Raw genomic sequence first — 72089 nt, forward strand, 5'->3', positions numbered from 1 at the left:
CGAGAACACCTTTAACTTTATTTAAGGCTTCCTTCAGGGACTCCAGATATAGCACTGACTAAGCGGGATTGTTCATTTCTCCCAAAAGATTGAGTTTATGGAATTACCCGAATCAAATTCTTAACTAAGGTCTATAAATAACATCGGTTTGAAGTCCCTTTCGGATGCCATCTATGACAAAAGATGGCAACTCCAATAAATAAGTGGTGGAGCGTCGCTTAATAAAACCATGCTGAAATGGAAAAATGATTGAAGATAAGTTGTTAATGAGAAGTTATTAATTTTTCAGATAACTTTGGAATCACTGATAATTTGGAGATGCCTCTGTAGTTGGCAGCCTTGAATTTTTTCATTTTTTATGCAGAAGAATTATGAAAGATTCTTTCAACTTAAGGTGGAAAATCGAAGATTCCAAAGATAAGTTGATTCGTTTTTGAGAAGGTTTTCACAGAGCCCTGGCACAGTGTTTTAGCGCACAGCCTGGTACTCTATCGGGGCCTGGCGAATAGACTGATTTAACCTTTTGAAGATCCAATGATAAATTATTTTCAGAATGAAATGGAACTAATATACGATTTTTTGGTTGAATGTTGTATTCGTATGGCTGATCTAAGGTTTTAGAAGGTGAATAAGTTGTTTGGAAAAATTTTGAGTATTAAGTATGTATCTCTTATATTTATTTTAAAGCCTGTCTTTTTATACCCTTGCAGAGGGTATTATAATTTTGGTCAAAAGTGTGCAACGCAGTGAAGGAGACATCTCCGACCCTATAAAGTATATATATTCTTGATCAGGATCACCTCCTGAGTCGATATGAGCATGTCCGTCTGTCCGTCTGTCCGTCTGTCTGTCTGTCTGTCTGTTTCTACGCAAACTATTCTCTCAGTTTTAAAGCTATCGAGTTGAAACTTTGCACACACTCTTCTTTCTGTTGCAGGCAGTACATAAGTCGGAACGGTCGGGATCGGTCGACTATATCCTATAGCTGCCATATAACTGATTGATCGGAAATGCCATAACTTCGTTGTTTTATAAGATAGAGGGTTGGGACTTTCCACACATGTTATATTTGATCGACATATCTTATGTACAAAATTTCATAAGGATCGGCCGACTATATCCTATAGCTGTCATACAACGATCGGAATTGGCATAACTTTGTTGTTTTTTAAGTTAGAAAGATGGGATTTGGTACAGATTCAATTTTGGGAAAAAAAATCTGATTTGTCGAATTTCATAAGGATCGGCCAACTATATCCTATAGCTGTCATATAACTGATTGATCGGAAATGCTATAACTTCGTTGTTTTTCAAGTTAGAAGCATGGGAGTTTCAATGGATTCCTCTTTTGGCAAAATAATTCGATATGCCAATTTTCATAAGGATCGGCCGACTATATACGATCCGATATATATCTAATAATATAAGATGCGTGGCGCCACCTAGCGGACTGCGACTGAACTGCAAGGGTATATCAATTTCGGCTCCGCCCGAAGTTAGCTTTCCTTTCTTGTTTTAATTTCGTGAGGCACTTTGTAAACCAATGAGGATTATTTGAAGCGGACGGATATTTCCACGGTACACATAATAAAAAAATGTATTTAAACTATTATATATATTTTCTAAGATACAATATATAATATCTAAGATGATATTTATATCAGTGCATGTCATCAGTGACCACTCAAAAGTACTAATTGATCAATTAAGTTTGTGAAAGTTCGCCTTACGAAAGCAACGAGTCTTATTTGACACGCGGGGGGTCTTCTGATCCAATTTCTAACATGGTTGATCTGGCCTAGGGACAAGTGAAAGATGCCCGAAGAAATTATGATGGGTGGAAAGTAATAAAAAAGATACATTTATTAAAGTTAACAAGAATTACTAGAAGATCAATATCGGACATAAGATTGGAAACAGACTGTATAGAAAACAGGTGATGCGAGCATGTAGGAGGTTCGGAAGATGGTGGAATGTAAGAACATGAAATAAACAACAATTGAGCTGACAATATGACGCAGATGAATTCGAAATCACCAAACTCTAGTACCAAACTCTACTCTTACCTCCTCAGAAGCCAAATTTCTTTACCGTACTCGGCTGATGCTCTTGTACGAATATGTCCTCTGGCCAGAAGCCAGGCGAATATAGCGTCGCAAACATCGGCACTGGCACACGTATCGTGAAGGATGACATGCGCCTCGAGTAGGAGTATTTAAATTTCCTAATGTCTTCCACTCTAATAACGGCCTTGGTTTTGCCTTTGATATATGTAAGTCCAGATATGAATCTCAGAGGTATCAGGGGCTCGCTGTGAGACAAATATTTGTCTAACAGATGGGATCACCTGTAAAGGTTTTGTTGCCACGGTCGGTAATACCGCAGTTCATTCCGGGGGTCCGGGCGGTGGGTTACCATGTTGAGTGAATGCTACTAGGGTTAACCTTAAGGTTTTTCCTTGGAATCATTTGGAGTGATGCCATGGAGGGCAAGCGGACGAGTTTTGCTGTGTTACGGAAAATTCGGGAGCCGAATTAATTTTTACCGTTCATGCTCTTAGAGTAGCAAGTGAAATGAGCGGCTGCCGCATTGCGGGAGGATCAAGCTGTCCCGCGATCTTTGGGCTACAAACTCCCTAGTAGCAGATTTTTTCCGCTTAGGACATTCATTCCACTATTGAATTGAGTACCCAGCACACTGAGTTGATCGATGATTTTTGGAAACCAACCATCAATTCTTTAAACCCACTCTTGGTCTGTCGCATTAAGGATCTCATTTCATCTTGGACAGCCCGACACCCACTGCAGCAATAATGGAGGCCAACACGACGGGATATGGCATCCTAGACAGATGCAGTAAGGCCAGCCCGAATGCCAGGGACGAAGAAATCGGCTTATTGCACTTTATTGCATTTTATATTATTTTATTGTTCTTTTTTTTAACAAATTAGCACAACAAACATTTTTTTTTAACAAATTAGCCTTCAAACACTTTTCCAATAAGGTTATTAAAAGATAGGTAGAGGAGGGAGTTAATAAAGAGAGAGCCATGGAAGAGCACGAGTATTAATAAATGAGCGCCAAAAGAGAATTGCAGAATTAACTACAAATAAACAAAACACAGATAAAGAAAAAGAAGCAGAGCTATATTTGGATTGCACCTTTTTAAATTGATAAAATGCCCATCCAAATATGACACTGCAAAAAAGCGTAGCGATACGTGTATAACTTTAAAAAATGTAGTGTTAAAGAATTTAGCACAAGATTAGTGTTTAAATTAATAATTCAAATCCTCGTTTGACAAAAATAAAAAAAAAGGCTCAAAAAATAATCACAACCGTTAGCTATGAAGTGAAGGATTGGAGTGACTATATATAGAACAATTACAAATGTGATGTGGTCAAATCTGTTGTTCTGTTCAAATAAAAGGTATTGTTTTCATTAGATCAATTTTTATACCCTTGCAGAGGGTATAATAATTTAATTTAACAGAGGGTCAAAAGTGTGCAACGCAGTGAAGGAGACATCTCCGACCCTATAAAGTATATATATTCTTGATCACCTCCTGAGTCGATATAAGCATGTCCGTCTGTCCGTCTGTCTGTCTGTCCGTCTGTCTGTCGGTTTCTACGCAAACTAGTCTCTCAGTTTTAAAGCTATCGAGTTGAAACTTTGCACACATCCTTGTTTTCTTTGCAGGTGGTACATAAGTCGGAACGGCCGAGATCGGTCGACTATATCCTATAGCTGCCATATAACTGATTGATCGGAAATGCTACAACTTTGGTGCTTTTTAAGTTAGAGAGTTGAGAATTTCCACACATGTTATATTTGACCAAATTATCTTATGTACAAAATTTCATAAGGATCGGCCGACTATATCTTATAGCTGTCATAGAACGATCGGAATTGGCATAACTTTGTTATTTTTTAAGTTAGAAAGATGGGACTTGGTACAGATTATATTTTGGACAAAATAATCTGATTTGCCGAATTTCATAAGGATCGGCCGACTATATACGATCCGCTATATATCTAATAATATAAGATGCGTGGCGCCACCTAGCGGACTGCAACTCAACTGCAGGGGTATATAAACTTCGGCTCCGCCCGAAGTTAGCTTTCCTTTCTTGTTTCTAAACATTTTCCTAACAGCTTGGGGGCGTTAAAACACTGACACAGTGAACTATCACGGGATGTGTCGTCGCTCTATACTAGGAAAGACAACCCACGGAATAACCACTGGAATGATGTGACTGCTGCCCCTTCCAACAGTGTTATTGAAGGCTCACCCTTCAATGGGGGGAGGATGTTGGGCCAAGCAGCCACCAAAAAGTGCATTTAAAATAATCATAAAATGCTTAGCTGCAGCTGTTGTTGTCAGCGTGTATTCTTCTCTGTTTTTTCTCCCAGTTTCGCATGCGCTTTATTGGTATTTGTAGCGAATGCACTTTGGGAGCTTTGGCGGAGCTTCTGCGCAAGCCCTTAGGTTTTATGCACTTGTAAGTCGGCATTGTTTTGGTTCGGCCGCGGAATTTGTTTTGGGGTTAAATTGACCCACAATAAATTGAATTATAAAATTTAACCTTGTCTAATAATTCGGCCGCTATTAAAACGCTGATAGCTCAACAAAAGCCTTTGATATAAACGACCTAGTTGCCATCAAAAGAACACACTATGGAGTTGGACGGAAATTAAAAGGAAGCTTTTAATCTCTTCGGCAGCATCAGGGGTGGGCTAGAAGTGGTAACCCTTACTAATAGGTAGCATCTAGCCATATCGATATACCGATAAAAATTAAACGTGTTCACAATCGAGAGCCAAGCCAAGTCGACCAGAAAGCGTCACTTGGCCGTGAGAAAGGCAAAAAGCAACACGTAACACTTAAGACTGATTTATCTTTCGCTATAATAAAAACTTTTAGATTAACATAATTCCTACATTCTTACCTCTATTCTTTCACTTTCTTTAAGCTCCCTTATTCATTTTCCTGGCACTGTGGTTCAAGGTACTTCAACAAAAATAAAGTAATATTAATTTATATAAAAGAAAGGAAAGCTAACTTCGGGCGGAGCCGAAATTGATATACCCTTGCAGTTGAGTCGCAGTCCGCTAGGTGGCGCCACGCATCTTATATTATTAGATATATAGAGGATCGTATATAGTCGGCTGATCCTTATGAAATTTGGCATATTGAATTATTTTGCCCAAAGAGTAATCTGTACCAAGTCCCATCTTTCTAACTTAAAAAACACCAAAGTTATGCCAATTCCGATCGTTCTATGACAGCTATAGGATATAGTCGGCCGATCCTAAAATTTTGTACATAAGATATTTTGGTCAAATATAACATGTGTAACAAGTCCCAACCCTCTAACTTAAAAAACACCAAAGTTATGGCATTTCCGATCAATCAGTTATATGGCAGCTATAGGATATAGTCGACCGATCCCGGCCGTTCCGACTTATATACTGCCTGCAAAGGAAAGAAGGGTGTGTGCAAAGTTTCAGCTCGATAGCTCCAAAACTGAGAGACTAGTTTGCGTAGAAACGGACAGACGGACCGACGGACAGACGGACATGCTCATATCGACTCAGGAGGTGATCCTGATCAAGAATATATATACTTTATAGGGTCGGAGATGTCTACTTTACGGCGTTGCACACTTTTGACCAAAATTATAATACCCTTTGCAAGGGTTTAACAAAAGTGAATGTACTTTTGAAGTGACATAGTAGGAATTGTTTATTGGGTTGAGTATATCACAAAACCATGTTTGAAATATTTGTAACACCCTCAAAATCTTGATTTATGGTTAAAAACCGTTTTTCGGGACTTCTTTGCGCTTAAGGTAGTAGACCAATGTGACGGCCCAAATTTGGACGTTTTTTTGAAATTTTTTTTAACAAGAAAATAAAATGCAATCGTCTTGTAACTTTTACATGTTTATTTAAATAATTTCTAGGGTACAAAAAAATTTAGTTGACTCAATTATACTTTAAATCAGGGATGCCCAGTCCCATTGCTCTCGTTCCTCCTTTGTTGTTGGATTGCTCTGTCATATGGGTAGAGCAAAATCATATACGTGTGCTGCTCCCAGTATAGGCAAGGCAAATTACAATAACAATTTTTCGTAGTTTAATAACACTTAAACAGTTTCAACACTTTTCTGGCATTTTGTTGTTGGATTGCCGAAAACTTTTCACTGCAAAAAATCACTTCTTGTTGTGGTTTTGGACAGAATGGTTGACTGTGGAACGATGCATTTTTTCTTTGTCGAAAATTTTCTTTGCGAGCAGCAATGTATTATATGTAATATAATAATAAGCGGAAACAAAAAAATTAATTTGGAAAGGCATTTTATTAAATGCTATGCTAAAGTATCTGCGTCACAAGCCGATATGGAAGCGCAGTAAAAAAAATTCGAAAAATAATTGAGCATATTGAAAATAATTATAATCCTAAAATTAATTCTCAATTATCCGAAAAAATTTTTTTTTTTTTTTTCTGTTGAAAATGTTACAAAAATTTTTTTCAGTGATACGATAGAAAAAAAAAAAAAAACTATCGCTCATATGTATTTGTGCTTTTGTGCATAGGTATTGGAATTTGCTCTGTCATAAGCAGTGTTTGGGCACCCCTGCTTTAAATTATTAACAGTATTTTCTGTTGAAGCAGAGGTCACGAAAGAATGGTGAGCTGTTTCCGGGAAGCACACAGCCTTCCGTAGTCATCGGAAATTACATAATCAAAGAAATTATTATTATGTAGACCCTATTCTAATGAACTAACCAATAATAGACATAGAAAGTGAGAAATTTTATAAATGTTGGAGTTTTGGAAAAAAGGTACTTAAAATCGAATTTTTTCCGTTGATAAAATGTTTGAAAAAATCAATTTATTATTTGAAATTTAAATGTTTTGAAGGTTAGGTATTTATATATGTGTATGTAGAATAACTGGTTAAATTTCAAGCCAAATCGGTTAAATAGTTTGAGTCAGTGCTTCCCCGAAATTTCAAAAACCTGGTTTCGAGAAAAACGCATTCAACGTTTCGACAAGCTTTCATACTCACTACGGCGCGCTCTCTTGTTTTGCCAATAACTTTGAAAATATTCTAAATTTCGGTCAGAAAATTTAAGAGCATGTTTTTGAAATGTGGTTCTTTCAAAAAATGTAGAAAAAAAATCGATTTTTTGAACCCATCACATTGGTCTACTACCTTAAAAATTCCTGAACGCGTTTTTTTAACCGATTTCAAAAAAATATATCTTCGATTTTGTTAAACAAAAAGGACAAAACTTTTACACCTGAAACTGAAGTTTTCGACTTTTATTCGTGTTTTTCGGATTTTGACGCCAGTTTTTCGATACAACTTACAACTTTTTGAAAACTTCAGTTTCAGGTGTAAAAATTTTGTCCTTTTTGTTTAACAAAATCGAAGATATATTTTTTTTCAAAAGCTTAACTATTGAAAAACACCGAAAATTTTGAAATCGGTTGAAAAAAACGCGTTCAGGAATTTTTAAGTGTTCAATTGTCCGATATGTCCTCTGTGGCATCGCTTTAAGGGATCCACCAGACCCACCTGACACTTCTGAGATTGATATCTCGGCTTATATCAAACCCAAAACAAAAGCTGACATAAAGATGGCGCTCAATACATCTTCATGACAGAACATCAGTCAAGTACGGTAAAGAAAAAAATGTTCAATCCTGTGGAAGTGAACCTCCTATATGTTAGAGCCACCGACCAACCACCCTCAATTTCCTTACCTATCACAATACTAGAGCATTACGTATCAAACTTCCCAAACTGTGTTCTTTTTTTGCATCTGAAATTTTGCATCTGAACTATTCCCAAATAGTTCTTTTTTTGCATCTGACATTATAATCTTTATAGAAAATTGGATAAAGCCGGTGATCTTAAGCTAAGATTTTATGAAAGTAAATAAGTTAATTTTGGAATTTAATTAGTCCGATCTACTAGAATTTGAAAATATAAACATAAATTTTATAACACTTTGCATATATTTTTTGTGGAAATATCCGTCCCCTTTAACAAAACCGCTTTGGTAGACAATGTTCCTATTAATATTAAATGTTATGATTTGACTTACAAACATGAAATAAACAAAAAATAGCTGGCTATAAAATTAGTTTTTCAAGATACTTAGTAGCTCGGTTCAATTTTACTGTGTATAACGCCGAATATTATAGGACTTATATTCTCCGGCGCCGGATTCAGTTTTTTGAGGATCCGAAGCAGTTTTACAATTTTGTAAACACTAAGCGTAAACATGTATTTTCTTGCTTGGCTTACGTTTGAAGACTCCTATGCTAATACTGATCAGGCAATGGCTGATCTGCTTGCACAGTTTTTAAACGTCGTTATCTCCTAGCAACATTTCAGCGCAGTCTTACACTTATAATATTAAATCTGCCAACCTTATATTTTGCCTTACCTTATAGTTTGAAGGAACCTTATATTATTCCTCTGCATAAGCAAGGTACCGAACGCTTAGAAATAATACAAAAATACTATCGAAATACTATTGATGTTGTGCGAGAGAAGTTCGGTGGCTGGACGAAACGAGCGTTCGTCGGTTGGTCGCCACGATCGTGTTATTCGACACCCATCGATCATTCGAGCAGCCATCAACGCAGTAACGACACAAATGGTGGAAAATGTTATCTGAAAATGGACCGAACACTTGAAGCACTGCCTGCGATCCCGAGTTGGCCATTTGATTGATGTTTTGTTCCATACATAATGGCATGCATGTAGCTTAAAAAAAAGCCAAAACCAATTTGATATCTAAAACCGTTTTCGTTTTATTTGAATTTATTTTCCTTTCGTTCTTATTGGGACACACTTTAGCAGAGTAAAGACCAATTTTAAGAGTGAGATTATGGAAAATCTACCAGCCGAGAGAATCACACAGGCTCGCACGTTCCTTAACACACTATGATACAATGGAAAATGATAGTATATTACGACTTGGATCCATACTGGATTGAAAATAGGGTACTTTGAGATAGATTCGCAAAGCTTGCGCACAAGTGCCAAGAATTTTCTATTCTGCAAACCATTTTAACTATCTGTACGCAGAACTTGAAGCAGCAAATAATCCAATGCATCACTCTCGGCTACGTAGGTCACCATTTAACATTGTTGGAACTATAGCCGAACCGAATATATTATTCGGTGTACTCGTTTCCACATACGTAGAGGAAATGGCCAAAACTATCACAAAGGTGAAGAGTAACGAGTACTTTCTCTTACAGCAACGAGGACAGTACCAAGGCGCGCAACCCGACCAAATTCTGGATCATGGACCAGAGCTTGCCAGTCACCTCCACTGATGACCTTCAGCTTTAATAAATTATGTATGCGTACGGTCAAAGTTATGTTGTCAAAGTTATTAGATGTTTTCATCATTCGTGCTCATTGAAATATGAAATTCAAAAGGTTGGACATTTTTCAATTTTCAGATTTCCACTTTAGACAACGATCATAGCTGTCAATTCCCATAAAAATAGGCTTATAAGTTTTATTGAAGGCAAATTCAATAGATTCACAACTTTAAAAATTGAACGGTGTTAGATCACAAAACCTTGAAGGCCAATACACAGGTCGAAAACGTGAAATTAAACGGTCACCAAACGGGTCGCCACGATTTTCAGCCGTGGCGGTTATACGCCAGAAATCATATTTAAAATTATCTTTCGAATAAAAAAATGCATGTCAATCGAATAATCCATCGTTGTTTTATTGAAATTTAAAGTTCTATACTTCTAAAACACCCTTTATTATTATATATCGTACGGATCGTATATAGTTAGTGAGAATTTCACCATCATATCAATTTTCGAATAAAAATGTTTAAAATAGACCCAAGAATCTTTAAAAATAGCAAGGTCGTGCCATTCAATTATATTGCAGGGATATACATATATTTGGCGGAATATACAATGCAAAGATGATGATCCAGTAGAGTTCGAAAATCTAAAGGCTAACCAATGTGACCTGTAGAGATCGACGAACAGCGATGACCACGCAGCATCCCCGCTCACGATGAGTGCTGGATGCATCACGGTCTTTCCGAAATACTTGAAACAGGCTGGGCTCAAAGAACTCGGAGGAACTAAAGCAACTGACATCAGAATCACAGACTGAAGAATTTAATAGTACCATGCGGGACTTGGCCCTCATTCCCGATATATTTTGGAATAACACTTTTAAGCTCATATTAGAGCACAAGACAGTATCATCATTGGGGTCTAATAATTAGGAGGCTGGGCGGTACTTGTGAAGGTATAGGCAGGATCCTGGTGCAAGGGACCGCATATCCCTAACACATAGCTTCCAAGCTACATTCGTTACATGATTTGATCGGTATTCTTCGTCACAGGTCTTCCGCTGTATCCATGGTGTCCGTGGTGGAAACCATTCCTTCCTAAAACACCATTAATCTCACGAAATGTTTCTGTAGCGGATTTACCTTTTACGAAGGAAATCTTTAAAATACTGCGAATTTTAGCGTTAGTGAACTCCATGTTTACATATATATAACTTTTTAACGCAATAAGCAAACTTGTCATAAATAACCTCGTTTTGTAGGTAGCGCTTTGCACAATACCGACAAATTCAACAACAAGAAAAAGCGGCAGGGAAATTTTTTATATCAACTTTATAGAACCCCTTTTCCCCGCACTAGTAGAATGAATAGGGTGTGGGACCCCATATCTTGAGACCCCGCTTAAGTAGCCATGAGTCTAGACGAACTTTCCAAAGCAAGATCCAATTTAGAATTCTGGGAAGGGTAAGACTCTGTTAAAGGAATTCCAGAATCACAACCTTGAAATTGAGCACGTCAATTTTCTAGTGCATCACATTGCCACAATAAGTTTGGAATGTTTATGAGTAGTTTAATAGCTTCAGAGGGCAAATCAACACAGGCGGTATAGTAGGCACCGCGGCCAATCGACGAGCACTGAACGGCCGCACACCCAGGAAGCTGCGTTGTAATAACTTCAAAACTGCAATCATTATAAACACAAACTTTAATTGTTTATTTATTTTTCGCTCTAAACGACGCTGACATTTATTACATTCTGGAAATTTAATGTTTGTTCTTTATTTTATGATTCATCTTTATTTGGCATAATTATTCCCAATATAATAATAATAATCCGTAACAAAAAAATAAATTAGACAGAATAGTAATCCATAAACTTAGGCTGGAACGACGCCTTGTTTCTTTTTTATTTGTTTTCGGTTTTGTATCTTTTTTACATCTCTTAATCATCGAAACTAGACGAAAGGAGGAAATTGGCTGCCAACTCTTCATTTTTTTCACAGGCAAAGTAAGCTTGCAACACAAGTGCTTCTGGAAATCCGAGCGCTTTTAGCTGTTAAAATACAAAAAAAAATATTAATTTTTCAAAGTCCAGATATATCTATGTATATAAATATATATATTAATTTATATTTTTTGTATACCCTTTCTATTGCTTCTTGCTCTTGTGAATTTAATCTTATGGTGGCGACGCCTGGGTGCTCAAAGGGTTCATCATTTCCTCCAGTTTGATTTTCTCTTAATTCATTTGTGCCTAGTCGATGCGCTGCAACGGCTCCCTCAAGTTCTGATGAAAAAACACGACGGCGACGGTTAGTAGATGTGCGAGGAACAGCGTCTGCTGCCCCTGAGTCATTTTCAATAGGTTGATTTAGCATATTTAAAAAGGCATCCTGATTCTCGGAAATGAGTTGCAAAAGAGCTGGGTTTGTTTGACCTATCTGTGTGGAAAACATTTGATATATATAAAACAAAAAATTATTTTTATTCTTCTTACCTGCTGCAAAACCGCATGTAAAAGATGCGGATTTTGATATATTAATGAGCGCATTTGAAGAAATTGTGGCTGGCTACGCAAAAATTCAAAGGGATCTAAAATATAACAACAAATTTTAAACAAAGTTAATCAACAGGTCAGGTGTACCCAGTTAGAAATCTTTCAATTTACAGTTTACTTTTAGGTATAATAATAAATACATTTTTTGGTAATTTTGCTACTCTCAACCTCTTATGAAGAGGCTTTTATAATTTTGGCTTTTATAATAATTTAAAAAAATCTGCAACGCACTGAAGACTTCTCAGACTCTATATAAAATATATATTCCTTATCAGGAACACCTCCTTAGTCGATATAAGCATGTCCGTCAGTCCACATGTCTGTCTTTACGGAAACTGGTCTGTCAGATTTAAAGCTATCTATTTGAAACTTTGCACACATCCTTTTACTTTCTGGCAGTATAAAAGGCGGATTGGCCCGGAGCGGATGAGTATGGACCTGTATGGAGCGTTTTCGGTAGCATTATTCTTGTGTTCTAAATATTGCCATTAATAAAAACAAGCACAGTTCGATTTATAGATATTGATTCAATTTATTTAGTTGTTTTGGCGTTTCTACAAATTATATATTTACATATGTGACTGAGTAGGGTTGACGACCGAATTAGAATAATGACGCAGGAGCGCAGCTCAACGCTTGATGCTGCGGAGCGACCGAGAGATCCCGCGAGAGAACGAGACAAACGCCAGCGCATGACGGCAAATGCAGGTGGCCGATCGAATGCACGAGAGCGGGCGACGAGAATAGAGCGAGCGACGCGAACATAAATATAAAAGAAAGTGACGTCACGAATTCAATAAATTATTGCCGGCCAAACTTTTTTTCGGCGACTGCTTGACCCGACATACTCCCCCCGTTGGAAGATGAGCTTTCAACAGCATCATGAAGAAGCAAACAGGCAAAAAAATTTGATTGCCCGTTTTGTAGCTCCGGCATCTCGGTAGCCATTTCGCTGCAAAAGTCCAAGAGCGGCTTCACATCCACACATAGTAACATATGGCCTATGACACTAGCCACCACTATGTAGATCTCAGCCAGACGTTTCTCCATGCGCTGCTCGAAGTGACGACGGTGCCTGTAATATTTCTCCTTCTCGATGAGCACTTTGCGGAGGCGCTTATTCTTTGGCTTGGAAACAAAACTGCGATGAGACTCCACCTTCACCGGATCCGTCTGAGGCTGGACGAGCAACTCTGACTGCATCATCATGAGGACCTTACCATCATCAGGGCCTCCGCTTCCACAAACAATCCAACCGAGCCGAGTTTTTTGGATGGAGGGCAAACCAGGAGACAGATGAATTTGCCCCACTCAAAACAGCTTGTAAAATAATCCAGCTCCAATTAGCAAATCAACTGGCTGAAGCTGGTGAAAATGAGGATCCGCTAGCTCTACATTGGCGGGAATTTTCCAAGAACTGACGTCCAATGGAAAATTGGGCTGAAGGTCAGGGATGTTGGAGGCTACGACGCGGTTAATTGCGCAGAGTAGTGAGAACATTGGGATGGCAGCTGACTTGCACAGAAAACCCATCTGTAGAGAACCCTGCGTCTCCTATACCGGATACAGTCACCGGAGTCCTTATTAAGCAGCCTTGAAGTGACTAGATGCACCTGCGAGCCAGAATCGAGTAGCGCTCGGCAGGGCAGTAGACCTCCGGAGCGGTTCCAAACCTGAACCAGGTTGTTGGCCATGAGCTTCCGAATTGCCACCAAAATGCAGCAAACTATGATGCCTGCGTCCACACACATTGTGATCACACCACACGCAGCACGGCACCTTGACGCATTGCAATGCCGAGATAGGTGCCCAGATCCAAGGCACTTACGGCATAAATCCAATCGCCTAACTTCGCCTAAACGATCCTCAGGCGACAAGTTTTAAGCTTGGGCAGGAGTTTATCACGTGAGAATGGCCATCACAGATTATGAATGCGGAAGAGTTTGTGATCACAAATGCAGAGTTACCTTGATGAAAGGATCTACATCGTCGTACCGCATGTTATGTCGTCGGCAAATCCATGCTCTCCAAAGTCCCGCATCTTTGCTCAAGAAATCTGGCGATGGACTCCAACGTTGGAATGGAATCCAATGAATCCGAGTCAGCTTGCATTTCCTTCCACTTAGACAGCGTGGCATCATCAGCCTTCTGCAACAGCCCATGCTTGACAGGGCTCGCATATGCGAATTAATTTTATCCGCAAGCTCGCGAAGCCTCGTCGCCGATGCAGATTCTACGGCCCTCAGATGCATTATCTCATTATGCATTATCTCAGCTTGAAAATAAGATCCCACGATCTGCCAGTCTCCAAGGCAGATTCATGAAGGAAGGACCGTAACCGTTGATACTTCTCGACCCGACTTATGAATGGGTTTGTGTCCACCATGGTCGAGAATAGTGACCGAAATTCAAGCCACTCCGCATAACCTCCACTAAAAGTGGAAAGTGGCAGTGGTAGCAAGGCCTGGAAAGATCTGCTGAACGACGCATCAAAATTGAATTGGTGGCAGAAGATGCGTTGATCAGCGTCGGACTCGCCGCCAACAAACTGGAGCGCCGCATAATCTCCTGGTCCAGGATGAATCGTGACTCCCTCGCCTTATCGTTGAAGTTGACGCGCAGATCGCTCCTAAGTTCTGAAACATACAGCTCCTTGTGTGTGCTCTTGAAATCAGCGACGATGCCTTTCAATTCGCTAAGCCGCACATTTATCATCGCCTCCGGGAATTTCTCCACTGCTTTCAAGGAGGACAGCAATCCTTGAAGATCCTCAAAAAGGAATTCTTTCCTTCCAGGAGAGGCACAATCGAAAAACGGATTCATTTTCGCAATAAAAATATTATTTTAGTTCGTTTATTTATTGTCACCTCACGACCCACTGTGCAACTTCAATATAACGGGGTAGTATATGTATGAGCGATTGTAGCACTCTGCAAACAGCGTATGTATATCATCATGTTTATTTGATTATGTTTATATATTTTAAGTTGCGCAACTCAAATATTCAATGGAAAATAATTTATTGAATTATTGAATTTATTGAATATTGAAACATAATTTATTGAATTATTTTCCTAAGCACAATCACGTCGGGGTTCGCCAAATGTTTAGTTACCGAGCGTTTTCGGTAGCTTTATTTTTGTGTTCTAAATATTGTCTTTAAGGCGGCAGGATGGTTTCAGAGGCTGAAAATTGTTATCTTGCGATGCGTAAAGTCTGGCCTTACAGTGTTATCGGAAATAAAAAAAATTGAATTGATTCACTTAAAATATTAGTTTATTTTGCGGATGAACGAAACCATTTTGAAAAATATGTGGATTTTGAATTTTTGGCGCGGTTGAAAAGTCGGAGGTACCATTTTTACATAAAAACAAGAAAGGAAAGCTAACTTCGGGCGGAGCCGAAGTTGATATACCCTTGCAGTTAAGGTTGTTCCATTTCCGATCGCTCAGATATATGGTGTCTATAGGATATAGTCGGCCAATCCGTATGAAACTTGGCAGATCGGAATATATTGCCCAGAATGAAATCCACAGGAAGTCCCATCATTCTAGCTAAAAAGACTCCAAAGTTATGCCAATTCCGATCGTTCTATGACAGCTATAGGATATAGTCGGCCGATCCTTATGAAATTTTGTACACAAGATATTTTGGTCAAATATAACATGTGTAACAAGTCCCAACCCTCTAACTTAAAAAACACCAAAGTTATGGCATTTCCGATCAATCAGTTATATGGCAGCTATAGGATAGTCGACCGATCCCGGCCGTTCCGACTTATATACTACCTGCAAGGAAAAAAGGATGTGTGCAAAGTTTCAACTCGATAGCTCCAAAACTGAGAGACTAGTTTGCGTAGAAACCGACAGACAGACAGACAGACGGCCAGACGGACAGACAGACAGACGGACAGACGGACATGCTCATATCGACTCAGGAGGTGATCCTGATCAAGAATATATATACTTTATAGGGTCGGAGATGTCTCCTTCACTACGTTGCACACTTTTGACCAAAATTATAATACACTCTGCAAGGGTATAACAAGAAAGAAAAGCTAACTTCGGGCGGAGCCGAAGTCTATATACCCTTGCAGTTAGGTAGCAGCTTATATTATTATATATATATCGGATCCTATATATTTCATCTTTAAAGACACCAAAGTTATGTCATTTCCGATCAATCAGTTATATGGCAGCTATAGAATATAGTCGACCGATCCCGGCCGTTGTATACTGCCTGCAAACAAAAGAATGATGTGTGAAAAGTATCAACTTGATAGCTTTGAAACTGAGAGACGAGTTTTCGTAGAAATAGACACTCAGGAGGTGATCCTGATCAATAATATATATAGCTTATTGGGTTCGGAGATGTCTTCTTCACTGCGTTTCACTCTTTTGACAAAAATTGTAATACACTCTGCAAGGGTATATTCAAATTATGAAGGATATATTCGACAAATTACCTGATGAGGAACCAGTTGAGTGCCCGGTAGATAATGCAGATATATTTTGTGGACCAGACTGTACTAAACTTGGATTTGTAGATTCTTCATCAACATGAAATATGTTTTCGTCTTCCGCAGGTAAGCCATTAATTAAGTATTCCACTGCCCGTTCTGGATTATTAAAACTTGCTGACATTGCCCGTTCTACTTGCTCACGTGGGTAACCCATTTCAATCAATGATTGAACGGTTTGGGTATATTCATCGCCCATTAGTAAATTTGATTCGGCGCGTGATTGTAACGATACGTTTTCCAATTCACCCACTAAATCATTCCTCTGCTTCGTTTCATTAGTAGCAGAGATGATTATAGGTTGATTAGTAGAGCCACAAAAAGTGTCGCTATTGCTTGTGATTTCTGAAGGTAACGGTTGTGTATTTAAACACAAGCGATTTTGAGCATTATCAGCTTCCTTAATGCGTGATTGACATGTTGAACTTGCTGTATCTCGGGTGAGCATTACCACAATAAACTTTTTTTCGTCAACATTATATGAGCTAATAGTATGATCATCCACCAAAATAACACCGGCATAAATCAGTTTTTGCTTCTCAACGATATATTCGGAACCGCGAACATCGAATATTTTCTTTTTCAATTCGAACACCTAAAAAGAAATGTTAATCAAATATAATTATAAACTTTTAATAACTATTAAAACCATTTAATATGCAAAGTATCCAATTGAGTTTGCTTAGCGCCTGAATTTGGTTAGATCGGCATTCTAAATGCTACTGATCGTGAGACTAGTGCTGAACTAGAACTTCAGTTTTAGAACTTTAATTTTATTGTGCAATTAATTTCTTATAATACAAATTAAACAAAAAAAGTCCCACCGAAAATAGATCCGAGATAGTAAGAGTAGTACCACGAGGAAAAGTGTTGCCACAGACTTCTTACATCCCTTCTTGCAGTCCCAAGAGGACTTGGGGAAAATTGTGAAGTTTTTTTGTGCAGACTCTGTGATCTCGGCGTTCTCCGTATTGAGGATTCCAGACACAAGATCCATTCTCAAGACTCGGACGGACTTATGATGTATATAATGTTTTTGTTATGTACGGGTCATTAAATTCTTTTGATTACACAGGCCAATTTCCAACTTTTTTTTTCCTTACCAAAGTTATGGCATTTCCGATCAATCAGTTGTATGGCAGCTATAGGATATAGTCGACCGATCCCGGCCGTTCCGACTTATATACTACCGCAAGGAAAAAAAGGATGTGTGCAAAGTTTCAACTCGATAGCTCCAAAACTGAGAGACTAGTTTGCGTAGAAACCGACAGACAGGCAGACGGACATACTCATATCGACTCAGGAGGTGATCCTGATCAAGAATATATATACTTTATAGGGTCGGAGATGTCTCCTTCACTGCGTTGCACACTTTTGACCAAAATTATAATACCCTCTGCAAGGGTATAATAAAAATCTTCCATAGAAAAATGTTTGGGGAAAAATCATAGAAGAGCAAAAATTAATGTAGAAAATCTGAGATTTAAACTTTGGATGAGTATTCCAAAGATATGGTAACTGCTAGATACCATTTTTTTAATTTTAGTTGGTATACATACATTTCAAAAATGATATGTACTAGAAACAATGATCGTCATCGCCATCACACGGCCTACATAATTCAATATATGGTAAAATTTTATCAATTTCTTCTCTTAGGTGTACCGCGGAAACTGTGGGTGATAGAACCTATGTTTGTTCTGGACTTTGGTTCAGGGGAGCCTAAAGGTTATGGAGCGGGTAAAATTATGCGTGGAGATTTTTTGCTGTTGGCCTGTGTTATCTTTTAATAAAACCAAGCTCACCCATTGCTTTATTAACCATGGTAAATGGTTGGTAAATTTAAATTTCAAATCTAATAGGACACCCAGATCATTAATCTGAGTTAATCGTTCTAAGGCGTACCCATAGAAAAATCAGGTAGCCTGGTGAGGGCTAGATCGATAAAATGACATGAGTTTACATTTCGATCCATTAAGTTTTAGGTTATTTGCTAAACACCAAGATTGGACACTAGTAAATCTATATTAAAGACATAGCTTAACGTCATCAGCGTACATAAGTAAAAGTGAATCAGTTAAGGCAAGTGCACCGCACCGACTTGAAAAAGTTGTTTTGAGAAAAACGCGTCTAAAGTTTTAAAAGCAATTCAAAGTATATAGATACAAAGTAATTAGATAATCGGTATCCCAGCGAGTTTTAGACCGATCGACATGAAACTGTCACAGGATATTCCTAAGATAATGTTCTATAATTATCTATATATGTTGTTTGTAATTATTATATAGGTTGTTTGGTATGACATACCGGTTTCTTTATTGATTTTTGACGACGATTTTAACAAAGTTAGTATTGTCCGATTTAAGTGCTATATGTACCGTTGTCTTCGATGATTTTCTGCCATTTTAATGGTATCTTGTATATGCCTCTCCTAAAGAAGTCCTTGTCCGTACTGGCAAAAAACTCGGCGATTCGATTTTCACAATCCTCCCTTGAACTCAATTTTTGTCCATCGATAAAAATTTTGCCTGGACAAGAACTGATGGTAATCGCTTGGGGCAATGTCCGGACTATAAGGTGAATGCATTAACACTTCCCAACCAAGCTCCCATAGCTTGGGACGCGTCACCAAAGATGTATGGGGCCTGGCGTTGTCATGATGGAACACAACGCCCTTACGATTCACCATGGCTCGCCGCTTCTGTTCAAGTGCAATCTTCAATTGATCTAGTTGTTCACAGTAGAGGTCAGAATTGATGGTTTGGCCATAGGGCAACACTTCATAATGGATAATTCCTCTGATATCCCATCATACACTCAGCAACATCTTCTGAGCCGTCAGTCCTGGCTTTGCCACCGTTTGAGGCGACTCACCGTGCTTCGACCAGGATCTTTTACGCTTTATGTTGTTATACATATGTGGTGATCCATTTATCATCACCAGTGACTAACCCATCCAGAAAAGAGCAAAAAAGATGGTTCGGCATCAAAATTGCCACTTCAGAATCGTCTAAACCACTGTTCGGCGGTTTGAATCGAAAATTTGTTATCTCCTAAGACAGCAAAAATCTGTCTGCGAGATTCCGCAGCTGTTTTTCCCTGTGCGAAATAAAATTTCAAAATTGCCGAATTTCTGCGTTTGTGAACTCCATTTCAATCGATTGCAATTTTTTAACGTGGAAGCTCATTTAAAAAAACTGTCATTTTAAACCAATGTGTGATGCCAATACCTTTCAATATATATATACCTTTCAACGATATACAGCATTGCCAGATACGATTATATTTGACTTCACAAGCGAAGCGCGAAAATTGAATGTAAATACCGATATGTCATTACCAATCAACATAACCTTTTGAAAAAAAAAAAAAATGTTCAAGTCTTTAACCATCCTGCCCCCCTAAGCAATAAAGACTGTGAATTGGTTTGTTGCTTGCGTTGTGCACCTGGAGCGACTAATGATAGCGGTATCGTCGGCGAATGTTGACGTTGTTAGTTGTGCGTTCGTAGGAATATCCGCAGTATACAAAACATATAGACACGGGCCAAGTGCGCTTCCTTGTGGAAATCCAGCTTCGATGATGTAGTCGCCCGAAGTAGCTGCGTTGCATCTCACGGAGAATACCCTTTTGTAGAGGTATGATTCCAGTAGCTTGTGGGTGTATGTTGGCAAATACGTTTTAATTTTGTGCATGAGTCCATTAAGCCAAACTCGGTCGAAAGCTTGAGATACGTCGATAACAATAGCGCTACAGTATTCTCGCTGTTCGAAGGCTGAGCGTATTTACCATTAGTGATACCATTATTAATGTGATATTAGTAATACCATTAAATAGTTTGCAGACGACCTCTATAGTGCATTTTGGGAGTTCGATCAACATCTTTGGCGTCAGTAAATCACCACCGGGAGCCTTTTTTTGGTTTTAGCCCTCTTATGACTTCTTCGATTTCGTTCGGCCGGAATGAAGGTGCAGTTGATTGAGGGGTAGCCTCTGGCTGAATGACTGGCAGAAGGAATGAATTTGAGGCAGGGTTTGACTGGAAGACACTTTCGAGATGTGTAGCGAATGTTTCAGCTCGGTCTTCGTCGCTGCGAGCCCAGCACCCGAAGAGTTTCTTTTCGAGGTGGTCGTTTCGATTGGGGCACTGAGATTTGGGAAAGCCCTCCACAGAGGATACTTTGTGCTTGTTGGTGAAAGATTCTGGATGTACCTCAGCTATGCATTTTCTTCCTCTTGGTGAAGAGCCTGGTCGAGTAATCGACTGAGTCTGAGGGGGTGTTCAGTTATTTTTTGGCTTTGAAGAAGCGTTAAAAGCACAGGCGACTGGTCTGATGATAAGTCCGGGACTGCTTTTGGATTGCAAGATATGTTTTTTGTCACCGCAAAATCAATAAGGTCTGGGAGCTTGCATTTATAATTTCATTGTACAATTGCCTTCCTTTGGGTGCGTGTGTTTGGTGTTGTAGTCTCCTGCGGCTACAAAACGATCCCCAAGTGAATTGTAGAAGTCCACAAATTGTCCTTCCGAGATTAGCAGGAGGATTGAACGAGGAGGGCAGTAAACGGCAGCGATTGAAAGGCTTCCGTTTCTTGACTGAATTTTTATCAATGGGGCCTGCAGTAAGTTTGTTTCAAACCTTTTGTGAAAATGGTGTTTTAAACGTTCTCTGATTAGAACTCCAGTTCCGCAGTGGGCTTTCCCATCTGGATGATCTGTGCGGTAGATTGTATAGCCTTTTATTATACCCTTGCAGAGGGTATTATGATTTTGGTCAAAAGTGTGCAACGCAGTGAAGGAGACATCTCCGACCCTAAAAAGTATATATATTCTTGATCAGGATCAGGATCTTTTGCAGGCAGTATATAAGTCGGATCGGCCGTCTATATTCTATAGCTACCATATAACTGATTGATCGGAAATGCCATAACTTGGTTATTTTTCAATTTAGAAGGATGGGAGTTTCAATTAATTCCTCTTTAGCCAAAATAATTCGATATGCAAAATTTCATAGGGATCGACTTAACTTCAAGGGTATATAAACTTCGGCTCCGCCCGAAGTTAGCTTTCCTTTCTTGTTTGAAAGTTGTATTTGCTTGCAGGATGCGTTTCTACCAGTAGCATAACGTCAATATGGTTATCGATCAAGAATCGTGACAATTCTAGTTTATGCCGTGAGACACCATTGGCGTTCCACATTGATATTCATAGAGTCTGCATAGATTATTTAGACTGTTGTGCAACGAGCAGCTGTATTACCATGTTCTGGTTTTGAACAAGTGTTTGCATGGTCGTTTTCTTGAATGACATAAGCTCCATCATACTTTGTTGGAGGGTAAGCATCATAGTTTCCGTTTTGCTATGTGGCTGTTCTGGGGCCTGTTGAGCGCTGTGTGAGTTAGGCTGATTTGGATTTTCCATTCCGGATCGTAGAGCATCGGCATAGGAGAAGTCGTTGGTGGTGTTTAGGGGACCGAATGACGACCTCGCAGCTTTGGCGAAGAAGACGTCTGGTGTAGTTTTTGATGCAATGTACACATTCTGTGGATTTTGGTTGCGGTCGCTTGACGCATGCGACTCTTCAACTCCTTGTACACCATACATCCTCTATAGGTTGCCGTATGGTTGCCTCAGCAGTTTGCACATTTCTACTGCCCTTAATTGTAGTGCAGTAAGTGGAGTTGTGGGTGTCCTCGCAGACTACACAGACAGCCAGCGACTTGCTTTCTGGCTCGAGCTCGACCTTGAAGAGTGGTTGTGGCTTTTTCTCTTTATTTAGAATGTTAATTTCCGCGGCGGTAACATCGGGTTCGATTCCCTTTACTACCACTTGTATGCCCTTGCTGCTTTTCAGCTGGTACGTTTAATAGCTTATCCGATCTTTGTCCAAATATTTGGACACGAAACGGAAGTGCTCTTCAGTCTTAGTTTGCACCTTTGTTTCGTGGATGTTCCCTTTGATAAGCGGGACAACATGAAAGTTGTCACTGTTCCCGATCAACGCCGCAATTCGGTTGACCAGGGCACTCGAGTTTTTCTCCCTGATATAGATTGGAGGGGGCTTGCGTTTTTTTGCGGTGTCTGGCGCTGGTTGGTTTTCGTCAACCTCCGCCAGTTGGGCAAATCTGTTACTACTGGATCTGCCTAGTTCTTCGTCGATCTTCTGGACGCGGTTAATTTTTGTTTTATTGCCTGCCGGATTACTCTGCGGGCTAAGCTTGCGCTTAATTTGGATGTAGCGATCCATTCCAGTCTGTGTGGCCGGGGCCGCTTTGGCACTTTCCGAAGTTGTTGTTTTTGTACTCGCTGTAGTCGTTGATGTCGCGGTATTTTGAGTTTTTTTTTTGAGCAGTGGTTGCAGAAATTGTAGCCCTGCTTGTTGTTGGTGCAAAATTTGGTTCCGTCATTGGAGGGGGGGTTTTATTTAAAACATTATTTAACATTTATTTAAAACATTTATTTAAAAAGCGTTATTTATTTAAAACAATGCACTAGTTCTTGTTGTAGCACATCACAACTGTTAGAAAAAGCTTGTCTATTGCTTTTAATAAATTGTGGTTCATTGGCGTCTTTTCGCTTACATATTTTTTTTTTTTTTTTTTGTGTTGCAGTTTTTCCGGAGCTCGGGCAAAGCACGTCCACTCAGTTCGGTAGCACTTGCTTGAGTTCGATTAGGGTATAATTCATTCAGATCGGATGGCTACAGAAAAATTTTAATTCTTCGGCTATATATAGTCTCCTCGCGCACACGCAAGGCATGCAGGTCGTCACCTCGTGGACTGCCGTCCGCAGTGATAGGTTTGTGAAAAACTTTTTAGCACTATAGAAACGCTAATAGACAAAAATATTTTAAATCCACTCCTTAAAGATGCTATGGCTTATATTAACAGTAATACAAAACTTAACAATTTTTTTTATAAAATGAAGACAAATAGATTAAAAATATAGACGCCTTAATCATTACAAACAATAGACCTATTTGCCTTTTAAGTGTAGCTTTCAAATGCTTAAGGGTCTGAATGAGTTGCCTATGGAGGATCACATAAATCTATATAATATCCTTCCTTCAAGGTTATATGCTTTTAGAAAATCGTTAAACTAGTCAATGTATTAATGATGTAATACATTTTATTGGAGGAGAAAGTTAATCGGTTTATGGAAATGTGCAACATCATGTAGATGAATGTAGGCAACATCAATTGTTTTGGTAGAATTATAGACGCTAACAACTCTTATGTGCCACACATTAAGAAAACTTAGGAAATCAAATCAAACAAATTTATTCCTCAACTTATTCCGACAGCTTTGCGGCCTGCCACTTCGGAGTTCATCCCATCAAATCAATTAAACAAGAAAGGAAAGCTTACTTCGGGCGGAGCAAAGTTTATATACCCTTGCAGTCAGGTAGCAGCTTATTTTATTTATATATATCGGATCGTATATAGTTGGCCGAGCTCTATGATAATTTCACCATCAAATCAATTTTTTATTAAAAATATTGGAAAAAGCCTCAAGCATCTTTAAAAATAGAAAAGTTGTGCCGTTTCCGATTGTTCAGTTATATGGCTGCTATAGAATATAGTCATTCGATCCTTATGAAATTTTGTACATACGATATTTTAGCCAATTATAACATGTGTGGAAAGTCCCAATCCTCAAACTTAAAAAACACCAAAGGTATGGCATTTCCAAACAATCAGTTATATGGCAGCTATAGGATATAGTCGACCGATCCCGGCCGTTCCGACTTATATACTACCTGCAAGGAAAAAAAGGATGTGTGCAAAGTTTCAACTCGATAGCTCCAAAACTGAGAGACTAGTAGAAACCGACAGACAGACGGCCAGACGGACAGACGGACATGCTCATATCGACTCAGGAGGTGATCCTGATCAAGAATTTATATACTTTATAGGGTCGGAGATGTCTCCTTCACTACGTTGCACACTTTTGACCAAAATTATAATACACTCTGCAAGGGTATAAAAAGAAAGGAAGTTAACTTCGGGCGGAGCCGAAGTTTATATACCCTTGCAGTCAGGTAGCAGCTTATATTATATTATTATATATATATCGGATCGTTTACTTATATCGATTCAGGAGGTGATCCTGATCCAGAATATATATACTTTATAGGGTCGGAGATGTCTCCTTCACTGAAGAGTACAAATTCCATTTTGTGCAATTTAATCCAATCTGCCAAATTTCATCGGATCGGCCGACTATATCCTATACCTGCCATATTTCTAATCGATCGGAAATGGAACAACCTTGCTATTTTTAAAGGATGCATGGGGCTGTTTCCAACATTTTTATTAAAAAAATTGATTTTATTGTGAAATTTTCTTCTTACTTTTTAAGTGAAAAAACCTGACACTTTTTCATTTGGCAACTTTTTTAAAAATATACCTTGTAAAATGAAAACAATACCTTTAATTTAGTATATCACTCATCCAGATCGAATGCACACAGAAAATTTTTAATTTTTCGACTATATATAATGTCTTCACGCGCTAGCGACGAGCTTTTGCGCGTCCTTTTTTTTACGCCACACTGTTGTGACAAAACCTATTTGGTTCATATGCGGTATGTCATAGTTGAGCAAAGTTCTGCTCAGGGGCTTTCATATCCATTTATTCATTTTTCAATTTACTTTAAGTTGTCTAGTTGAGTACTTGGGTGGATTCTAAGCTCGCTATAGATGGAGCGATAAAGAGTAAGGATAAATAACGCCCGTACATGCCGGAATGCTGGGATCAGCATGATAGTCCTTGGACGTCCTCAGTTTTCGGCGTGGAATAGGTGGATGAAGGCAATGGACACAGCTTAGAAAGAGATCGCTTGAAATTCCAGAGGCGGTCTTCAATGAAGCCACACAAACTAGTCCAACTTCTCAAGGATGTAAATCGTTTTTGCGACCCATCTTTCATTCGTTTGTGGGGAACCGGTCATTCTTGATCACAACTAAGTTGTCGATTTGCAGATTGGTTCGTTCTCGGGGCCATTTCGGACGGGCCTGTAGAAGTGAGAGCCAGTCGCCGCTCCATCCATGCGAGAATCGTTTCTGAAGCCGTTGCCCGTCTTGTCAAAAAGATAATGTTCCTTGGACCACGTCCAATCTCGAAAGTCCTTTTGCCAGATGCGAAGAGAGTTGTCTGCTCCGATGAAATTGGTTCTTCCATCGCTGTATAGATGCTTACACAATCCTTTACGTCCGATAAAGCGTTAAAGAGCCCAAAAATGTTTTGTAGATAGTCCTGTGACTGCTTCTAAGTAGCAGTCACAGTAGCCAGTAGCTTCAAAAGCTCGTCCAGGGAGGGTTGACGCGATGTAAAGGCAGATCCCCCATTATCTGTGAAGTTGACGTTGGGCGATGTTTGAAGCACGGGACACATTGTTGCAGAATCCTTTTCACAGCTTGTTTTCCATTCACTATACAGAATGTATGCCGAATGGAAGCTGGAGTGCGATCGGTGCCTCTGTGTTTAGGTGTGCGTTTCTGATCACCAGTTCAGTAAAATAATGGGTTTTGGTAAAATGATCAGGTTTTTCTCTGATTAAGACCATTTTTGGGCATTCATTAGTCGCCCTCTGATTCGTATAATCTCAGTCATCTAAAAAAGGGCAAAGAGCGCTCAGAGCACTGAGTCTGGATAACGATTTTTTTTCTTGATTCGGATGATATCTAGAAGATAGGCTTCTTTCTGCACCATCCTTACAATTTGGTAGAGAGCCTCTTGTAATTCTGCTACTAGAACTGCTACCACAATACGTAACCTTTGCGAATGGCGTGAGTTGTGCAAATATCTGCGAATGTAAGCCTTAACGAATAACAGTTTGTTAACTGAGTCAACTGAGCAAACATCTTATGTGACGTAAATCGGTAGTCTTATTTCTTCTTTGGTCAAGGCTTTTGGTCAGGGTAGTTTGAGTAGGTGTTCTTAGGCCAACAATTTTCGTCTTTCCGGAGCCAATCTGGACCAAACCACCAGAGGACATGCCTGGCTAGCTTCTGAGGCGTTAGACCCCGTGAGGCACTATCGACAGGGTTTTTCTCCGAAGGTACATATCTCCATTGGGCCGTCGTATTTTGTTCCAAAATTTTGCTAATTCGGTTGGAGACGAAAGTCTTTCAGCGTTTCGGGTACCCTTTAATCCAATAGGGGACGATGGATGCATAAGTCCAAAAATAAACGGACATGGGAATGTCGGTGGAGGAAAATGCGTTAGGACTCATTTAGCCAATTGGGTAGCCAATACTTCTCCTGAGAGTAAGGTTCGAAGAATTGTTTTGGCTTAGTGGGTGTGACTCGACTCCGTCCTGTCAATTGGGGCTGCGTTCATGCTTGCAAATAACCGTCACAGAAGATGTGTAGTTGATGTTGCCGGGTCTAGTGACCGATCCATCGAAGAATTTTCTCAATGTTTGATAAGTGGCGGAACTCTTTACATCGAGCTTGTGGAATTGAAGGTAAAGGGCCGTCCCAATCGAGAGAACATTGATTCTTATCGGGGGTATCGGACCGCCACTGGCAGATGTCCTTTAAAATATCATTGGTAGCAGTAGTGGCAGGAACTATAAAACCTAAGGGATCGTAGAGGCGAGCGACTACTGAACGAAACGAACGTTTAGTAAAAGTATTTCAAATCGTCATTGAAGCTATAGATATCCTCGTGTGGGTTCCAATAGAGTCCCCTGGGAATTTACTTCTACATTTCTTGTTTAAGCCATACAGCGACACCTTCGTTGGATATCTGCGGCAAACACGTAATGACGTAGCCTCCATTGCGTGATGATTCCGCCGAAATCAATTTGTAATGGTGGGCCGTTGCACAATATGTCGTTGAGAGATTTTCCGTTCGAGTGGTATATGATGCATCATACACTACCCGAACTTTGGTCGTCGTAGTGTCTTCCTTTAAAACGGCATCATGTGGGAGAGTACATGCTGCAGTGGTCACTTTAGAGAGTTGCTTAAGGTCAAAATATTCTTTGATGTTGAAGTGATATTGCTCTATAAGTTTGTTGTTTTTATTTAGCATGCGTTCTAAAAGATGGAACCTATTGAGAGCGATTTGATGAGACTTTCCGATGACTTGTTCTTTGTCAAATTCAGTGTTTAACGAAAGCTGTACCAGGTATGTCCCATTGGGTTATCTGAAGTGAGTACGTTGGAAATGATCTTCTCATCGTTGTGCTTTTGCTTGTACGTCCTCTCAGAGATCGAAAAACTCTTGTACCAGAGCATCTAAATTAGACTTATGGCACCGAATAGTTACCACATATGACCTTGTTTCATTATTATGGCCATACACGATCCAACCCAATTGGGTGAGTTGAGCAATGGGTTGATTTGGGGCACCTTTCCGCAAATCTGGCAGCAATGAATATGGTATTAGCTCTAATTCGAATAAAGCGTCGATGCGACCCGGCCTGGTGTAAAAGGGGTCCGCAAAGTGGGATCTAATTCCTGAAGATGCTGACAAGTATCAACATTGACATTGTTTCTGGAAGATGATCAAATTGAGGGTCTATACATGAGTTTATAGAGAATTCTGTACTAAATCTACAGGTGTGCTTTAAGTTGTCACCAATGCCGGGGATCTGAGCTGTGACTCGGTGACGTGGGAGTCCTAGCAACTGAGCGGTACGTTCAGTGCTTAAAGTGCCCTCAGAGCCATGATCGATTAAGGCTCGAATAACTGCCGTTTGTCCGGAGTTGTTGTTGTATATTTTTTACCAACGCTGTGGCTAACAAAATGGATCGCGTTGGCATCAGTACTGTGGTCCAATCTAAAGGTCGAGAAGGATTGTAGGCTTTAATGGCTGCGTTCTAAGCAGCCGGTTGTGTGCTGGCGTACGTCGTGGGGAAATGAATAAAGGTTAAAGGCGATAAAGGTTGCGTGGTGTTGAGGCACTTTAGGCATGCCTTTGTTTGATCGACAATTCGTTTGCGGGCGAAGCAATCCTTGGAGAGAAAGTCAGGACATTGTCGCAGAATGTGGATGCCATTGCAGTTTATGCAGACAATGGGATCCATGGTTCCTGTCGTGGTGTGGAACGTTTTGCCCTTAAAGTAGCCGGAAGCCTTTTGCTTGGGATTCTGGCGTTGGAAATTTATTGAAGGCTGAGATGGTTTCCGGTTTTCAATGATGTTCATGCTGACGAGGCGATTGTTGAGAAACGTTTCCAAGTTTAAAAAACTTGGAATGTCACTGGAATTCCCCAAGTAATGCTCCCAGGCTTGTACCGTAGACGTAGGCAGTCTGGCGATTAGCTGATGTACTATCCATTGCGTGCTAGAAGGTTTTTGAGAAGGTTGAATTCTTTGATGTAGATATACGTTGGTTACGTTCAGCATATGATTTATCTCCGATGAGTTTTCCCTTGCAGGGAAAAGCAAGTCGTAAAGGACATTCATGTGGTGCATGAACTGCAGACGTGGGTTATTGTGACCGTCTAGGCGCCATCCGTTAGTTCCATTTGGTGTACATCTTAGACCTGTTCTTTTGGCGGTGCTTGTTTAAGGAAATGAAACCGCTGAAGATTTGATAACGCCTGGGTTTGGTGAATAAGTTGCGTGAACAGATCATAGAAGGCTGGCCAAAAACTTTCGGGAAAGGTTGGGTACTGGCTACAGCTTTGGCTGGGAGAGAGTGTTTCCGACTCCATTGATATTAAACAGATAACTGTGATGAATTCTTCTTCAAATTGGTCTGCTAATCTATTGACGAAGTATGGGTGTTGAGCTATCAGCGTTTTGATAGCGGCCGAATTAAATACACAAGGGTCAATTTCTATTTTCAATATTTATTATGGGTCAATTTAACCCCAAAACAAATGTCACGGATGATCCAAAACAATGCCGAATTACAAGTGCATAAAACTAAGAGCTTCCGCAGAAGCTCCACTAAAGCTCCCAAAGTGCATGCGCTACAAAAGAACAACAAAGCGCATGCGAATCTGGGAGAATAAAAAAATGTGGAACAGCTGATAATGGGCCATTAGTGAACCGCTGCGGCTACTAACACTGACAGAACTAATTAGTTGTTCGTCCGTAGAGCGTTATGTGGCCACTACGTCAAACTTCAACTCGCGGGAATAACGGTAGGTCCCGGAGTCGTAGTCAAAGAATGTATAACATCTGACTAATTTACCTGGATTCTGCAAGAGACTGCTCGGTTGACCAGGTGCTTGCTGTGATCAGGCTGGAGTTGATGTGGGGTACTTGAAGTCCTCCTCAAGGCTGGTTCTCCTCAAGTACAGGTGGTATGGTGGTTCGGCTGATTCCGTATCGGCCGGTCCTACTTGTGGTCCGTTTCACGGAAGCAACACTCAAAGTAGACTGGTATGCCGCGGGTTTTATTTGTGGTCCGTTTACACAGAACCCACTTGAAGTAGGTTCGATGATGAAAGTTCTACTGGTGGTCCGTTTACACTGGAGCCACGTAAAGTAGATAGCTTTCAGAGAGTCCTACTTGTGAACCGTTTTTATACCCTTGCAGAGGGTATTATAATTTTGGTCAAAAGTGTGCAAAGCAGTGAAGGAGACATCTCCGACCCTATAAAGTATATATATTCTTGATCAGGATCTCCTCCTGAGTCGATATGAGCATGTCCGTCTGTCCGTCTGTCTGTCTGTCCGTCTGTCTGTCGGTTTCTACGCAAACTAGTCTATCAGTTTTGAAGCTGGAAAAGGACAGTTTTGCGAAATTTGAATTTCCCAAAGAGGAAACTCTTGTATTGAGTTTTCCAAATCGGAAACCGTAGGAAGTCCTATTATTCTAACTTAAACAAGAAAGGAAAGCTAACTTCGGGCGGAGCCGAAGTTGATATACCCTTGCAGTTGTGCCATTTCCGATCGTTCAGTTATATGGCAGCTATAGGGTATAGTCGACCGATCTCGGCCGTTCCGACTTATGTACTACCTGCAAGAAAAAGAAAGATGTGGGCAAAATTGCAACTCGATAGCTCTAAAACTGAGAGACTAGTTTGCGTAGAAACCGAAAGACAGACGGACAGACTGACATGCTTATATCGACTCAGGAGGTGATGCTGATCAGGAATATATATACTTTATAGGGTCGGAGATGTCTCCTTCACTGCTTTGCACACTTTTGACCAAAATTATAATACCCTCTGCAAGGGTATAACAACATTTCCGATCAATCAGTTATATGGCTCCGTCTTTTATACTGCCTGCAAACAAAAGAAGAATGTGTGCAAAGTTTCAAATCTATAGCTTTAAAACTTAGAGACTAGCTTGCGTAGAAACAGACAGACAGGCGGAGGAACAGACGAGCATGCTTATATCGACTCAGAAGGTGATCCTGATAAAGAATAAATATACTTTATAGGGTCGGGTATAGGGTATTATAATACCCTCTGTAAGGTATAAAAAAGAAAGCTGATAGCTTTTAGGCGAAGCCAAGTTTGATATACCCTTGCAATTAAGTAGCAGCTTATATTTTATAGTTGGACGATCCTTTTGAGAATTTCACTATTAAAATATTCGTTTCCCATTTCCGATTGTTCAATTATATGACAGCTATAGGATATAGTCGAGCGATCCTTATGAAAATTGGTAGTTTGTCCAAAATGGAATCTTTATAGAGTCCCAATTTTCTACAACAAAAAACATAAAAGTTAAGCTTTTCTAATTAATAATTTCTATGACAGCTATAGGAGCCGACTTTTATCGTATTTTTGCTAATTTCCCCCAATTTTCGGTTTTTTTTCGGAGATTGGAGTCATACTGTATAACCTTTATGTGTTAGGAGGTCACTTAGCACAGGTTACTTTTTTATACCCTTGCAGAGGGTATTATATTTTGGTCAAAAGTGTGCAACGCAGTGAAGGAGATATCTCCGACCCTAGAAAGTATATATATTCATGATCAGGATCACCTCCTGAGTCAATATAAGCATGTCCGTCTGTCTGTTTCTACGCAAACTAGTCTCTCAGTTTTAGAGCTATCGAGTTGAAACTTTGCACACATCCTTCTTTCCTTCTTCTGTCGACTATATCCTATAGCTGCCATATAACTGATTGATCGGAAATGCCATAACTTTGGTGTTTTTTAAGTTAGAAAGGTAAAGGTAAAAAGGTAATTATTCTTTAAAAAAAGGATTTAAAAGTATAGAAAGATTAATTTCCATCTAAAATTTTAACAAAGGCACCTAACTAATGTTTCAGAGCTTTGGGAAATTGTAAAGCCCTCTTGGACCTCGATTGGTCCCGTAAGATGTCCGAATTTGGTGGATTCCATGCCAAGGCGCTGTCGGGCAGTGATAGCCAATAAAGGTGGTGCCACGAAGTATTAATTTTATTTTTTTTCTTATTACATTTAACATTAAATTACCTAATATAATCATAGTTTATCGATATATATTTTTTTCATTAGTTCTGAGACAATTTGCTTGAACGATCCTATTATTTTGAGAAACCCATATTGGGTGATATATTCTTTTTTAATATTTTTTTAAATACTGTATATACTGAATAAATTTTTTTTAGTTTTAATTTCTTCAATACAATATCGTATTTGATAAAAAAAAAATAAATTTTAAAACGGGCATTTGTAATGGGCAATCCTATTATTTTGAAAAAATTTGTAAAACTTGAAACTGAACGAAGGAAAAAAAAAGAGAAAATAACTCAAAAATAAATTCATAAACATAAAAACAAAAAAGTTGCATACCAAAAACGAAATTAACAGTCATTTTCAAGGCCGCAGCTTATTTCGTGCACTTAGACTTAACATAAAATTCTTATTTTATAACTTAATATTTAGTGTCTGGGTTCGCATTGAAAAAAAATTTTTTTGTCGTTTCCACGGGAATTTTTTCCCATTCTTCCAACAGCGCTGTTTTTAAGTCATTTTTATTGAAAATCTTCCTTTTACGGATAGCCTGGTCCAATATTTCCCACAAATTTTCTATCACGTTTAAGTCTGGGGATTGGGCTGGTGTTATAACCACGTGGGAACAATTCCAGACGAGCCAAGTATTCACAATGCTGGCTGAATGCTTCGGATCATTGTCCTGGTACTATCTAAATCCGTCCCGTATGCCAAATTATCAGCACTTTGAAGCAGATTTTCCTTCAGGAGGTTTAAATACATTTTGGCATCCATAATGCCGTGATGAAAACAAAGGTTCCGGCTCCTGAGGCTGCCATACAGACCCAAACCATAACATAACCTCCGCTCCGCCATGCTTCGTTGTAGCTTTTATGTGTTTATTGTCGAGCTCCGTATTCGGTCGCCGCCAAACAAATTGTCTCCCATCCGATCCAAACAGATTGTATTTGGATTCGTCCGTGAATATAACGTCATCCCAAAAGGAAATGGGATGAAGGAGATGCTCCTTCGAACATTTTAACCGAGCCGCTATATTCTTCTTACTAATTAACGGCTTCTTCCGTGCTACACGACCATTAAAGTTGTGATCGTGTAGCACGCGGCGCACCGTATCCGCACTGAACTTTTTCCCCATTTCTTGGGCAACTTCAGCCACAATTTTTGGGGCGGATAACTCCGGGTTCTCCCTAATTTTTCAAACTATCCGGCGCATTTCGGCCCTTATCCTCTATCCTATTCTCCCGAACAAATCGCTGGATGATAGTACTGTAAAGTACTAGGACTTAAGGATACGATCTCAGCAATGGCACGCCACTTTTGCCACTTTTGAAGTGGTGCAGGACGAGTTCTCGCTGCTCTATTGTTGTACGTGGTGCCATTTCAGTTATTCCCCTTAATCTTTTGCATTTAGAGTGATCAATCCACGAGATGTAGATTATACAAATAGTTAAAGGTTTATAATACCAAAGAGCCAAAAAAAAAAATTGGGAGTTTGGCTTAAAATGTAATATTTTTGGTATATAAATATGCTGCACGAAATAAGCTCGAAAATGACTGTTAATTTGGTTTTTGGTATTTGACTTTTTTGTTTTTAGGTTTATGAATTTATTTTTTAGTTATTAAATATGTTAATATCCCAAACAAAAATATTGCGTTTAAATTTTTGAAATATCTCCATTCGTTTAGCGGCAATAACGACTTAAACATATTTTATTCCCCTGCACGAAATAAGCTGCGACCCACTATAGTTGGCCGATCTTTATGAAAATTTCATTGATTCGATAATCAATTTTCGAATAAAAATGTTTGAAACAGCCCTAAGCCTCTTTTAAAATAAACAGGTTGTGCCATTTCCAATCGCTCAGTTATATGGCAGCTATAGAATGTAGTCATCCGATCCTTATGAAATTTTGTACATACGATATTTTAGCCAATTATAACATGTGTGGAAAGTCCCAACCCTCTAACTTAAAAAACACCAAAGTTATGGCATTTCCGATCAATCAGTTATATGGCAACTGTAAGCTTTTTACGCGGCATTTTTTTAGCTACAAATACACTTTTTCACAAGAAAGAAAAATTATTTTAAACTTGCATGTTAAGAATAGAAAATCCTATGCAGAAATTGCTAAAATATTTAATGGAAGCCGGTCAACTATCCAACATGTGATAGGGCGTTTTAAGAATGAGGGTCGGGTCAAAAATAACTTGAGAAGTGGGCGGCCGCCAAAATTGAATGACAGAGACAAACGCGTCATAAAACATATTATTGACAAGGAGCCCTTCCAATGTGCCGTTAAAGTCGCTGATGTTGTAAACACAACACTCAATAAGGATGTCCACCCATAAACGATCCGAACGACAATTAAAGAATTCGGGTTGGGTCGGGTGGTGTATAGACACCACGCAAAAAGCAACATGTGTCAAAAAGAATCGCATGAAAAGGCTTGAATTTGCTAAAGAATATAAAAATCTTTCTGTTGATTTTTGGCGCAACGTGATCTTCACTGACGAGTCGAAATATAATATATTTGGTTCAGATGGGCGTTTTAAGGTTTGGCGACGACTCGAAGATGCTTATAAACCAAAACACACCATAAAAACGGTGAAGCATGGAGGAGTCATGGTTTGGGGTTGTATCGGCTCTGCAGGTGTTGGAAAATTGGAATTTATAAATGGTATCATAGACCACAAAATGTACATTGATATCCTAAAAAGGAATCTTAAACAAAGCGCAGATCGCCTTGGAATTGTGGAATTCTTTTTTTGAAGTGAAACTTCTTATACGACGCCGGAAAATGTTGCGTTAAACGTTTAACGCTCCAGTGGAGGGGGAATAGCGTTGAACGCTTAACGCAACTCAAAAGGAGAAGAGGAAAAGAGAAGGATAGAGTGCGAGAGAGAGAGAGAGAGTGAATGAGAGTAAGGTATCGCCAGGCGCATGCGCTGCTATGGCGATACACGTAGCGCGTAACAGCTGCCTAGACTAATATTAGTGCCTATGCGTGAGTGCATCAAGCGTCCTATGTGTCGAAAATTCTTTTTCTTATTCTTATCTCGTATTTTGTTATTAAAGTGTTTCCCATAATTAATTCGTGTTCTATATAATATTGACGCACTACTTGTAGTATTAGTACAGTGAATAGTGATTCAAACAAACAATAAAATGAGTGACAGTGAAAATACGCATAACACAGCGGATTCCAGGTTATGTGGTGGTACGTTTCTCTTGAATATTTCAATTGTCCATAACAGATGCACCTTGTGGATCATATCATCTTGAAATTAATATCAATTGGATTGGCAAAAATTTTAATGGTTTGATTTTGAATTGATTTTACAGCGGAAAAAGACGGTGCAGCCGGTGTTTTAAGAGGAGGGAACAGAGCACAATATTATCGTGAATACCGAGCACGAAAGAAAGCAGAACTTGGACTTTGCTTTATAATAAATTTATAAAATGTGAATTGAAGAAAGTGTTGGTCACTCCACCTTATTTTTATCCTTTCCCTCCCGCTATTTTTCTTTTATACGAAATAATATGCATTTTTTGGAATATCGCTAAGAAGTTTCACTTCTTTCGCGCGTAGGGACTCCACGCACACAATTTTTTTTATCAAGACAATGACCCGAAGCACACGGCCATAAACACTCGACTTTGGATGCTTTACAACATTCCACACGTATTTAATCCTCCCCCACAGAGTCCAGACCTGAACCCCATAGAGCACGTGTGAAATCAGATCGAAAAAAATATTAGGGGTCGCGAAATTGAAAGCAAATCCGATCTCAAATCAGCTCTTCTGGAGGAGTGGGAGAAAATGGATCCATCATATCTGGATACTTTAGTTTCATCGACGCCAAGACGACTTAAGGAAGTCATTAAAATGAAGGGATATCCCACAAAATATTAAATTTAATTTTAAGCTGTTAAATATAGATTTAATTAATTTAATCATAGGTGTATCATGACTTTTGTGGTATATGAATTACCAAAGTTTTAAGTTTTTTCTTATTTTTAACTAAACTAAAAGGAAAAATTGTTATTTTTGTTTATTATATTGTTAGGAGAAGTCAAATAAATAATTCGGCATCATACATTATTTCTTAATAATTTAACAAGGGAATAATATGAAAAATAAGACAAAATCATTTGCTGTATCATGACTTTAGTGGCACACTGTACATACATACATATGTCCTTCTGACTTGCTCTTTATTAGTACATTTACGGGTATACAAAACCACAAAGAAGATTCAGAGTACTTGGGAAATTTCCTGTCTGATTCGTCTTAATCTGAAGCTGATTTTTTTAGACTTGATCACTTCCGGCCTACATACAATGTATGTATGTATATATGTATATGCCTCAATTTTTTTTATTTAAATACATACATATATACATACTCATATGCACATAAAATTAAGAAAATTATATTTTATGAAGTACATTTTATAGTATATGTACATACATATGTACATCGGTTCATATTTTCTTTGAAGCTAGTCAATAATTTCAATTTTTAAATTATTGTTGGTTTGAAAATATTTAGTTTATTTTCTTACACACTTGGAAGGCATGTAAACGTCAGGATGTATAAATATGTACATACGAATCTACACATATTTGATGTACATTTTAATATGTTTAAGGACTTACTGTTTTCTCAGCTTCGAATTCAATAGTAAAGGTCTGCTGCTGAAGATTTTTTATTGTGATAATCATCATGAGCCGTGTTTTTTGCTATTGAAATTCATACAGTGGAAATTCGATAACGTTTTATAGATTTTTGATCAATTTCGTCATAAAAGTGAGCATTGACATGTCTGTCAATTTAGCTTAGTTATGGAACAGTGAAAATTGGGACATTCGGACCTATTTTTTGTAGTACCTCAGCACGTTGCATATTACATATTCATATTGGAATATTGTTTGCCAAAATTATTTCAATAAAGGAATTATCTACGACCATATATGACCAAACTACACTAAATCTCCGAAAGCACCTTGAAACAAGTTAATTTGCGGGGTTCAGCATAAATCGCCACGGAATCATCCAATAGCAAAAAATGAGAATGCTATTGGTTAGGCTTAGTACTCAGATCGAAAAGCATGTTTGACGTACCAAACAGTTTATTCTTTGCAACTTAACCGAACTTTTATTAGTTCACTCAAGCTGAGCTGTGTATATTTAAAAATTGATTTGAGGAAGCATAAAATAAAAAAAAAAATGTTGGGTTCAAACGATAATAAACAATTTGATTAAAATTCAAACAGTTTTAACAGCTTAAAATAAACTGAAATTAAACAGTTTTACCAGCTAGCAGTTGCTTGCATCGCGCATTTTGAGCGGCTAAGAATAGTTGTATCATCAGCAAACGAAGATGTTGTTAGTCATGTGCTTGTCGGGATGTCTGTTGTGTAGCGGACATATAATGTCGGCCCTAGCCAGTTGCCTTAAGGACCTCCAGCTCCTATAGTGAAATAATCAGTTGTACCAGTGTTGGACCTCACAGAAAATTTTCTTTCGTAAAGGTATTACAAGCTACAAGCTTGTGGGTGTAGTAGGGGAGCTTGATCTTGTACATTAGACCTTCTAGCCAGACTCTATCAGAGACGTCTAGCAGACTACGCAGAGACGTCTAAAAATACGGCAGTGCATACTCTCGCTTATAGATCGCTTAACGAGTGCAGGGGGTCCGGAACGTTGATTCTTCCTGCTTCTGCATAGAGCAATCCAGCCTTAACGGAGGCTCCATCCGTAGCAAACTCAGTGCCGCCGAGACGTGCGACCACTACACAGCATTTGGAGCGACAAAGCTGAAATCGAAGTGCCAGCCGCTAAGGTGAACTTGAGAACCGGAATCCAATTCAGTCGGCGATTGCACGTTGGGCAACGGGAAGCTGAACATCCGCGTGCAAAATGGCCATCCTCCAAACATACACAACAGCGGGTCAGCAGTCGTACGTCGTCGTACCGTTGACTAATTGGCAAGGCAAAGAACCTTGAACAAGAAGGAAGCGTGTGCGCCAAACCATGGATTCCCAAGATGAAAGGCTGTCGTTGTTTTCGGCGAGAGTGTCTTCCCACTTGGCTTCTGTGGCAGATTCCAACTTCTGGAGGACAATCTGGATAAGCAAGCATCCTTGGATCTCGCAGCCGCTTAATGTTGGCATCGGCAACGGTTCACACAAACGCTTCTGCACTGACTCTAGCGCCATAATGGTGCAATCCTCAATCCGCGCCGCAGCCTTCTTATGTTGCAGCGCCTCCATCTCCTGGCAGATCACCTCTGCTCTTCTCCGCAGCATCCTTTTCCGTGTTGCGGCAGCAGATCCAATAGTTTCACATTTATCCCGTAAATTTCCAGCGCGAGTAATGCAAGACGAAAACCAAAAATGGTTGTTTTTCATCAGGGGTCACCAAAATTTTAGTTGTATATTTATAGATTTGGCCTATAGGTAGTTTTTAGCAAATTTGTTAAATAGTGGTGCTTAATACGGCTTCTGATAAGAATGCCAGTCCCACAGTGTGCTTTACCATCTGGATGATTTGTTCCGTAGAATGTATAGCCTCGTATTGTATTTGTAGGTTGCATATCATAGCTACAAAGTTGCTTTTTGGCTGTTCCGGTGAGTGATGCTGCTGAGCATCTTGTTCTTGGTATGGTGATTGCAGAAATGAACTTTTTGAGGCAGGCTCTAAAAGCGCTTGCGTATGTCACATTTTTGTCAGGCTTTATGGGTTTTAGTGAGGACCTTAAGATTATTAGGCAGATATTTTAATCATTGAACCGCTGGGTTAAAGTTTTCGTCAAAATATTTAGAATGTCAAAAAAATATTTGTGATTAATAAAGAATATCGGATATGCGTAATTTCGAACTCTAGCAGTAGCAGAGGGCCGGCAGAATTACTTAGCCTAATTTGTTTTGACGTTCGGAACGCTAATTTTATTTTGTTTTTGTTTTTCGTATGAAATTTGACATTACGGCCTGAAAAGGCGGGGTCTTGTGCACCCCCTAAATATATATATATATATATATAAATTTGGACCTATACACTTGGTCTATGGAGATATGCACTCCAAGAAATTTAATAAATAGCCCGCAATCTTGAATTGAGTGATATTTGTGAGCGAAAAAAACCGAAGAAGACCAAAAGCCATAAAAATCACTAATTAGTTAGAAGCAGCATATTTTCGGCTGCTCCTTATGAAATTTGGCAGAAAGCCCGTTCTTTCTAACTTGAAAAACAACAAAGTTATGGCATTTCCGATCAATCAGTTATATGGCAGCTATACGATACAGTCGACCGATCGCGACCGTTCCGACATATATTCTGCCGGCAAACAAAAGAAGGATGTTTGCAATTGCTCTAAATATAGTTGGTACTTTACCTATCTGATTCCTGCGAGAATTTCTTATGAACTAGGAAAAATATTTTTATATAATATCTCTACACACTAGGACATTTTTATCTTACAAGGATAGAATATAGAAATCTTCTCGAATACTGGTGCACTTTAATACTGGTGACGCAATTACTTCATTTAAAATTCAATTAACGTGCCAAAAATTTAGCGTGGCGCAGATCCTCAAATAAGTTTAATACAGTTAACCATCTCATGAGTCGACAGTATCTACAAGTAGAATGCGAACATAACGTCAGATCGATAAGCGAAATTGCCTACCACATAAAGTATAAACTATATATGGCTTTTATGCATATATGAATAATATGCATATATGGCTTGAAGTGCAAAAACCCTTGTCTGCCGTTCCTGCGGCGCCTAGAGTGTTACTTGCCTTCTGCGAAAAAATTTTACTGCATTTGGGTGTTCCCTCTCTTTGCCACTCCAGCCTAGGATCACCAGTTGCATCCTTGTTGACTCCGCATGATGCATTATTTTTATCCCACCGGTTCAGCTGCATACGTATAAACCACCTCACGACCAACCAACCGAGGGGCATTGACGTACGGCTCGAATCGCGTGGATAGATGCCAGTTAAAAAATGGATAGAATAATTTGAAAGATAGCAACATTTTTTTTTTATTAGTTTACAATTTTTATATATACATTATTAAATTTTTGCATTTACATTTGACATTTTTTTTTTTTGTAATTTAAATTTATGGCGCGAGAGGTAATTGGTTCCTTGGCTTGTCAAAACTCATCGGTAGTGATGGGGAGAAGAATCCAAAAGCTTCTGTGCATGGGGAAAGCCTCTGTTCCGGAATCATTACCCGGCTGGTCAACATTTTCTTCAGGAGACAAGGTTTTTATGGCAGAAAACGGGTTTCTTAAGGTTTGTCGTTTTTAAGGCGTTGGATAGTTTCGCTTTGCCAGATTTATTGTAGACTGGCCGAGTCGAAAGCGCTTATGTGTAAACAAACAATAATAAGAAAATACAGCCTAAAAGAAAACAGACTTACAATATAAAACATTGATCTTAAGTATATTATGCACCGTAAGTAGACAAAATATTGATAATAACATTCTTTGTAGGTACATTGGAATCCTTTAGTCGGATGGCTTATTTCAATTTCTTACCTCAATGGAGGTGAGTTGATGTGGCAGCCTTTGTTTACATGTCGATCTTGACTTTTTATTTTTATTTTCAGTTTTCTGTCATTTATATTTCAGGAGTCTAGGATGTGCGGTTCAGGATTTCGAAGGATGAACCGGGAAGGAGAAGTACGCTTCCCAAGAGTGTAGTTACTGTATTTGAGAAGCAGACTATGATGGTTTTATTTTATCATGAGGCCTGCGTCAGGGATTGTTGTCAGGTGAAAGATTTTTATCCTTGTCTACAAAATACGGTATTCTAGTGGGGGAATACAATTAAAAAAAGGAAGTAGTCCTAATTGAACAAATTTCTTACCGCTTTTGCCGACAAACTCACCGCCATATTTATCTATCTAGTGTGTCAAATATCTTCATGAGCGCACAATACAAAAACACCGATAGTAAATACTACTACCTAAATTCGGCCCGCAACATCCCAAACTCCGTGAAGAACTCCTTAACTCAAATGGAAGGCTGTTAGCTTCTTTCACGACGCCTTTGCGTCTTTGCGTTTCTTTGCTTTCGAAGAAACGGCTTCTCTCTATAGCGCCACTTCTCTCTCCGTCATAGCGTGACCAGGTACTCCAAGACTCACCTCTTCCAGAAAGGGTTCCTCAACATCCTTGAAATGCGCTATGTTTCAGTTCGCTCCTTCCTCCACCCTCCTTCCTAACAAGGTATTCACCCAGGCCGAGTGTATCCGGCGGTGATGTTATGGTGCTCCCTTGAGCACATAATTTTGCATAAGAGGGGGTTCCTGGTTCGCACTCACTGCCAGATGGGTGGGCGGACGAAAATTAACAATATTCTCCGCCTCTATTAGGAAACTCTCCAAGACGTGCTCCTTCGGCGCCACCCCTCCACTGTGTGAAGTAGCACCCTTAGATTCCCTTATCAGGCAGCTCCGTCTGGATCCTCTCGGCCTCCCTGTCTCCACTGCGCAGTTTATGAACTGGCCCTCGACGGCAGATAAAATTCCTGACCACAATTATGTAGGAATCCGAAAACAGGTCATGCGGCAGTTCCAAATAAATCGTCCTGGTCTCCAGGTACGTAAACAAGACCACCCACCGCTTCTCCTGATGCCGAGCATCAATCCTGCCGTACACTTGCAGGACTCCGTTGCCATCTAGGTATGGCGCCAGTCCACATATGGCGCTTCCTTTAGCGACTTCCGGGCCATTCTTCTCACCTTATCAGGGAACGCCTCACGTTACGCACAAGCTCTCAAGCTCATCTCGTTGTCCACGGCATTGATGAACCTTAGGACCCAGGCCGTAGTCCTCAACAATTGCTCTGTAACGATATAAACGTGTCACTTGCCCCAACGACCACAACTCACTCGGCATTTCTTCTTTATCTTCGGCATCCGCTTCGTCGGCGTGTGCAGTTCTTGGCCAGCTGCCCGCTGGTCGCCTCAGAAATGCCGGTCCTTTTAACCAGCGTGACTCCTCACTTAGGTTCACGCGGAATTGCGACTGAGTCGCATCATCCACCACGTTGTCGGCAGACGGTAGCCATATCCATTGGGCCACCTTCGTTGACTGTCAAACTGCTTGTAGCGTATGTGCGTGCTGCCAATCTAAAGCAGAACTGGCTTTGGGTACACGAACCTCACCTGCACGTCACCGTCCTCATACGTGATTCTCCAGAAGATCACTACCGCGAATTTCGACTGACTCGCATCCACAAACACATGCATCTCGATAGCCTTCATCAGCCCAAATCCAAAATTGTGACGTGGACTCCGAAACTTTTACACTTTGTCCATTTCCTTACGCCAATCCATAAAGGCCTCCAGACCTCTGGCAAAATATTCTTTTCTGTATTCTTTGACGACCTTATCTTTCATAATCCGTGAATATTCCTGGGCAAACTGCACGTCTTGCTGTATTCTCATCTCGATATTGGTCAGCCTATTGTACGCCATATCATAACTAGATGGCAGCAAAGTTAGGAAGGGGCAGAATAGTTACAGCATACTTTGCCCACTGCACTCGTTTACTTATCGAGAGCTTGTCCACAATGTCTTTCATGAGGGTAGGATTACCCAGCAGCATCGCCGGCAACGCTGTACAAAAGGCAGCCAAATGCCACTAACGCCAGTCGCCAATATCGCCAGTCGCCTGACTGCGATTCAAATGTAACTCCTGTCGGTGTCCCACGCATCAGCGTGTTCCAGCAACTCACAAACTATTGACCGCCAAATGCCAAAGCCATAAGTGCAAGTCGCGCAATATCGCCTGTCGCTTGACTGCGAATAAAAGCTTCTGACGTCACTCGGGTAGAAGTTGCCTACAACATACTGGCGGCGATATGGCAACCCGCCTCCAATGCACAAGCCACCAGTGTATATTTAAACGCAAATATGTATTTTTATTCTAGTATGTAAGTAAGTAAGTAAGTAAGTTAAAATAGGAGGTAATCCTAATACAAAAGATATCTTACCGCAGTATAACCTCCCACAGCGCGCCATATTTATTTATCTAGTCCAATCTTTTCACGAGGGCTCAATACCAAAATGTCAATCCTAAATTATTGGAACCTAGTTCCAAGACTTACTAACCTATATTAACATTAAGTAATCTGATCTAATCAATGGTCATCAGCATGTCGCAATACACAATAATCAGACCCACTAACCTATTGGTACACATAGTAATAATTTGCTATAAACATGGAACAATATCCAACCTAATAACCCAGCCCAAGTAGACTGCACCAGAAGCAGAAATCAGCAGTTTTAGTGGGAAGAATAACCGACTGACCGAAGCAAGCAAAAACCAGCTATCTAAGCCGAAATGCATGTACAAGCAGTACATGAACAAAAAATCTGAGTCAGCAGACTCAGAGGTGGGTGACATTGGCATTAACATTGGGGGGACACGTCCATAACAATGACCTTCCCTAGACTTAGTTATGTATAATTTAGCATCTTATATAAGATTTATTCTTCTGAAATACTCAATGTACTCAGTGTCAAGGTACGGCACTTGAAACGGACCTGTACCTGTGTAAAACGGACCACAAGTAGGACTATCTACTTCGAGTGGCTCCTGTGAAAACAAGTAGAACTTTTGTCATCGAACCCACTTCGAGTGGCTCCTATGTAAAACGGACCACAAGTAGACTTTCGGTATCTAATCAACTTCGAGTGCTGCTCCCGTGAAACGGAACACAAGTACAACCCGCGTTACCCAATCTACTTCGAGTGTTGCTCCTGTGTAAAACTGACCACAAGTAGGAACCGCGTTACCCAACCTACTTTGAGTGTTGCTACCGTGAAACGAACCACAAGTAGGATCGGCCGATACGGAATCAGCCGAAACCCCGTACCATCTGTACTTGAGGAGAACCAACCCAAGACTTCAAGTATCTCACATCAACTCCAGCCTGATCACAGCAAGTGCCTAATCACCCCGATCAGTCCCTTGCAGAATCCAGGTACATTTAGTCAGAACTTTTATACTTTCTTTGACTACGACTCCGGGACCTACCGTTATGCCCGCGAGTTCAAATTCGACGTTGTGGCCGCACAACGCTCTACGGACGAACATAAATAATAAATTCTAGTATTCTAGTCTAGTAAGGGAGTATGTAATTTTAGTATGTAAGGGAGGTCCTTGTCATCATGCGATTTATCACAGCATTGTTTTTTTTCGCGCGGTTCCCACTGCATACGTACAGCCCACCTCCCGTCCAACCGACCCAGGGACGCTGCCGCGTAACGTACGGCTCGAATCGCGGGAATAGATCCGAGATAGTTAAGCGAAAAGTAGGAGAAAGATATCACGACGAAGAATGTTGCACAGATATGGCGGTTAATATAAGCGATTTAAGATTGTTAGTAGAACAAAGCAGACTCCAGTAGACTGTTAGTGATTTCTGTAGACTCTAAATTCGCTTCTGAAGAGGTAAAATCACAAGAGTTTGGTGACATTGAATTTCTTTGCATCAAAATCACTTTGTCCGATCAATCTTTGTATGTTACCTGTTCGTACATACCACCTTCGTCCGAACCGCCAACATACTGGCCACATTTGTCCGCATTTGTCCGAAGAGTGTTGCACAGATAAGGCGGTTAATATAAGCGATTTAAGATTGTTAGTAGAGCAAAGTGACAAGATGTGGTAGAGACCATTGTAGTCCGAACATAATACCCTGAACGAATCGTGTTGGGCATATGTCGAACTACAATGGCTGAGGAGCAGAGGACGAAAGTTTCTGGTCCTTCTACTAGGAACGTTAAAATTTGAGCGTATTAGTAAATGCTGGCTGTCTATATTTCCATAAATAAGATTATATAGAAATATGACACCCAGCATCGTTCTACGGTTTATTAATGATGGTTGATTAGTAAAAGTCTACTACGATAATAGGGGAGGTAAAGATTTGCATCCCAAGTAAGTCCCGTAGGAGCAAAAGTAAGGAAGTTTTTTTGTACAGATTCAATGTGATCTTGGTGTACTCCATATTGAGGACTCCAGACACATGATCCATACTCAAGAATCGAACGGACTAGTGATGTATATAACGTTTTAGTTATGTACGGGTCATTAAATTCTTTTGACCATCTTTACATAAAACCAAGCACACCCATAGCTTTATTAACCATGGTAGATATATAGTCGGTAAATTTAAGTCTCAAATCTAATAGGACACCTAGATCGTTAACCTAAGTTAATCGTTCTAAGGCGTTCCCATAGAGAAAGTACATAGCCTGGTGAGGACTAGATCGGTAGGTTAGGTTAGGTTAGGGAGGTGATGCAAGGGGGACATAGAAGACCCCCTTGCTTCCACTTGAGCCGCTAGGGCTCCTTGTGCTGCCGCTGGAGCAAGGGTTTCACCGAGATGCTACCCCCTCTTCCTGTCTACCAGGGTGCATATATATGCCTATACTATCTGTGGCGGCCCATGGTCCCAGCCTGCTTTTTTTATGAAGGCAACCAATCAGCGTGGAGAAATCTCTGAGAGATCGTTAAGGTCCGAGAGTTCTTCGGACCCGAAGTGTTTGAGTCTGCTGCGTCGGAGTGCCGGGCAGTAGCATAAGAGGTGCGTTACCGATTCTACCTCCTCTTCATCCCTGCAGCTCCTGCAGAAATCATTGTGGGGGACTGCAAGCCTGGCCACGTGTTCGCCTATCAGCCAGTGCCCAGTAATTGCCCCAATCGTTAGGCTGCATTCTGGTCTGGTGAGAGCAATAAGTCTCGCGAACTTTTCCTACGAGCATTTCTTTTGTAGGGGGCTAACGACGAGGTCCACCAGGGAGGCTTCTTCGATCTGTTGCTACCTATTCTTTTCATGGGGCAGGCCTTGTGGTAAGCTTATCTACCTTGCAGTAAGCTTATCTACCATGGCGTTGAGCCCCTCATAGGTCTCGATGGTCTCTGAAGGCGGTTCGCCTAAGGATCTATCTAGTAACTTTTTATAGAGCTCCCAGTTTGCCTTTCTAGGATTTTGAACTGCTTGCTTGGTGAAGTTTTCAAAATTTACTACTATCTCAATATAGCGATGGTCTGAAAATGAGTGTTTGTCAAGGACTCTCCAGCTGGTGATTGCATCAGCCAGGGAGTGCGAGAATAATGTGACATCAAGGACCTCCCTTCTGTTCTTGACGACGAAGGTGGGTTCTGAACCTCTGTTACCAACTAGAAGCTTAGAGCTGAGGATAAAATCGAAGATTGACTCACCCCTCTCGTTTGTGTCAGTGCTTCCCCACTGATTGTGATGAGCGTTGGCATCGCATCCTATTATTAGGTCGATTTCCATCCTTTCGCTGTCTTCCACAAGCCGCCTGAGTAGCGAGTGCGGTGGAGGTCCTAAGTGGTCATGACCCATATATGCCGAGCATATTCTTAGATGGCCGCCTGGGCCCTCTATCGATGCGGCTACGTGATCTTCATTGCTGAAATTTGGTAGCAAGAAGGTATTAAGGCTTTTCTTTGCGAGTATGCATGCTCGCTTTTTACCTGTTACATCGGCTGTGTACAGCCTGAAGTCCGACGCCCCCAAACCGAGAATCCTGTCTCCGTGGATCCAGGGTTCTTGGATGAGGGCCACGTCAGCTCCACTCTCTGCAAGATGGAGCAGGAGGGCGGCGGAAGCCACCTTACTGTGATGGAGGTTTATCTGCAGGAATGTCAGGGACATCCTTTAGATTCTCCACCACAGTAACCTCCACCTCGGTTTCGGAGCCCAGCAATGAGTCCTCCTCCATACCGACGCCACCAAGAGCCCTCGCCAGGTCACTCTCCTCTGAGGTGTACCCTTCCAGAATGTCCTCCTCCACATCTGACATTCCTTCTGGGCGGACCTCTTCGGTCGGTTCCCCCAAGTCTAACTCTTGTGCGTCCATCTCCAAGTCGATGCCTCCAGGCTTACTCTTCGCATCCGACTTGTAGATCCTCACCGCAACGTGCTCGAAGCCGTATTTGATACGGCTACCGGCAACCCTCCAGGATCTTCGCAATTTCCTCATTTAGAGTGAGGACGACCTGTAGGGAGTGTGGGATTGCACATTTTGAGCATGGCCAGAATGGTGGCAGGGTCCGCCGGCTTCTCTGTCAGCCATACGCGGGCCCTCGGTTTGCTGGGGATCTTGTCCCAGTCCACCGCTTCCAGTCTGGCTCCTGGGTAAACCTCCCCAAGCGACGCAATCATTCGCTTGTAGAGGCTTACAGACCTCGCATCTTGGCACGCTATCACCTTGATGCTACCCTGGTACCACCCTGCGTCTTCGTAGTCCGGTGGAGGTCCTCCGCTCTTGAGCATCTCCTCCATGAAGCGCCTTACGCCAAAGCTCCTTGGGGATCAGGCCATCTTTGGAGCCATTATCAACGACCCCAATGATGGTCCTGCCCTTGGTAACTTCAGCGAAGGATCTGTTACTTTGCTGTGTCTTCTTAGTGCCTTGGCATCTCCCCCTACACCGGCGCCGCTCGCCTCCGGATGTTGTCCCTCAGTGGGGAGCTTCGCCATCCCAGCATCTCTTTGGCCTCTATCTGCCTTGGAGATTGACGGATCCGTGATCCCATTTTCGGACTTTCTTAGGGAGTTCCGTTCTCCACTATTTGTTTTTGTTTTTATATTGCAGTTCATTTTTTGGACCCACGAGAAGGGGTTCGTCCATCATGACATAGCCCGCTTGTCATGATAAGCCTGATTAAAACTGAGGGGTCGGCCGGTCCCCCGAGTCCGCATATTAACGTCCGTGTATCCCCCGGACATGCATCCCTCGGCATATGCTGTTCCACCTTGGATTGGGGTAATTTGAGGAAGGGAGTTTTCTTCTCCCCGCCCGACTACAATTCGCCAGCGTCCTCGGCAGAGACATGACCTTACCGGGACCTGTTACCAGCCGCCCTCACGTGGAGAGTATAGTCGCACTACCATCGGTGTACACAGTTACGGCACATGAGCTCATGCGTTTCTCCTCCTGTTGTACCCGATTGGCTGACGGTCCTAGATCAGTAAAAAGACATGAGTTTACATTTCGATCCATTAAGCTTTAGGTTATTTCCTAAATACCAAATTTTGAAGTTTATCCAAATCGGATTGAAGTCTAGACTGGGCGCTAGTGAATTTATACTGAAGGCATAGCTTAACGTCATCAGCGTACATAAGTACAAGTGAATAATAAACAGTGTAAAAAGTAGGGGTCCAAGATGGCTTCCTTGGGGCACCCCAGATGTGGCGCGGACTAATCGCGAGGTAACATCTTTAAAGAAAACGTTGGGTTCTCCCAGATAAGTAGCTCGAAATCCAGATAAGAAGTTCAGTTGAAAATCCCAAACGACTGAGTTTACTTATAAGAAGCGAATGGTTACCAGAGTCAAATGGTGTACTGAAGTCAGTGTAAATGACGTCTGTTTGTAAACCATTTCAGAAGCCATCCGTGATAAAAGATGTTAGCTTCAATAAGTTGGTAGTGGTGGAGCGGCGCTTCATGAAGCCATGCACGGAGTTATTATTGAACACAATAGGTGTTCCAAATGTGGAGTGATAAGTTTTTCAAAAAGCTTTGGAATTGCTGACAATTTAGAGATGCCTCTGCAATTTGTAGCGTCGGATTTTTTCCCATTTTTTTGCAGCGGAATAATGAAGGATTCCTTCCACATAAGGGGAAAGATCGAAGTTTCCAGCGATAGATTAAAGAGTTTAACGAGCGGTTTGCACAGAGCCTTGGCGCAGTTCTTCAGAATACAGCCTGGTGCTACATCAGGGCCTGGCGTATACACGGGATTGACCTTAAGAAGATCCGATAACACACCACATTGATCGAAATATGGGCAAAATATAAGGTTGGCTGATTGGATATTATAAGTGTAAGGATGAGCTGAATTGCTGCTATGTGAATACGTAGTTTGAAAAAACTGTGCAAAGAGATCGGCCATTGCCTGATCAGTGTTCGCATAAGAGTTCTCAAACGTAAGCAGTGCAGGAAAAGATACATGTTTACGCTTAGTGTTTAAAGTTATAAAACTGCTTCGGATCCTGAGTAAACTGAATCCTGCAGCGGCGAATATAACTCCTATAACATTCTGCGTTATGCACGGTGAAATTGGACCGAGCTACTAAGTATCTTGAATAACTAGCTGTACAGTCAGAAAATCTATGTTCATTTAAAAGACTACTCAAACTATTCTTTAAATTTATAAGGTGCCTTGTATACCAAGGCGGATTCGTTGAAGCGGACGGATATTTCCACGGCACACAAGCGTCAAAAAATGAGTTTAAGGTGAAAAAAAATTTTTGTAATGCAATGTTTATATCCTCACATGCCAGTAAATCTGACCAATCAAATTCCGAGATTAACTTATTTAATTTCATAAAATCAGCCTTACGAAAGAAACGCACTTTATGATATTTAACTGTAGACTTAAGTTCAATTAAGGAGTTGTTTTCGATTGAAAGCTCAAGAGTGGGATGATATGGATCCTCAGGGCCAGAAAGGGGCAATGTTCTGGAAAGAGTAATTCCATCAGGATCAGAAACGAAACAAAAGTCCAACAGCCGACCTAAAGAATTTCTAACGTGGTTATTTTGCCCGAGTGACATGTCAAACATGCCCGCTGTAAGCTGTAAAGACGGTGAATTTTCAACATTTGACCACATAAGTTCTGGGATAATAAAATCACCCAGTGCTATCAGCTGGTCACCATCACACAGACGATCGAAAACCAAACGAATAGCGGACAAATGTTGCCAGTGTGTTGGCGGTTCGGACGAAGATGGTATGTAAGAAAAGGTAACATACTTTTTATTAAAGATTAATCGGACAAAGTGATTTTGATGCAAAGGAATTCAATGTCACCAAACTCTTGTGATTTTACCTCTTCAGAAGCGAGTTTGGAGTCTACAGAGATTAACATTCCTGCTCCCCTTCGCAGAGTTCTATCACATCTAAAAGTGGTGTACCTACTAGGAAAAACTTCGGAGCTTAAGATCTCCGGCTTTAACCAAGTTTCTGTAAATACAATAATGTGAGACGCAAAGAAAGAACTATCAGAATACAGTTTGGGAAGATTACTACATAACCCTCTAGTATTTTGATAAGTAAGTGTTAGTAAAGACATTAGTTTTTTGAAACTATCGTACTTAAATATGCGCGCGGCTGATAAAAGGCCGATAAGTGTGAGACTTGTAGAGCATCGTGATAGAGAATAAAAAAATGACTTGTGTATATATTATTCGTGCTTATTTTATTTGAGTTTAATGTTTTAATGTTTTTTGTGTGTGTCGGGTTATAACGGACGTACGGTTATGTCCAACTATTAAGTACAGTAAACTGTCCCTAACACTGCACGAATTGTCTCTGCCGCACCTCCTCTGTCTACTTGGGGACGGCTGGGCTCAGTCGAAAGGGGCGTGGGTGAGGGCTCGGCAATCTAGACCAAGTACGTTACGGATTTTCTCGTAGACAGAGATGGGGATGTCGGAAAGGAACGAAGGGAGTAGGCTGACCCTGGGTGATTGATTCTACTGACCATAATACCTGAAAGACTGGATGTTGTGGTCCTTCTTCTATACCCTCCCTACCATGTAGACGTTTCACCAAACAGTGGGGGTCTACCCATGTTCAACTGCAATGTTCGGATCCGAAGTGCTCCAAGTGAAAGATATTAGTTCATGTTCATTTCGTATAATTAAATATTCTCAAAAGTAGCGGTAGTAATCTATGATTACAACTAATCTTCATAGTTTGGGATAAAAAGGCAGAACATAACAGGGATTTTCCATTGTACTTATCTATATGTATGCAACTATTATTCTTGTTTTCTTTACTCACTCAGCTTTACCGATTCTGCATCCATCGTTGGGCCCAAGATGACGTAGGTGATCTTTGCTGTTGACTTAATGCTATTAGAGAATTGTACAATGGGGAAAAGACCTGGCTGATCTCTCTTTCGAGGCTGGGTGGGTTTGCTTAGAGACTAAATTTAAGGATAAGGTCCTACACTAATTAATTCATACTCGTGAATGACTGCATCTATGCAATAAATTTATGAAATTCAATTTATAGTACTACAACAAAGGGAATTGTTATTATGGTTGGGAGTCGATACTTTTTTGGCGCAGCTATCGAGGTTAGCCGTGGAAATTATTATTATGGTTGGGAGTCGATACTTGGTGGCGCAGCTATCGAGGTTCGCCTTGAAAATTATTCGCGTCAATCTGCGTTATATACAATATTGACACACATACATGCTCGCAGGCATGGTCATCGTGCTTAAAACTAAATACTTGGCTATGTGGGTCCTATGCCGCTCACAAAATCATGACGGCATCCGTTGGTTGCTACTGCATCTGCTGAACGACACCTTATCGCCAACCGGTGAGAAGATATGAATTGGGGTACGGTGCACTGATGGTACGATGCGGCTACAAGCCCATGTGTGTCCCACGGATTCGGCGGGGGTGGCTTTGGTGGTGCTACAGCCTCCTGACTGATCCGAGGCCACTTGCCACCCGGAGAGCCTATCAGGCTGATCCTGGTCAAATGGGATACCTGACAAGGGATTAGTCAGGTTTTAAACTTGCACTATTTCAATTATTTGGGAGTCTCACCTCATGAATTTTTACGCAAACACAGGCAGTTTTTATTTTTAAACTGTCTTAAATTTGCTGGCTGAATGGCCTGCACTGCCTTCACTGTATAGTTTTTTTTTCTCTCTACACGTGTCCGCGGGATCTTCTTATTATTTCACAATATGTACTCGAGGCTCTTCACTCGGCAAAAGATCAGAATAAAATGATTTCTGCGAGCGGGGATATGTACAGCCATTCCCTGCTGCACTAAAGCTTCCCGACCTAACGGTAAGATCGAATGATTTTCTACCTACTTTTGGTCAGTGGATGCGTGGGTAACTGGGCTTTGCGTATGTCTCTTTCAAATTGGTTTCTCCCTTCTCTCTCCATACACTAAGGGTAAGAAATATTGGCCTGTCTAGGAAGTCAAGTATTTTGTATTTTTATATAGGGTGCTCGCTACACACCCCTCCCCTACAGTTTGAATCGAGGGAACACCCTTGCATTGAAACTGGATAACACTAAGCGAGTACCCAGTTAGCAAATATCTTTGGCATGGTATTTCCCTATTTCCTTGCCATTCATGTCCTCCAGCAAGTAACAAGATTGGCCTAGTTTCTTCTTGATTCGGGCTGTCATTCCCACTGGGGCAAGCTTGGCGTTAAAATTTTCAGCTGCCTTGCTTAACAAGAAATTTCTTTTGATGACATTTTGCCCTACCTCAAAGGTTCGCGGTCGACATCTCAGATCGTAGCTTCGATTATTTCGTTCGTAGGCTTTCGACACGTACTTATCTATGTTCGATCGGATTTGTTGGAATTCGTCAGCTCTGGGTAATCTAGCACTGCCTTCGGATAGGAGGTTTAGATTACGTAACAGCTTAAAATCTTGGCCGTAATTAAGCATGTGTTGGCCGAAAACTGCGAAATAAGGTGAAGTTCCTATCGATTGGTGGATGGAATTTCTAAGAGCGGCATTTATGCTACTTAAGAAAGTATCCCACTCGCGTTGGTCTGTCTTGATATGGGCCAATAGAATCTTCGCCTAATCTGATCTAAGCATTTGGCTATGCCGCAATGAGCTGAAGCCGGCTGATCGTGTGCTGCATATATAACTCCCACACGCAGTGAATTGGGAACTAACAGTTTCCAACGATCATCCGCATGGCTGTTATCAGAAAACTCGGTTCGGTGGTAAATATAACCATCCATGACTTGAAAGTCTGGTAGATCAGAGCTTTTGAACTTTTCAATCAGTAAAGTATATTCGGGTGACTTAAATGCTTCTGCGTCCAAGTCGATTTGCGGAAGAGTATCATACTCGAGAGTGGAAATGGCATCTGCGACCGTACCTTCATACGTTCTGGAAAGGGCGTCGGCCACAACATTCTCGCTTCCTTTGCGGTAAACAATTGTGAACCCATATCCCTGCAGTTTGATAGTCCACCTTGCCAGTCGTCCATTCAGGTCGGATTGGTTCATGAGCCAACGAAGGCTTGCATGATCTGTAACTACTTCAAATACATGTCCTTCAATATACATTCGGAATTTCTGGATAGCTAAAACTACGGCTAGGCATTCCAGTTCTGTCACAGTGTAGTTACGCTGTGCCTTATTTAGATTTTTAGACATGTATGCTATGGGACGCTCCGATCCTGAACCATCTTTTTGGGCTAGGACCGCTCCTACACCATGTAAAGAGGCATCACATTGCACAATGAATGGCTTTTCATAGTCTGGATGACTCAAAAATGGAGCAGAGCAAAGTTGCTTCTTCATCTCCTTAAAAGCTTCTTGTGCCATAGGATTCCTCTGTAGGGATTTTCCTATTAGGAGTTCGGTCAAGGAAAATATGATCGTTGAATAGTTAGGAATGAAACGTTGGTACCAACCAGTCATTCCAAGGAATCGTCTGAGTTGTCGTTGGTTCTGAGGGATTGGAAATTCTTTGACAGCAGCAATTTTGTCTGGGTTGACTCGTAAGGTTCCTTCCCCAACTATATAACCAAGGTAGTCTCCCTGTTTAAGACAAAACTGGCTTTTGTTAATGTTTATATTTAGTCCTGCCTTCCGTAGTTGAGTGGCTACTTCAGATAGGTGTGATAGATGGGATTCGAAACTATTCGATAGAATCAACAGGTCGTCTAGATAAACTAAAAAGTTATGCTTGAGATTGTACGGAATTACCAGGTCCATTAACCTGCACATTGTTTGGGGTGCATTCGTCAGTCCGAATGGCATCCGCTTGAATTGGTACACTGGTCTGTTCGGTATGGTAAAGGCAGTTTTTGCTCGAGAATCTTTGTCGAGCCATATTTGCCAAAAGGCGTCTTTAAGGTCAATCTTGGATATGTAGTGAACCGGTGGGAGACGGCTGAGGAGTCCTTCCATTATAGGAATAGGATAGGCATCCCTCACGGTTACTGAGTTAAGTTTCCGAGCATCCAAACACAAACGAACCTTGCCTGGCTTGACATGAAGCATAACCGGTGAAGACCATGGTGAACTAGGTGCTTCCTCAATTACGTCCATTTCAAGCATGCGATCTATTTCGTCACAAAGCAATTTCTCTCTTTGCGGGCGAAATGGGGTAAAAGCGTTGTTTGATTGGCTTCGCGTCGGCTACTTCAATATTGTGTTCGATTAACGACGTGTATCCTAGTCCCTCTTTTTCAAACGACGGAAAAGAGAGGATAACTGTCTTTAGTTGTGCCTGTTGTTTGAGGCTCAGAGGCGGTTGTAAGGAATCTGGTACACTGATTTCATTTAAGGAACTGGAATGTAAGATGGAAATCCCGAAACGTTTCCAGAAATCTATTCCACAAATTGAGTCTTGCTTTATTGACGGTACTACTAAAAATGAGAACTCGGGTGATATTGAGTTGTATGTTAGCGGAAATTTAACAAGACCGAATACGGACTGTGTCTGTCTATCCGCGGTTCGGACTACTTCTTTTAAATTCTTAGGGAAAGGGTTTTGCGATATAACTTTTTGTGCTAAGCTTCCTCCTATAACACTCTTGTTAGCACCGCTATCTAGCAGTGCCGACACTTCCTCACCGAAGACTGTAAGTGAAGTGAATGGTCGTATATCTTCGCCGTTTCGTACAATTGACAAGATGGTAAAACTTCGCAAGTTCTTCTTTCTGCACCAAAATTCGCGCATACGTTGAGACGATCTTGCACTTACTGTGGAAGAACAGGGGTTACTAAATAATTCTTCTCTGCGCTTCTGGTACTCTTTAAGACGAATATGGTAGGGCTTAAGTGGTCTAGAGACTGTAGAACTGTTCAGTGTGCTGGTGATACTGGAATTTATTGCTACTGGGTCCGAGGCTACTGGCGGACATCCCCTCTCGGATTGCGGCGGATATCCCTGGTGGAGTTTTCCGGGTTCACGTTGCATTTAGAGGAGCTTGGCTTGTACGTATCGAGCAAGCCGCAACCATAGCAGAAAATTCGCCGTGGCTTAAGGCAATCATGATATCGATGACCTATCTCCTCGCAATTCCAGCATTTTACTTTCTCAGGTGATCTAATGGCCAAGACTTCGACCGGACATTCCTCTTCGATTTCGCCGGGAGTATTCTCAAATTCTTCTTGAGCACATAGTTCGTCTACGAAATTCCTACGCATAGTTGGTCGTGTTATTGACCGAGTACGAAAACTACGGTAAAACTCTTCGTGCCTATGACATTCTTTTCGTAAACTTGCTAAATCTGGGGTATCTACATGTAGTAGTTCTAGTTTAAGGTCTGGTCTTATGTTGTTCCTAACCTCAATAGCTATGTCGCCATCTGACATTGGTTCGCGCAATGAATCGGATATAGACAAGATTGAGTCAAGAAATTCATCAAAACTCTCATTTGTTCCTTGCTTTCTGCGTCTAATAGCGTTTTTGATATCACGATTTGATCTCTGGTCCTGGTATCTTTCCTGCAAGTGACTGCACAGCTCGTACCAATTCATGTGTTCGGACGATCTATGGATACGCCAATAGAATGAAAGTGCTGGTCCAGCGAATAGAAGACGGGCAAACTGACTAAGCAACGGGAAATTACCATTAAGGCACTGGGAAGTAAGACGATTGACTCTGTAAATGAAATGTTCGACAGGAGGGTCGTACCACTGAACTTGATGCGCCAATTGGAAATGACATTAGAAATCCTATCAGGTTGTTCTAGTTGAATATCATTTGATCTAGCATTTGGTGGTCTATATCTCTGATTGCGTGCATTGCTGGCATTGCTGACTCGTGGTAACGAAGGTGCTATATCGTTATCCCATTCAAGTTGGGCTTCTTCTTGTTGGTCTCAAGAGAATATGTTTAAATTCCTATTAGCTGTAGTTATTTGGTCACTAATTGAGGCTGTCATACTTGCTCTATAATTCTCCAATGAACTGGAAATAATTCTCTGAATACGTTCCTCTTGCATTGAGTTTTGTTCCCTAGAGATCCTATCCTGAACGAGTTCACGTCTAGGGTTCGAACTACCCGCTCTTGTTCTCTGATTATTAGTATTTGAACTATTGGAAGCCTGTGATCTGGTATTCATACGAGATCGTGGAATGGTTCCAGAATGATTTGGGTTAGATTCCTGGTCGGTCTGTATATTACTCGGCACTCTACGTTCGGAAGGAGTACACTGTCTATCTATCATCAAAGCTCGAGGACAGCTTTGCCTGCAGTTCGGACAGGTATCATTGTTTTCCAGCCATTCTAACAGACATGCTTTGTGAAACTTATGCTTACAAGGAGTTTCCAAGATACTATCATTAGAGCTCGTATCGTTACAAATGGCACACAGCACCACACTCTCCAACGGAGTGGCTGCTATATTTTCGGTACTTCTTCTAACCGACATTGTCGCACAAAGTATACTAACGGAAGTTCGCGATAAATGATTTACTTAAGATTCAAGACGTCAATAATATATTCGATAATAATTTTAGAGGCTTACCCTCGGATCTTCCCATTGCGTTGATTATTATATTCTAGGGCAGTAGAGATTTATTTTCACTAAACGGAATACAACTATATGAGATGTAGAGGAGGACTATTTCGATATGAACCAGATATAGACAATCTCACTCTTACTTTTGCTGACACTAACTAAGCTGACATGGTATAAAATCGAGTTGGGCTCAATGATAAAAATCCTATGCCTGTCATAGTCGCCTTTTGATTCGGATTCGATGGGAATCCATGTTTCTTTGCATACTTTATAACCACGGTCTGTGTCCGACTGCTCTCAGAGTCACAGCAATCCACTGGTGTACATACGCAAACGCTGACTCTACTTTATATATCAAATTTGGAAATTGGCCAAAGGAAAGGATTCAAAAAGGGATGGTAAATAGAGTGGGGCTTTTGGGCTGATTTATATAACCCACGTTGTTCGGTTAAATATACACGAATCTCGGCCCCACGTTGGGCGCCAAAAATCTATAACGGACTGTGAGGAGATTAGATCTCCCACACACCGAGACAGGTGGCAAGAGGGGCAGCAGCGGGGGGGGGAACAAGAAAGTCAGCACTGCAGCGTCGGATGGGCCAGCGCTGCTGTGTTTAGAAAAACGGAAAGGGAGAAATGCGTCGAGCACAGACGGCATGCGGGGGCAGCAGCGGGGGCAAGAGGAACTCGCACGGCGTCGCGCACGAAAGAAGGAGGAGGAGGAATCACCGTGGAACGTAACGGTCCCGGCCGGGCATCCGTGGCCACGCTCGAAGGTCATAGGAAACAGCGGGGACGGCGGGGAACGAAGCGGCCGGCGACTGCGCAGCTGTGTTTACAGAATGCACAAAAACACAGAAATGCATTCGGAATGTCCAGGGGGGGATCGCGGGGTATCGGGACGAAGTCCGATGACCGGCACAAAAATAATGCGGATCGGTGGCCCAAGCGGGGCAATCGGGGGAGGGACAATAAAGAAAGCCCGCCAATAGAAAAACGGCGGGATTGGAGAAAGCTAACGGAGAAAGTGAATGAGCGGAGGATTAACGGCAGGAAGTAGATTTGCAAAGATTAACGGGCGCCTCTGGCACTATATAAGGAGGGCCCCTGGAGCGAATCGGGGCCGAGTCGTCTAGGGAAGCTGGGAGAGGGAGTGAAAGACCCGTGGGTAAGTCTGCCATTCAAGTTGGAAAGTTTCCTTGGAAGAGTTAGGAGTACAAGCTGAAGGACCTCCCGTGGGTAAGTCCGACAGTCCTAAGTGCGGGCTATTAAAGCGAGTGAGCGAAGATCTACGACAAATAGCTTAAGGACCCCCTGTGGGTAAGTCCGGCGGCGGTACGCGACTCGAACAAGGAGCAAGGGGAAAAAGGATCAAGGATCCGCGGCAAAGCTAAGGTCCAAGGGTAAAAGAGTCGGGTGGAGTTATTCCCGGACACGACTGGTATCCTGGTGTAGTGGCGGCAACGACGGATCAGCCTGGCGTACGCCTTGTCTGCTGCTGACCGTTCGATCTAGGTGTGATCCTGTAACGCGAGGGATAGCCAACCCGGGAACTCAAGCCCAATAGTGAAACCAGGCAGGGAAACCCCGGGAAGTCAAGAGAATCCTGATCCAGGCGCTGGAGCGTATGCACAGCGTATCACCTGGAGTCAAAGGAAACGCGACGCCCAAACCTCTGGCCTACCATAGATCCTGCGGGGCGTAGGCACGCAGGTGTTTGGAGGCGAGTGGCGAACGCGACCGGGGGCGTGTCCTGTACGGTAGGAAGGCCCTTCGTGCCCTGATCCGGCCGCTAAGCAGCGAGGAGCATATCCTGCCCGGCGTATGCCTGGGAGGTGAGCCACTCGGTCTGTTAACACGGGTTAGGTGCCGGCCACGGCGAAAGGGCAAATTCAGGCAAGCCAAGGGTTCCGAGGTCCACGGCACCCTAAACGGAGAAGCAACAACGACGAGGGAGTAGCGGCAACAGTAGAGCAGCGACGACGAGGGAGCAGCGGCAACCGTAGAGCAGCGACGACGAGGGAGCAGCGGCAACAGTAGAGCAGCGACGGACAGACAGCGGCAGCAGAAGACAACAAGCAGCAACCAGAAACCGTGAGTCCGAACGAAGGGAACCGAGAGCCGTTTCGGCGCCAGGCACCAAGACCGCACGACCTGCCGGGCGCAAGCTTTGGGAGGGCGTGCGTATTGGCACCAACCCGGAGCGGGGTTCGGGGATCGACGGGAGGGCGAGCGGTCGGTCGGCTGAGCCAGACAGCCGGTGAGATTCTCTTAATTTCTTTGTAAATTAATTACAATAAAGGGGATTTATTTGAAAAGAAGCATTACTGTGTTATTTCTGGGCTCGGGCAATCACGTCGAATCTATCAATTCGGTGGAACGTACCTGTATAATTAATGTAGATAATTAGGTGGAATTTTATGAATTCTCCGCGTCGCGAAACAAACTTCTCCAATCAACTACATAGCTGCTACTGGAAGGATTCGTCGTCCCCATGCCCTGCACCTGCATCGATTGTGAAAGGAAAGTGGCCGCAGGATTAAAGGATCCGAAAGCAGAACCCCAGGTATTTGTGCAAAAAATTGAAAGTTGAGATAAGACAAATTAAAATCCGTCTTGTGCTGGAATATTGCACCCTCCTTTCAATTCTAGGCGCATACGTACGTAGAAAAAATAGTAGAGCAAAAATAAATAACAACTTATATAAAAATTCTAAAAATTTAATTATAAATATATGTGCTAACCTAAATGTACTTCCTGTGTATAAATTATTTATTATATTTAAATAAGATAAATTCATTATTTTCGTTTTCAGTGTTTACAGTGTTTAAATTTAATAAATTATTTATTATATTTAAATAAGATTAATTAATTATTTTCGTTTTCGCATTTTCTTGTTGTTGAATTAAATTCAATAAAATTTTAAATAAATTTCTAAAAATTTATTTATTAATAAATTTTTAATATTAATATTTTAAAATTAATAAAAAATTTAAAGAAATTATTAATCTTAAATTTGCATCGTTTTCGTTTTTGTATTGAAAAAACAAATTTTTTATAATGGAAAGTACTAAACAAAAACTTAATTCCACGACTCTTATTGACTTAAAAAGAAGATTAAATGTCAAAGTTAAACGCATTCGCCGGTTGGAGGAACGTTTGGAAGATGGATCACTTCCTCTAAATAAAACCGAGCTAGAGTGCAGGCTTCAGGTTTTAGATGAGGCAATTTCTAAAGCAAATGAGTTGCACGACCAGATCGAGCAAATAGATGAATTGGATGATTTCGGAGCCGAGTTGGAAGAATTAGGAATAACTACCAAGGCAAGGATCATGTCCTTATGTAATGCCTTTAATTCAGCTGAAGACTCCCGTTCAGCTACTGCAATTTCTGCAGCCCCAACTCGAGCTCGACTTCCTAGTTTGGCATTGCCAAAATTCAGTGGAAAATATTCGGACCAAATACGTCAACTGTTCAGCCTTCCGAAAATTTCCCAGCCGTCTGCGTCGTCGTTGAGGGGTCTCATCGACACTGTATCATCAATTTATGGATCACTATTATCCATAGGAGATGATACTAAAATTGCAAACTCAATGATTATTCATTTAGTTTTGAGTAGAGTGGATCCAGTGACCAAGCAAAAATGGGAAGAGTCACTGGATTATGAGGAATTGCCGCTGTGGTCCGATTTCGAAAAAATACTAAATCGTGGATACCAGCATCTGTCCGCTGAAGAGACTGGCAAACCAAAACAAGAAAGAACTGGGATCGGCAAGCAACTGAATAGAACTTCGTTGGCTTGTTCTTCTACCAACGCCAAACCAGGTTGCAGTTATTGTAACGCGAACAATCATTTTTTGGCCCAGTGCAGTCCGTTCGCTCGCCTTGCTGTAATGCAAAGGTTTGAGTTTATTAAGTCAGCCTACCTATGTTTGAATTGTCTGCGAAAAGGTCACACGGTAGCGAATTGTAAATCGACCAGGTGCCAAATCTGTTCAAGATCGCACCATAAACTTCTGCACCGATTTACAGTGACCGAAAATAACTTAGCATTACCACCACCCACACAAAATCCTCCTCCAGAGTTAACGAATGATGGCCCTTCTACTTCACATGCTTTGCATGCGTCGTCTGTAGAAAGGGTTTCGTTAGCAACGTCGATCGTAAGCGTTCGAACAAAAAGCACATCTTGGCCCGAGCATTACTTGACTCAGGGTCACAAATGAATTTTATTACAGAAGATCTTGCTCAACGCTTACAGATCCGTAGGGAGGAATCGTGCATCAACTTGCTTGGAATTGGTCAAACTAATTCACAAGTCAAGAAAAAGATACACACCGTGGTGAAGTCGAGAGTCAATGGTAGCGAGTTTCCGTTCGACTTTTGGGTTTTGAAAACCATTTCAGGCTATCACCCTGACCAGTCAGTGAACGTGAAAGATTGGACCCTACCAAAGAACTTGCCGTTAGCAGACCCATATTTTTACAAACCTCAGCGGATAGATATGCTAATTGGAGCTGAGTCATTTTTCAAACTGTTGTCCGTTGGCCAAATAAAACAAGGTCCGAACCATCCCATCCTTCAAAAAACTCTCCTTGGGTGAATAGTATCGGGAAAATATCTGGCAAATTCCTCAACTATTCCACAGCCGGTCTCTAGTCTGAATTGCCAAGAGGAAATATTAGAGTCAATAGACAAAAACTTGAAAAAATTCTGGTCGTTGGAAGAAGTTCCATCTTCTAAAAAGATGTTGCCGCCAGAACAAGAGCTATGTGAGGAACATTATCGGAAGACTACAAGAATACTGCCTTCAGGTCGATTTGAAGTGAAACTTCCATTTAAGTCGGATCCAAGCGTTTTGGGCAATTCATTCGAGATAGCCAAACGCCGATTCCTGTCGCTCGAGAGAAGATTATCTCGAGATCCGAACTTAAAGAAAATGTATTTGGAATTTATGGAAGAATACGAATCCCTAGGCCATATGTCCCCTGCAAGCAATGACGTTCTTGCTTCTCCACACTACGTCATACCCCACCACTGTGTCTTGCGCCCGCAAAGTACAACGACCAAACTTCGAGTCGTAGTAAAGGTAGTAAAGTCTGATTGTTGACAGCAAAGTCGAAAGTAGCGCCGCTCAAGACAAAGACGCTCCCCCGTCTGGAGTTATGTGCCGCTCACCTTCTCGCGGACCTCTGTCGCAAAATAAAACCTCTTATCAAAGCACCGATCGAAAGAAGGGTATATTGGTCAGATTCGGAAGTTTGTCTTCATTGGATTCGTTCCCATAGATCGTCGTTGTCAACGTTCGTATCAAATAGAGCTGCTGAGATTCAAGAGTGGTCAGAGGATAGCACGTGGCGGCATGTACCAACTAAACAGAACCCGGCAGATATTGTGTCAAGAGGTGGAGATGTAAAGGAAACGATAGAATCAATTTGGTTCACAGGTCCATCGTTTTTAACGGAGCCGGAAGATAAGTGGCCAACGAGCCCTCGGATTGATCCGTCACCAGAGATTTTGCAGATGGAAGCAAAGAAGAGTGCGGTCGGACTGACTGCAATGGTCTCTACCTCATATTTGTTGGAAGTGATAGCAGGATTTTCCTCTCACTTAAAACTGCTGCGAGTGTTCGTTTACATGGTCCGCTTTATCCGCGGGGCGACTAGCTAAAGAAGTGTAAAAAATTAGTAGTTCCTTCTGATAATGTACCTTCCCCTGTCGAATATCGAGACGCGTTTAATAAAATTGTCCAGATAGTCCAAGAGCACGAGTATCAAGAGGAAATTAAAAATGTTAGAAAAAATCTTGTTGTTAGCCCAAGCCTACAGAAGCTAAGTCCGTTTGTCCATGAAACCTCTCAGGCTGGGCTTACCTTTTCGTTGTTGCGGGTCGGGGGGCGACTAGCTAATGCTCCTATTGCGTACGATGCCAAGTTTCCAGTATTGTTGACGAAGCGCTCTCAATTTGTTCAGAGCTACGTCCGATACTTGCACGAGTCGAATTTTCATGTGGGTCCACGAGCACTAGTGATTCTCTTGCGACAGCGCGTTTGGATAGTAAACGCGCAGGAAGTCTGCAGTCAGATAGTGCGGTCATGCATACGCTGTTTTAAATGCAAGCCTCATCTGATGACTCAAATCATGGGAGATTTACCCTTAGATCGATTTCGTGCTCTCCGCCCATTTTCCATATGTGGCGTGGATTTCTGTGGCCCTATTGAGACGACCTTGAAAATTCGTGGTAGGCCACCATACAAGTCCTACATTGCTCTGTTTGTTTGTTTTTCGTCTAAAGCAGTACATTTAGAAGTAGTTTCCGATTTGTCAACTGATTCCTTTCTATTGGCTTTTCGTTGGGCGCCGAGGATGTCCGCAGACCGTGCACTGCGACTACGCGACGAACTTCGTCGGAGCGAGTCGCCACTTCGCGGCACTGCGGCACCAGATCGAGAGCGAAGCGGACGAGCTGCGGCAATACGCATCAAAAAAGGATGCGTATTTGCGTTCATACCGCCGCGGGCTCCGCACATGGGCGGACTATGGGAGGCAGGTGTGAAGTCTGCAAAGTACCTACTCCTACGAGCGGTGGGCAGCGCAAAGTTGACCGCAGAGGAGCTGCAGACCGTCCTCGTTGGAGTCGAGGCCGTCCTGAACTCGAGGCCCCTGGGCGCCCTCAGTCAGGACCCAAGCGACGGCGAGGCGTTAACTCCCGGGCACCTGTTGACAGGCGGGCTGCTCATCGCCCCACCAGCACCGCGGACCCCGGACCAGCAGGGTCTAACGTGCTTGCGGCGATGGCGGGTTGTCTCGTCAATCAAGAAAATGTTTTGGCAGCGTTGGTCCCGGGAGTACGCCTTGGGCCTACAGGCGCGGTCGAAGTGGCATCGGGAGCAGGAGGACGTCAGGAAGGGCGAACTGGCTCTGGTCGCCGAGGACAACCAGCCGCCCCAGCAGTGGATCACCGCCAGGGTCGTCGAGACTCACGCCGTCGCGGACGGAAGGGTCAGGGTCGCCGACGTCAGGACGAGTAGAGGAGCAGTATTTCGGAGAGCAGTCCACAAGCTGGCAAGGTTGCCAATAGTTGAAGCCTACGGAAGGCCTTCAACGTGTATAATTAATGTAGATAATTAGGTGGAATTTTATGAAGTCTAGTATAAGTTAATTTAGGGCGGAGCGGAAGCGAGTGAAGCTCTTACTTGCGCTCTCCCATGAATTCGCCCCGCTTCGCCGCACTAGATAAGCTAGGCTTAAGATTTTGTTGATGGAATATAATCGAATTTATAACGTTGGAAAGAGTGCACGCATTTTGTTTTCGTTCGTTTTTTTGCAATTTAATTTAATTTCTACAGCCACCTTTGTTTCCTTTCGTTTTCGCGAAGAGATAAACTAATCTCAATTAACACCCTCAACCTCTGTGAGCTAGCCGCGGCGTTTGTTGCGAGCAAAACATAGCAAAACAGTTCGTTACAGGACGTACGGTTTTGTCCAACTATTAAGTACAGTAAACTGTCCCTAACACTGCACGAATGGTCTCTGCCGCACCTCCTCTGTCTACTTGGGGACGACTGGGCTCAGTCGAAAGGGGCGTGGGTGAGGACTCGGCAATCTAGACCAAGTACGTTACGGATTTTCTCGTAGACAGAGATGGGGATGTCGGAAAGGAACGAAGGGAGTAGGCTGACCCTGGGTGATTGATTCTACTGACCATAATACCTGAAAGACTGGATGTTGTGGTCCTTCTTCTATACCCTCCCTACCATGTAGACGTTTCACCAAACAGTGGGGGTCTACCCATGTTCAACTGCAATGTTCGGATCCGAAGTGCTCCAAGTGAAAGATATTAGTTCATGTTCATTTCGTATAATTAAATATTCTCAAAAGTAGCGGTAGTAATCTATGATTACAACTAATCTTCATAGTTTGGGATAAAAAGGCAGAACATAACAGGGATTTTCCATTGTACTTATCTATATGTATGCAACTATTATTCTTGTTTTCTTTACTCACTCAGCTTTACCGATTCTGCATCCATCGTTGGGCCCAAGATGACGTAGGTGATCTTTGCTGTTGACTTAATGCTATTAGAGAATTGTACAATGGGGAAAAGACCTGGCTGATCTCTCTTTCGAGGCTGGGTGGGTTTGCTTAGAGACTAAATTTAAGGATAAGGTCCTACACTAATTAATTCATACTCGTGAATGACTGCATCTATGCAATAAATTTATGAAATTCAATTTATAGTACTACAACAAAGGGAATTGTTATTATGGTTGGGAGTCGATACTTTTTTGGCGCAGCTATCGAGGTTAGCCGTGGAAATTATTATTATGGTTGGGAGTCGATACTTGGTGGCGCAGCTATCGAGGTTCGCCTTGAAAATTATTCGCGTCAATCTGCGTTATATACAATATTGACACACATACATGCTCGCAGGCATGGTCATCGTGCTTAAAACTAAATACTTGGCTATGTGGGTCCTATGCCGCTCACAAAATCATGACGGCAGCTTGCTTAAGCAAAAAGAAAACCTAGTCGGGGGCGGCGGCATCCGTTGGTTGCTACTGCATCTGCTGAACGACACCTTATCGCCAACCGGTGAGAAGATAGGAATTGGGGTACGGTGCACTGATGGTACGATGCGGCTACAAGCCCATGTGTGTCCCACGGATTCGGCGGGGGTGGCTTTGGTGGTGCTACAGCCTCCTGACTGATCCGAGGCCACTTGCCACCCGGAGAGCCTATCAGGCTGATCCTGGTCAAATGGGATACCTGACAAGGGATTAGTCAGGTTTTAAACTTGCACTATTTCAATTATTTGGGAGTCTCACCTCATGAATTTTTACGCAAACACAGGCAGTTTTTATTATTAAACTGTCTTAAATTTGCTGGCTGAATGGCCTGCACTGCCTTCACTGTATAGTTTTTTTTCTCTCTACACGTGTCCGCGGGATCTTCTTATTATTTCACAATATGTACTCGAGGCTCTTCACTCGGCAAAAGATCAGAATAAAATGATTTCTGCGAGCGGGGGTATGTACAGCCATTCCCTGCTGCACTAAAGCTTCCCGACCTAACGGTAAGATCGAATGATTTTCTACCTACTTTTGGTCAGTGGATGCGTGGGTAACTGGGCTTTGCGTATGTCTCTTTCAAATTGGTTTCTCCCTTCCCTCTCCATACACTAAGGGTAAGAAATATTGGCCTGCCTAGGAAGTCAAGTATTTTGTATTTTTATATAGAGTGCTCGCTACAGGGTCAAGCAGCCGCCGGAAAGAAGTTTGGCCGGCAATAATTTATGGAATTCGTGACGTTACTTTCTTTTATATTTATGTTCACGTCGCCCGCTCCATTCTCGTCGCCCGCTCTCGTGCATTTGATCGGCCACCTGCATCTGCCGTTATGCGCTAGCGTTTGTCTCGCTCTCTCGCGGGATCTCTCGGTCGCTCCGCAGCATCAAGCGTTGATCCGCGCTCCCGCGTCATTAACAGTTCTGGTTGGTCAAAAGATTTATTGGTCAAAAGTGTGCAACGCAGTGAAGGAGACATCTCAGACCCTATAAAGTATATATATTTTTGATCAGGATCACCTTCTAAGTCGATATGAGCATGTCCGTCCGTCCGAAATGCCATAACTTTGGTTTTTTTTAAGTTAGAGGTTTGGAACACATGTTATATTTGGCCAAAATACCTTATGTACAAAATTTCATAAGGATCGACGGACTATATCCTATTGCTGTCATAGAACTTGCTATGCTGTTTGGTGTTTTTTAAGTTAGAAAGATGGGATTTGGTACAGATTTATGGCAAAATAATCAGAATTTCATAAGGATTTTCTACGGATTCCATTTTGGACAATATTATCCTATTTGCCAAATTTCAGAAGGATCGGTCTATATCCTATAGACGCCATATAACCGAACGATGGCACAAACCTTAACTGCAGGGGAATAAGTTAACAAGCGCAGGCAGAATTTAGGAAAAGTGCCAAATTGCACACCGGATCCGGTGGCCCGCACGCGTAACGAAAGAGGAGCTGACTACGCATTCCAAGGGCAACTGTCCGCGGACCGGCTCGGGCACTTGCGAAACAAGTGATCCTTGTTGGCCGGATACGGAATGCTGACACTGCAACTGGGCAACTGCGCCGCAGCCCAACGAAGGCTTCGAAGTACAGCCCGAGTAGTATTTTAGTCTTTAATTTAGTCTTAAGTAGAACCCCGCAGCCTTAGCTCGCGTTATATTTTATTCTTTGTCAGTAACCCTAACCCTAACAGGCTTGTGTGAAACAAATGAATTAATAAATTAAATATTGTAAAACCCTCACAACAATAACTAATATTATTAACTTAAACGTAATAAAAAACCCGCACCCAATTCGGAAAATTACGTAAATAGAAACTGCATAAAAAAAAGTGTAAAATTCGGCTACAGGAAAAAAGTAGTCGATAATAAAATAAATAAACAAGTGAAAAAAGAAAAAGAAGCTGAGAAGAAAACCAACCTCCAAAAGCTTCTAAGACATTCCGGACAAAAAATATATTTTTTCTCTACACGAAAAATTGTAGAAATAGTGAAAAATAACAATCCCTCGCCCCCTCCGTGGGAACAAGCTGAAGCGAAGGAAAGCCGACGACAACTTGCAGAATACTTTAAAAAATAAATATAAAAAAATGTAAGTAGGCTGTTTGTGTCGTGCAAAAAAATAATACAGAAAATAAAATTTTTTAAAGAAAAAACAAATAAAAAATATTCGCTATGCCTGTAGTGACAACATGATTTAAAAAAAAGAGATAAAATATTTAAATTTCTTTTTATTTCTCCTCTTACAATTTTTTCCGTTTCCTAAAAAGATTAAAACTTGTCAAACCTATTGTTCAAGAGAAATAAAAAATTAATACAATAGGAAATACAAGATTTAAAAAAAAAAAATTCTTTTTCTTTTTTCTGAAATTTTCTGAAAAAAAATTTTTTCTGAAATTTTAGTACGAATAAAAGCATTTGCTCAGCCAACTCATTTTTACGATTCATAAAAAAGTGCACTGAGAATTATTTTTCTTAATAAAATATTACAAAATAGATAAATACATTAATTTTTTTTTTTTAACAAAATATTACAAAATAATATAAAAACCCGCATCAATTTTTATTATTGATTTTGACCCATGTCCACGGGAAACTACGTGTCGTCGGACGAAGAAATTTTGGAAGAGTATAGGAAATCTCGGGGGTCAAGGGCTCACCAAGAGGACTATTATCAATCAACCAGTAGGGCCGCAACCAACACCCTTGTTCGAAAGAGTGTCCTTGAAACTGGAACCTCTGAATTTTCCAGTCAAAAAATAGAAATGTCTCAAGAGCAGCTTCCAGCCATCGAGAACGCCATGAAAGGCGCACTCGAAAGGCAACAACGAGAATTTGATGAGAAGGTAGCCGCATTGATGGCAGAAATAAACTTATTAAAAATCAAAGCTCCAGATATCAAAACGTATCAGGAGATTAAAATTGTACCAGGAATAGAATGTACCGAACCGCTAGATATAGTAAAATCCGTCCCAGAATTTGAAGGGAAACAGGAGAATTACGTCTCCTGGAGGCAGGCTGCCACAGCAGCATACAGGGTATTCGAGCCTTACGAGGGCAGCAGTCGATTCTATCAAGCAGTCGCAATCCTCAGAAACGAAGAAATTGTCTTCATATAATACAGTGTTAAATTTCCACGCCATACTGGCACGTTTATATTTCACGTATGCGGACAAAACTCCGACACACGTAATTCAACAAGTACTAAGTTTATTAAGGCAGGGTGACTTACCGTTACTTAAATACTATGATGAAGTAGAACGGAAGCTAACGCTTTTAACAAATAAAATTATTATGACCTACGACGCTAATGCAGCAGCCGTTTTGAACCAAAAATTCAAGAACGACGCCCTGCATGCGTTCATATCCGGCCTAAAAAAATCATTAAAGATGGCCGTATTTCCCGCGCAACCACAAGATTTGCCATCGCCATTGGCTTTGGCCCAAGAAGCCTAATCGAGCAACGAAAGAAGTATTTTTGCGGCTAGTTTTGCTCGCCACAGCGAGGAAAAAGTGGGTAAACGAAATAACCAGCGACAAGCGGGCTGGAAGAATTGGCCCGCAGACCAGGAACACAGTCGAAAACAAGCAAGTCAGCACTGCAGCGTCGGATGGGCCAGCGCTGCTGTGTTTAGAAAAACGGAAAGGGAGAAATGCGTCGAGCACAGACGGCATGCGGGGGCAGCAGCGGGGGCAAGAGGAACTCGCACGGCGTCGCGCACGAAAGAAGGGGGAGGAGGAATCACCGTGGAACGTAACGGTCCCGGTCGGGCCTCCGCGGCCACGCTCGAAGGTCATAAGGAAGGGCGGGGAACGAAGCGGCCGGCGACTGCGCAGCTGTGTTTACAGAATGCACAAAAACACAGAAATGCATTTGGAATGTCCAGGGGGGGATCGCGGGGTATCGGGACGAAGTCCCATGACCGGCACAAAAATAATGCGGATCGGTGGCCCAAGCGGGGCAATCGGGGGAGGGACAATAAAGAAAGCCCGCCAATAGAAAGACGGCGGGATTGGAGAAAGCTAACGGAGAAAGTGAATGAGCGGAGGATTAACGGCAGGAAGTAGATTTGCAAGGATTAACGGGCGCCTCTGGCACTATATAAGGAGGGCCCCTGGAGCGAATCGAGGCCGAGTCGTCTAGGGAAGCTGGGAGAGGGAGTGAAAGACCCGTGGGTAAGTCTGCCATTCAAGTTGGAAAGTTTCCTTGGAAGAGTTAGGAGTACAAGCTGAAGGACCCCCCGTGGGTAAGTCCGACAGTCCTAAGTGCGGGCTATTAAAGCGAGTGAGCGAGGATCTATGACAAATAGCTTAAGGACCCCCTGTGGGTAAGTCCGGCGGCGGTACGCGACTCGAACAAGGAGCAAGGGGAAAAGGCGCTGGAGCGTATGCACAGCGTATCACCTGGAGTCAAAGGAAACGCGACGCCCAAACCTCTGGCCTACAATAGATCCTGCGGGGCGTAGGCACGCAGGTGTTTGGAGGCGAGTGGCGAACGCGACCGGGGGCGTGTCCTGTACGGTAGGAAGGCCCTTCGTGCCCTGATCCAGCCGCTAAGCAGCGAGGAGCATATCCTGCCCGGCGTATGCCTGGGAGGTGAGCCACTCGGTCTGTTAACACGGGTTAGGTGCCGGCCACGGCGAAAGGGCAAATTCAGGCAAGCCAAGGGTTCCGAGGTCCACGGCACCCTAAACGGAGAAGCAGCAAGGACGAGAGAGTAGCGGCAACAGTAGAGCAGCGACGACGAGGGAGCAGCGGCAACAGTAGAGCAGCGACGGACAGGCAGCGGCAGCAGAAGACAACAAGCAGCAACACAGGCCCCGCAACCAGAAACCGTGAGTCCGAACGAAGGGAACCGAGAGCCGTTTCGGCGCCAGGCACCAAGACCGCACGACCTGCCGGGCGCAAGCTTTGGGAGGGCGTGCGTATTGGCACCAACCCGGAGCGGGGTTCGGGGATCGACGGGAGGGCGAGCGGTCGGTCGGCTGAGCCAGACAGCCGGTGAGATTCTCTTTATTCCTTTGTAAATTAATTACAATAAAGGGGACTTATTTGAAAAGAAGCAATAACGTGTTATTTCTGGGCTCGGGCAATCACGTCGAATCTATAAATTCGGTGGAACGTACCCTCAACCTCTGTGAGCTAGCCGCGGCGTTTGTTGCGAGCAAAACATAGCAAAACAGTTCGTTACAATATGCTATGTTTATGTAGACGATATAATAATATCATAATATCATATCATAATGTACTCAAAGATGAAAGAGGACAATCTTAATGACATAAGATGGGTTCGAGGAAAACTTTCCGAAGCAGGTATGAGAGTATCTCAAGAAAAATCAAAGTTCTTCAAAAAAAGCGTTGAATACTTGGGATTCCGAACCCGAAAAGGTCAAGGCCATCAAGCAATTTCCCCAACCAAAGGCTCTTTTCGAGCTGAGATCGTTTATAGGGTTAGCAAGCTACTATAGATGTTTTATTAAGAATTTTGCAGCAATTGCAAGGCCTCTTACTAACATTCTTAAGGGCGAAAACGGTAAGATAAGCAAATACCAATCAAGAAAAATAAGCATTGAAATGAACAAGAAACAGATTGAAATATTCTGCAGACTTAGAGAAATCCTAGCATCAGAAGATGTTTTACTTTCCTACCCAGACTATAAGAAACCGTTCGATCTAACAACGGACGCTTCAGGTTTTGGTTAAGGGGCGGTTCTATCGCAGACTGGTCGCCCAATTACAATGATATCACGCACTCTGCGTGATAACGAAAAGAACTATGCAACCAACGAGCGAGAACTCGTCGCCATAGTCTGGGCACTACAAAAACTCTGCAATTATTTGTATGGAGTAAAGAATTTACAGATCTTTACCGACCACCAGCCACTCACTTACGCCGTCTCTGATAAAAATCCAAACGCTAAACTAAAGCGCTTGAAAGAAATTATTGACGACCATGGTGCAAAGGTGATTTATACACCTGACAAAGAAAACTTTGTCGCTGACGCGTCATCTCGTTGTCAAAACGTTAAGGCTTTGGAGGAAGAACAGGACTCCGATATGGCTACCATACATAGCGAGGAATCACTAACGTATACCATAGCCACAACGGACACCCCGGTTAACTGTTTCAGGAATCAAATAATAATTGAAGAGAGTAACAGCTCATCCGTAGACACGTTCATTCTGCTTAAAAGCAAAGTTAGACACAGTAAAAATAAATGACCGCGGTAACCTACAGAATACCTTGCAAGAGGTGGGTAATGCCGAAGTGGTAAACGCAATATATTGCTGCCTACCAATCCTGGCATTTATTCAACACAAACTCGTGGAGCTATTCCTCAACACTACGTTCAGACATTCAAAATGCTTTGTACAGGACATAACGGACGGAACCGAACAGAAAGAGATCATGGTAACCGAACACAATAGAGCGCATCGAGCAGCCCAGGCAAATGTGAAACAAGTCCTAAGGGACTATTTTTTTCCAAAAATGTTCCGGCTGGCAACAGATGTAGCATCAAATTGCAAAATCTGTTCCATGGCAAAGTAAAAACGCCACCCATCCAAACAGGCAGTAGCATAAACACCTATACCTACTTCTGTGGGGGAAATCCTCACCATTGACATTTTTTCCATAGACGGAACTCTTTTCCTTACGTGTGCGGACAAATTTTCGAAATTCGCCACAGTTCAGGTGATCGCGTCAAGAGCTATTGTGGACGTAAAAACTCCCATAATGCAAATACCGATTTTTTTTCCAAAAGCAAAATCGATCTACTGCGATAACGACAAATCCTTAAATTCCGAGACCATAAAATCCATTCTCCTGAACAACTATAACATTACCGTTTCTAACGCCCCACCTCTACACAGCACCTCAAACGGCCAGGTAGAGAGATTCCATAGCACCCTAGCTGAAATAGCACGATGTTTGAAGCTAGAAAAAAATCTAATTGACACCAAGAAACATTAATAAGATACCGTTTCTAGCGGTTTTTAGCGCTAACAGTGATGATTTTCTAGCCGGTTTTATTGCCAAATGATCGATGATTTTCTAGAGGTTTTAGCGCTAACAGTGATGATTTTCTAGCCGGTTTTATCGCAAAATTAGCGATGATTTTCTAGCTAGTGATCTAGTTTTTCGCGCTAACAGTGATGT

General features: G+C 41.7%; 1 protein-coding gene across 1 annotated transcript; it reads right to left on the reverse strand.

Moving 5' to 3' along the window:
* Positions 1 to 11224: 11224 nt before the first annotated feature.
* On the reverse strand, positions 11225 to 36610 carry LOC6502019 (UV excision repair protein RAD23 homolog A). Its single transcript, XM_001967586.4, has 5 exons — positions 36462 to 36610; positions 16385 to 17033; positions 11860 to 11954; positions 11507 to 11803; positions 11225 to 11415 (listed from the first exon to the last, which is right to left on the reverse strand). The coding sequence occupies exons 1-5, from the start codon at positions 36528 to 36530 to the stop codon at positions 11305 to 11307; spliced, it is 1221 nt and encodes a 406-aa protein (XP_001967622.2). The 5' UTR covers positions 36531 to 36610; the 3' UTR covers positions 11225 to 11304.
* Between the last annotated feature and the right edge of the window lie 35479 nt (positions 36611 to 72089).

This window comes from Drosophila ananassae (genome assembly GCF_017639315.1).
Source record: "Drosophila ananassae strain 14024-0371.13 chromosome 4 unlocalized genomic scaffold, ASM1763931v2 tig00000109, whole genome shotgun sequence".
Lineage (NCBI taxonomy): Eukaryota > Metazoa > Arthropoda > Insecta > Diptera > Drosophilidae > Drosophila > Drosophila ananassae.

Coding starts and splice junctions, on each gene's coding strand:
- LOC6502019 (XM_001967586.4), bottom strand. CDS start 36,530: ATGATGATTATCACAATAAAAAATCTTCAGCAGCAGACCTTTACTATT. Junction 17,034..36,461: donor AATTCGAAGCTGAGAAAACA/GTAAGTCCTTAA, acceptor ATTTCTTTTTAG/GTGTTCGAATTGAAAAAGAA. Junction 11,955..16,384: donor CTCAACTGGTTCCTCATCAG/GTAATTTGTCGA, acceptor GTTATATTTTAG/ATCCCTTTGAATTTTTGCGT.